This window comes from Pelodiscus sinensis, chromosome 2, assembly GCF_049634645.1.
Source record: "Pelodiscus sinensis isolate JC-2024 chromosome 2, ASM4963464v1, whole genome shotgun sequence".
NCBI lineage: Eukaryota > Metazoa > Chordata > Testudines > Trionychidae > Pelodiscus > Pelodiscus sinensis.
The window spans coordinates 178,147,893-178,219,623 of record NC_134712.1 but is presented as its reverse complement, the minus strand read 5'-3'; the positions used below and the strand labels follow the sequence as shown (position 1 = coordinate 178,219,623).

At 44.7% G+C, this 71,731-nt stretch overlaps 2 protein-coding genes and 1 pseudogene across 3 annotated transcripts; all 3 read right to left on the bottom strand.

Annotated features, from left to right (window-relative positions):
- Window positions 1-2,161: 2,161 nt before the first annotated feature.
- CLEC3B (C-type lectin domain family 3 member B) lies at window positions 2,162-17,024 on the bottom strand. Its single transcript, XM_006116417.4, has 3 exons — window positions 16,751-17,024; window positions 7,350-7,448; window positions 2,162-4,892 (listed from the first exon to the last, which is right to left on the bottom strand). Exons 1-3 carry the CDS (start codon window positions 16,854-16,856, stop codon window positions 4,492-4,494), a joined length of 606 nt encoding a protein of 201 aa, XP_006116479.1. The 5' UTR covers window positions 16,857-17,024; the 3' UTR covers window positions 2,162-4,491.
- An 18,867-nt stretch (window positions 17,025-35,891) lies between these two features.
- Window positions 35,892-70,595, bottom strand: EXOSC7 (exosome component 7). Of its 2 annotated transcripts, none has more exons than XM_075921870.1 (8): window positions 70,294-70,595; window positions 66,945-67,046; window positions 65,005-65,099; window positions 54,744-54,909; window positions 48,449-48,519; window positions 43,033-43,156; window positions 40,889-41,044; window positions 35,892-36,094 (listed from the first exon to the last, which is right to left on the bottom strand). In XM_075921870.1, exons 1-8 carry the CDS (start codon window positions 70,348-70,350, stop codon window positions 35,990-35,992), a joined length of 876 nt encoding a protein of 291 aa, XP_075777985.1. In that variant the 5' UTR covers window positions 70,351-70,595; the 3' UTR covers window positions 35,892-35,989. The 2 variants fall into 2 exon arrangements, with proteins under 2 accessions (XP_075777985.1, XP_025037141.1); XM_025181356.2 differs by lacking the exon at window positions 70,294-70,595 and adding an exon at window positions 69,872-69,895.
- Window positions 39,601-39,742, bottom strand: LOC142827436 (small nucleolar RNA SNORA76; annotated as a pseudogene).
- Window positions 70,596-71,731: the final 1,136 nt, after the last annotated feature.

The following is a 71,731-nucleotide window of genomic DNA, read 5'->3' as shown; positions in this document are numbered from 1 at the left end:
AACCTGAGTTGAAACTGACTCAGGGTCTGCGTTATGATCCAGGGAACAGCCATGACCTTCTACTCAAGTAGGGCCCCAACCCGTCCTGGAAAAGGTTGGAAGGACTGGCCCCATGAGACTGATGGGTGACCTCTAGGACCCTTTTAGCAAGTGTATAGGAATCAGCACTGTGGCCAGGACAGAAAAATGTCTGTCTGTGTGTCTAGACTGGCCACTTTTTCTGGAAAAGCAGCCACTTTTCCAGAAACACTTGCCAGCTGTCTACACTGGCCGCTTGAATTTCCTCAAAAGCACTGACGATCTCATGTAAGATTGTCAGTGCTTTTGCGGAAATACTGTGCTGCTCCCGTTCGGGCAAAAGTCTTTTTCTGAAAAACTTTTGCGCAAAAGGGCCAGTGTAGAGAGCAGAGATTTGTTTTCTGCAAAAAAGTCCCGATCGCGAAAATGGCAATCGGGGCTTTTTTGCGGAAAAGGGCGTCTAGATTGGCCACGGACGCTTTTCCGCAAAAAGTGCTTTTGCGGAAAAGTGTCCTGCCAATCTAGATGTACTTTTCCGAAAATGCTTTTAACGGAAAAGCATTTCCGGAAAATCATGCCAGTCCAGATGTAGCCTCTGAGTGGGGAATGATGGGAAGTGGAAGGAGGGGACAGGAGGGGTGGGAGGCCCTGGGGAAGAGGGGTAAGGAGTGGGGGTGCAGGAGGGAGCTAGTGCCCTAGGGAGGGTAGCAGGAGGAGTTTGGGGTTTGGGAGGGGTCACCTCTCCTTCCCCCCCATGGCTTAGTAGGCATGTGGAGCACACAGACTGTAGGGTGCGTCCAGGGGTGAAGAGGAAACCTGCAAAAGGCTGGAGCTCTGCCCACCCCTCTCAACCCCAACTTGGTATCTGTCAGCCCAGAACCGTCCCTCTCCTGCTGGTGCCATGCGATGCTGTCCTCATCTCCAACCCCAGTGCTAGCCTGGCCCAGACCGGCCCTACGAGGCACACCGCCCTCAGGGCTAGTGCTGGAGCAAGAGGCCCTGGCAGCAGCACGCTACATTGGCAGGAGGAGGATGCTGCTAAGCTGATGGACACCAAGCTTGGGTTGGGAGTCTCAGCCTGTGGATTGGGGGTGGGGAGCACGCCCCCCCAGATTTGGGTGGGTCTGCATACCAAGTGGGTCCACTGAGGCCTATCTGTGGCTACAACCCTGATAGGAGCTTTTCCCCCTCTGTCATGTTTTCACCGTAAGAATCAATGTGCTTGCTTATAAAGAGCTGTGTGATAACCTGACTGAGGGCAAGCTATTCATGGTCTTCACCGAGAAAGAAAACCACAGACTCTGGCCTTTAAGGTAGTCTGGTTTGCTGGGGAGCGCCCTGAGTAGATGGGGAACTATGAAGCCTGGAAAAACCCCAGTCAGGAGGGAGAAAGATGTGGGTCTCTACCCTGGAGAGGTCATGGTTGAGAAGCTGAGAGCCTAAGTGGATGCCCTCAAGGGACCCTGGAGGGAGAATACAGACGGAGCTGCTCTGCTCACAGACCAACCCTTTTGGCAATGTTGCAGCTGTTACCCACCGGACGCATGTTCAGTTCTGCATTCTAAGGTGGCATTATTGTTTGTCTCCTCTCCACTCAGCTGGAGGAAGCAGGCACTGCCCTAAGAGTGGGAAGCCTGATGAGGAATTATTGGTTCCTGTTGTTTGCGGTAACTACTCTCCCCTCCCCTCAGGAAGGAGGAGAAGCTGGCCTTGCTAGGGCAGCTCCCTATGGAGGGTGAAGACATAGTCTTCCAGAATCCCCCAGCCAGCGATATCAGTGCCTTTTGTTATGAGAGGCCGTAACACTACTCCAAGGGGTTGATGGGAGAGAGGAGATGGGTTTTTTGCCAGGCAGGCCCTGCTATTGCAGTGAAATATCCCTTATGGTGAAGGAAGGAAATCCCATTTTGCTATGAAAGCATTCACTGCATATATCACTGTCTTTCAGCACATGGAATATACGCTGTGTGCACATATAGCCTTATAACATATGGGAGAATCCTGCAAACATACCATGTACTAGTTTTCTCCATATTTAATGACTCTGATCCTCACACTGGTCTGGGGAGCAAGCAGCTCTGAGAGGAAACAGCAGCTGGCGAAGAAAACATTCAGTTTCAATCAATTGACTTCATTCTCTGAGTGAAGCTATAGAGATTTATTTTGTAGTCATGTGAACAGCAGAGCGTTTGGCAGTAATAATAGACTCAGAAGTATGCACTGTCTTCCTGTTTGGCCCTCCTGCTATTACATCTGAAAGAAACTCTGCTCAAGAAATCAGTGACTTGAAATATTTCGCCAATGGGCTTTAGAAGAACATGTTACATCTAAGGCCCTTTGCATGACAGTGCAAGGAATAAATAATCAAAATGGCTGTGTCCAGACTGGCAAGTTTTTCCGCAAAAGCAACTGCTTTTGCGGAAAAACTTGCCAGCTGTCTACACTGGCCGCTTGAATTTCTGCAAGAACACTGATGATCTCATTTAAGAAATCAGTGCTTCTTGTGGAAATACTATGCTGCTCCCATTCAGGAAAAAGTCCTTTTGCGCAAAAGGGCCAGTGTAGACAGCTCAGATTTGTTTTGCTCAAAAAAGCGCACCTAGATTGGCACAGACGCTTTTCCGCAAAAAGTGCTTTTGCGGAAAAGCGTCCATGCCAATCTAGACGCTCTTTTCCGCAAATGCTTTTAACTGAAAACTTTTCCGTTAAAAGCATTTGCGGAAAATCATGCCAGTCTAGACGTAGCCAATGGGTTAACATTAAGCATGGTGGACTTAAACAACCACTGATACATTTCCGTAAACTTTAAGAAAAACAACTTTGTCAAAGCCTCATTAAACTGCCCTGGATAGGCCTGTCATTACTTTTCCATCATTGCTTCTTAAACCAAATGTTTCTGTTGAAATTTTTCTTTAATGCTCTTCCCAGCAAAGAAATGCCGGGGCCAGATTTTCAGCTGATGTCAATCACTGAGCTCTATTGAAGCCAGGGGAACAAACATAGCTACACCAATTGACACCAGCTGAAACTCTGGCTCTGAGTGGAGAGGCCAGTAAGCCAACTCAACAGATACTAGAGCAACAATGGGCAACCTCGGCTAGTGAGTGGATCATATGAGTGGCCCTCCATCATCTCAGAGGGCCGCAAGGTTGTCGTAACCACAACAGTCTCCCAGCATAGGGTAGTTTTGCGAACTGCACTTGCGTCCCTAGAATTTGCTGTGTGCCAATTGAACCATAGCAGGGTTTTGATTGGTTACAGAGGGCGCACACAGCTCTCACAGTCAATGTTGTGTGCAATCAGCACGCACGTCACTTCATGTGCCCTGGCTTTACAAGCGTGTCACTTTAGTAATACCAATAGGGGAAAAAAATGTGAACAAAAACCAGCAGAATCCAGCAATCCTGTGTGTGGGCAACAGTAAAAAAAATGTCTCGTGGGCCACACACAGAACCCCGATGGGCCACAAGAGACCTGTGCTAAAGCAGTTCAGTTATGCAATATAGTCCATCACAAAAACAGATCAAAGGGGGTAAATATGATTTTCTTGGGATTTAAGGACTTTTTTATACTTCTAGTGTTCCGAAAGAGCCTGGCCACTAGTCATATGCACAAACTATATATTAATGAATGAGTTAGTAAATAATCAGTAATTCCTCCAAAATAAAGCTCTCAGGTGGAATTTTCAGAAGTACCCGGTCTAGCCACTCCCATTGAAATCCATTTAGTTTAATGGAACAAGAGCGATGCCAAATCTGAGTTCTGAAAAATACCACCCTCCTTCTTTATAGATCAGTCTTCTTTCTAGTTCATAAGACAGCATCGTATTATCAGACAGCTCAATTCTGCCAGCATCTCAATTGTAAGTGTAAAAGTCAGGGAAGAAGAATTAGTCCTACCACTAGGAACAACATGTTCATCAGCATGAAATCGATACTGGTCTCAGTTACACTGGATTCTGATTTCACTGAATGAAAGCTCGGTCTGTCTTTCCAGAGTAAGGGGAGCCGGATCTGATCATGAATTGACAGGAGGAAAAGATTTGATTAGTTCATGGATAGCTTGATAAAATCAGCAATAATGGAAGGGGAATTGCAGGAAACGTATCTACAGCAACAATTGAATGAGGCTTATGAACCCTTTGGTATGGTTTGCAAAGTCGGAGTGTTGCAGCGGTTCTTTATTATACCACATAAGCCATCTTAATATGTTTCTAATTTTAAAAAAATATATCTATAAATCATGCCTTAGTAAGAACAACGCAGCTGCAATGGAGTTGGATGTAGCTTTTAGCCAATTAAAATGCAGCATAGATCTAACTTGCTCTAATGTATTACTGAGCCATGATGACTTTATTTGCAAATAGTTTATCTATTTGCATATATATATGTACAAATAGATAAACTACATATATATATTCCTGATGCCAAACAGAATATCCCAGGCAACAGGTCAGCAGTAGGAGTTCTGCTATTAGACAATCATGAACTGACACACATATGGCAATTGATCCTTGCATTTCTTATCAAACCACTTGCCAATGGCAACCCCTGACAAGGCTGCACAGTTCTCCGCTTTGCCGCCATCCGGCTGGGTGGTGATCTCAGTCTCCCAGTTCCGGTAGCGGATGCTGCTGCCTGTCATATCCACCCATTTGCCCTCGGCTGCCAGGTCATTGATACCGAGCCAGACTTCTGCTTCTGACCCGATGCTCTTCCTCATGTACTCGTAGAGTCCGTCATTTTCATCCCCGTTCTGGGGGGTGCTGAGGGTGCCGCCCTGGGAGATGCAGTCTTCACTGGCTTCATGATACGTCTTGGTGTTGGAAAACGCCAGGAAGCACTTGAGGTGAATTTTAGTGCCTTTCAAACACACTAAGACATGGCCAAAAGAGAAGGCACAAACAGAAAAAGAACATGTTGTAAAAGTGCCTGAGAAGGGTCGTCAGTAGCAAATGTTACAGTCAGATTCAAAATTTCATTCCGACAGCGTATGTAGGAATTGGGTAGTAATGTATCACTGAAACACTGATAGCCTCCCACTGCGCTGGATGGGGGACTAACCTGGGACCTCTGGAGCATCAGCTATCATGAACTAAAATGAACCACATGGCTCTTAGCTAAGGCTATAGCAGACTCATTAGGTCTAGGTACTTACTAGAGGGATAAACTTCGAAAACAACAAATGGTCTGGTAGCACTTTATAGAGTAACAAAACATGTAGATGGTATCATGAGCTTTCGTGGGCACAGCCCACTTCTTCAGATGACCAGAGTTCAGATGAAGAAGTGGGCTGTGCCCACAAAAGCTCATGATACCATCGACATGTTTTCTTAGTCTATAAAGTGCTACCAGACCATTTGTTGTTTTTTTAAGTTTATCCTGTACAGACTAACTCAGCTACCCCCTGAAGCATACTAGAGGGAGACAGAGTGTGACACCAGGTCGGAGTGGGTTACAGTAGCCCTCTAAATAATTTGGAAGCCTTATAGCGAGCCACCCTGTCTTCCATTGAAAAGCCACCAGAACCCTGTTGGAGCAGCAGTTTCGGTATGTTGCCAAGCCTTGTAGGATGGTATTAGTTAGTAAACATGGGTACGTGGCATCCCAGCTGTGTCCATGTGCCTTCCAAATCTGCATAGAAAGCAAGAATTCTGTTTCCCTTTATTTTATGCTGCTCCTAAACTTTCCCAAATGAATTCCTCTTGGGCTGAACTTTTCCATGCTTGGTCTTAGCCCAGCATTGAAGAGTTCTGCAAAACGGGTGCATATTTGATGCAGCTGTTTGAGTTATGCAAGCACAGAAGAGATTCCCTTTTCACAGGCTTTGAGCAGAAATGGTCTATTTGCATAACTTAAGCTACACAGAAAAATGCCCTCCCTGCCTCATTGCTAAGAATGTTTAAACTTTCTTCTTTCTGACAAGGATACAGTTGATAGTAGCGATTGCACGTTTGTAAAGTTTTATATACCAAAAGCCTCTGGGCACCTTATTAAAAAAAAACCTTAATAGGAGGCATGCACAAATAATCAAACTGTTTTTTAAAGTCCCATTGAATCTGGACTTGTATCTGAAACTTAAATTTAACCTAAGTTTATTTTTTAAGAGCATTAGATACAAGACAAAATTCTTGTCTTTAAGCCACACTGTGGGTCTGAGGTTTATTACATGTTCTGCAAACCCACCTTCTACTGATGTTGGGTGAAATTCTTCACACCACACAAGTGTGGAATACTTAGATTGCAAACACTTTGGAGAAGGGACCATTTTTTGCTATGCATCTGTACACCACCTAATATACCAAGATGCTGAACCCTGATTTGGGTCTCTAGGCAATAATGTAATACAAACAACGGAGCCAACAGCCTCTTTGGGCCTCTGACAAGATGGAGGGGATGGCTCTGTGGTCCTGGAAGGGGTGGGGCCAATGGCAGCCAGTCCTCAGTGTTGCATGGAGCACCCCCTCCCAAGCCTTAGTGCTATCTGGAACGCACAGCACAGCGCCCCAGCAGCGATTTAAAGGGCCCAGAGCTCTGACTGCTGTCACTGCTATTGCAGCAGCAGTGGTGGCTGCAGCCTCAAGCTCCTTGGAATCACTGGGCCCTGGAGCAACCACCCCATTTCCCACCTTCCACCTCCCCTGTCCACAGGCCTGAATACAAACAATAATAACAAAATATGCAATAGTGATCTGATTGCTATGAGGGTCAGACAGAAGCGTGATGGCGGGTTCACAGCAAAGAAAAATCTGGGAAATATTAAAGTACAAGATCTCCTTTACACTAACCCTCTGACTGCTGAAAGAAAAATGATCATTTCATCTATTTTCCATGTTGTTGTACCCATGCTGGTCCCAGAATATTAGACACACAAAACGGGTGAGGTCTTATTGAACCAGCTGCTGTTGCTGAGACACGTTTTCCAGCTACACAGACCTGAAGAAAAGTTCTGTGTAGCTCAAAAGCTTGTCTCTTTCATCAACAGAAGTTGATCCAGTAATCATTATTACCTCACCCATCTTGTCCATCTGATTTACGGCCACTGTAAAATTCTCGAACTTTCTAAAGAAGACGTTCCAGCATATAGAGCCAAATACTCTATAATTAATACTATTAAAAGTCTGAGCAGCTGTAGCTGTCTGGAAATGTTGTGAAAATACAACATATAACATTAATCTAATTGTGAATGCTTCATTAATGATGGAGTTCTAGCCCAAATGCAACAGGATCTCTTTTAACACTCTTGTCAACATGTACAGAGAACTTGTAACCATGGTTTAATTAGCACCAATCTCAAAGCAATAACTGTGTAGTCATCAATGAGCTCTTTACCTGTCTGAAGTGCTTGCTTTTCCTTCAGTAAAGCCACCTCCTGGGAGATGTTGTCAATCAGAGCCTTAAGATCTTCAATCATTTTGAGGCTCACACCATCTGGTGAACAAATCAAGAGATGAGCACACACATCTCATGAACCTCCAATGAATGCCTCAGAGGTTATTAATGTAATCAGAGCTCCTTCTCTCACCTTCAAAAAAAGACTCCTTAAAACACAGTGGCTTCACAATGCATTTTATTTATGCTGACCACCTGTCACTGCATCTATATTATAATGGCCTATATACACTGGCACCTTGTGAGTCTAGAGTGACTACTACTTTGGGATAGGAAAGGGGCAATGTGTGGAATTGTGGATCCGAGCCAAAGCCCACTGAAGTCAATATGAGCCCTTCCATTGATTTCATTGAGCTTTGGATCAATTTCCTGCATCACTAAAACAACCTGAAGGGCATTATCGAAGAAGTCCTTACAGAATGTTTCTGGCTCCTTCTTGAAAGAATTATTTGGTTTGTACCTAATCCCTGAGATGCCAAAGGATTAACACATTCTCTGAAGCTTCTCGGCAAGTGTTCTCTGCTCATTGGCAGTGCGTTTGAATGGTGTAATGCTTCCCCAGTGTGTCTTTGTTAGCTGAGTATATCAACCTTCCGTACCCTTGGTGGAGCTGCTTAAAACTGCCTAGACTTGGTTTCTCCTGCTTAGAGAACACTGGCTCCTGCTTGTGTGGTTGAGTTCAATCTATTACTAAAATTCATGTCCTCTGTTATGAGTTTCACTTCTGGGCACTTAGGGTATGTCTACACTGTGTTCCTCTTTTGAGAGAGGAATGCAAATACAGCTGAGCAAAATTGCAAATGAAGCGTGGATTTGAATTTTCTGTGTTTCATTTGCATAATCATGTCCGGGCGCTTTTTCGAAATACCCTATTTCGAAAGAAAAAACAAAGTCTAGACAGGTTATTTCGGGAAAAAAACCTTTTGAAATAACCCTTACTCCTTAAAAACGAGGTTTAAGTGTTATTTCGAAAGAAGGTTTGTTTGTTTTTTAATATCCCATCCAGACTGCATTTTTCTTTCAAAATAGGGTATTTCGAAAAAGAGCCCATACGTGCTTATGCAAATGAAGTGCTTTATTTGCAGTTTTGCTCAGCTGCATTTGCCTCCCTCTCTCAAAAGAGGAATGTAGTGTAGACATACCCTTAGAGACTGCTTACGTAATGCTGACTGGTGGAACTACACCTGGGACCTCTGGAGCTTAGTGCATCAGTTTCTACCACTTGAGCTAAAAGCCATCTGCCTCTGAGCTAAGCACATTGTGTAGAGCACATTCATTCTTTCTCTTTGTGAGTGGTCTCAGGACCACCACATGGCACGGTGAACCACTCCCAATAGGTGTGTGGGTTACACTTACTCCACTATACAGTTCTAATATGGGAATAGTAACGTCTTTGCCCATACACAGAATATGCAGCTGCATAGTCATTCAGTTTGGGGCACCGCTGGGTCTTCATGTCCATCCACCCAACTCTTCCTATCTCTATTCTATGGCTTCACGTCCTCCAGAGAGGATCTAGTTAACTTAAAAGTGAAAAAGTCTGCCAGACCTATGAGCAGAACATTAACACTGTGCAAGAGCCATTTAGGTGGTAAGGAAGCCATTTAACAAGCATTTGTCAACCCCAGGTATATACTGTCAGTTTCTGAATGTATCTACAGGAGCTTAGTTTAAAATTTGCTTTTAAATATTGCATTAGTGTGTTGCTGTTCATTAAAAAAATCACATCTCTAAAAAAATCTCTCCCCCACCCCAGACCCCGGCTGCCAACAGGCAGAGGGGCACCAGTTTAATAGTACTGCATATGACCCCATATATCCTAAGGATGGCCCTGATACCAAAGTTTGAGTGAGAAACCACTACCGCCCATGGTTACACGTATGAATGAAGATGAAAAAAAGTTCAGGTAGTGAATTCCACCCAACAGAGATTCTTAGGGGAAGAATGGGCTCTGGGAACAATTATTGTGCATCGTAGGGTGAGGTCCCTGTAAGAGTCTTATCTATGCTCAAGCAGCCTTTTTCTTCCACTCTTGATGGAGTACTGGGTGCTCACCAGAGTCTGTCAGCCCTGTTCTCAGCTTCCATTCAGGTGGACAGTGTGAGGTGCTCAGTCTTGCTCCGCCCCCACCTCTGGAGTTGCGTGCGGTTTCCTGCCAGCACTCCTAGCTCCTGCTGTCTTGGAAGCCCAAGACACAAACGTGGGAGATTCGACATGGCTGCAGGGCTGGCCTAGTTTATCCTTTTTACAGTGAAAGCTTTGTTATCTGGCACACTGTTAACTGGAAAGCTTTAACTGGCATTGCCCCCTGTACAATACTGCTGTATCTTCAGGTGTGCGTGCCTGACTCGCGCCTGAGCAGCCGGCGGTTGTGGGGGTTTCTGACAGCTGGCACTGCTGGCTGACATCAGCTGGTGCCTCCTTTCCACTCAGTCTGCTTCCAGCTGCTGGGAGCCAGATCTGCTTGTAAAGAGCGGTGGCAGAGCAATAAGTGTTGTTATCTGGCACGTTCAATTAACCAGCAACCTCCATTCCCCATGAAATGCCAGCTAATAAAGCTTTCACTGTATTTTGCCAGATATTTCCACTTCAAATATGCAAGGTCAGCAGGAGCTCAAACAATAGATCATGGCAACTAATGGCAACTCAAGCAAAAAATATCTGGGCACTGATCCTCAGAAGGCGTTGTTCTATTGAAATGGGTGGAGCCATGGCAAATGACGCCAACTGAGGCTCTAGCCTGGAATCTCTGTTTTGGAGAACAGATCCATTACAATCTTTACACACAGACTAGCCTGCAGGTTTTTAAACTCATTTCTCCTGTAACTCCATATTCAGCCCCTTTTCTATTGAAAGTCCCCCTAAAGAAGCCTTTGAACCAGTGTCCACCCTTTCTCCCTGCTCTCCTGCCAATGTGTTTTATTTTATCTAATGATTCCAATTTACATACTTCCTGAGCCCCTCCAAATGGCTATCTCCTCCACCCCCACCCCAAATCTTACGCTCTTGCTTTTTTCCATAAAGACAACAGTGAGTTCATTTTCTTGAAGTGGGGTGTGTGATGAACTTTTCAAGAGATAAGCAAGAGAGAAAGAGGAGTTTTGCATTTAGTTCTGAAGAGAATGAGGCCTCGAATGGCTGTTGTCTCTTGGCACGCCTGGAGCTTTGGCTCAGCTGCTGGGAGAATTCCGTCTTCCATGATCATGCCCCCAGCCCCAGGCTGGAAGATGCTTCTGTTGCTCCAGTGGTGCACAATTCTCATGTCATGCTGGGAGAGAAGTCTCACTGGTAGCTAGGGCTAGTCCCATAGAGCGTTTTGAATGTCATGACAGAGATCAGAAAGTGGACTCTGTGTTCAGTAACAAGCCTGTGCCATTGTGGCTTCACTGCTGATTTTAGTAGCTAAGTAGACAAAAGGTAGCTGGAGTAGGCCTCCCCAAGTTGCAAATCTCACCTTCCCCTGCCATGTGCACATACACAGAGAAGGGGAATTTTCTGGGAGAGTTAGCTCTGCAGGAGATGGCCCGCCAGATGTGTGAGAGAGAAAGAAGCTACAGTGTCCCCTCAGGGGTGGCCTTCGTGATCCATGAGGTTCATGGATTTTAAGACCAGAAGGGGCTATGACAAACAGCTGGTCTGAGCTCTACTCCAGATGGGTACTGACCCTCACTGTTAAAATGGGAAGCCTGTTTTTGGAGACCAGACCATTGGCTCCATCCATGGAGCTTACACCCCTCTCTCTCACCAAAGAACTGATCAGTGGAGACGCCATGAGGGTTCCCTACTGATTTTCTGTGCCTCTGTGGGGTTTTCTGGGACCGGGGGCAGTATGGCCATTTGGAGTGATAGGAGAGTACTAAAGATTGTTATCTAATCTTGTCACTCTACTGAAGCCATTTCCCATGTAATTAAATGTGCCATTATCGTTAATGTCACTGATCTCTGACTTAGAGTAATTGCAACTGCTGTAACCCGCTACTAATTGGTACTCTCCTTTAGAAATAATAGAGCTGCCTCCGTTTGGTGTTGCAGCAAACATAACAATTAAGGGCTTGATATTCTCTGTATTTATATGGCTGTGCCCAAAGAACTATTTCTAGGCCTGTCCTGTCAGACATGTATTTTGTTTTTAATGGGAACCCGATGGGACAAAAGCAAATGTGACAATCTACACACGCAAACCATAGGCCAGGTCTATGCTGGAAATGGCAACTATGATGAATCAATTAGGTAAGCAGAGCTACTGCATGAGCTCAGTGGGAAAGCAGTGTTGAAAGTCCCCGTAAAACATGGGAGCGGAGAAGATTATAATGTGTCAGGAATAGGAAACAAAACATCATGAGAAGTGTATGAAGCTGCTTTAATCATTGCTCATTAACTTTAATGGGTTCCATTAACACTGAAGCATTAGTTATTATTTTGGTGCCTTTTTGATGAAAACACTGTATGGGGAAACTTCTCATTAATACAGGGTTTCTGCAAGGAAGCTTCCCTAGAAATGTATTGGCTATTAGCTTTAAACCAACACACTAACATGAAGAGAGGAAGGGTGGTTTTACGGCCAAATCCCAGGAGATCTGGCTTCTATTTTTGGCTCTGCCACAAACAGCATGTGTGGGTTTTGAGGAAGTTCCTTGTCTTAATTCCTATTTACGTCGTGTCCCCCATCTGCAAAGGCTCTCCCTCAAGTGGTGTTGTGAACCTTAAAGTTTATCTGCACAGGCCATAAGTCTTCAATAAGGCCCTGTATGGAGACTTACGTTTACATACAAATGCCTTCTTCTAGGTTAGCTCAAGATCATGTAGGTAAGGTACTGAAAAGGGACGTAAGATGTTTGAAGGTGGATTAAGCTAAACAGGAACAAGACACTCTCTTTCTGGAGTTTTTCAGGAACAGCTGATGGATTTTAAATTCATACCCTACCTTAATCCAAATTAACTTTCCAGTGCAGTCCTAAATTCATTAATGTTGCTAAAGAGTTTTGAGGATCTAGAAGGGAAGATGTCCTGGGAGTCTAATTTTTAATCACACAAAAAATTATTAAAGAACATTGAGGTTGCAAAGTCAGGCACGCGCATGCTAGGCAATGGCAGATTTAAGGTTGTTTGTGCAACCTTGGTATGGCTTCCTTGTGCAGATGCATTGTGATGCAGTCTTTAATTATGTGATCGTGTACTAGTTTTCCACAACGCCCCTGCCTCAATCAGTGATGGATCATTATTCAGTATTTCTCCTCATTAAATATGTGGCCTCAAGACTTACTTAGTGTACACCATTCAAGCCCTACTCTGACTGCAAGATGATTAATTTCTTTCTGGGCATATCTATAGTGCTATCCTCATAGTACCTGGGCACGTTATCAACATTAATGAGTTTCTTTCCTCTGTGAGGGGAGGTAGTGGTGGTGTCCTCATTTTACCGGGGGGAATGAAAGGCACAGAGAGATTAAGGCCAACATTCTCAAAAGTCTCCATTGAATTGAGTGCTCCATTTAAGACACTTATGGACTGACTTTTTTTTTAGAAAAGTTGGTAATTTGTACTTTATTTTTCAAAGCACAGCACTTGTTGACTTTAGCGGCAGTCAGAAGTTCCGGGCACCTCTGCAAATCTGGCAACAAGAAAACAAACAAAACCTGACAACCAACTCTGAAAAGTTTGGTTTAAGTGACTTGCCCAGGGATTTAGGCTGGGTTAGAGTCCAATTCTCCAAGGCACCATTCAACATTTTTAACTTTGGGGCTGGCCATCCTTCTGCTTACTGCAATCTTCTGCCTCCTTCACTACATACTTGAGTAACAAATCAGGCCCGGACCACAGCCAGTTTCGAAAAAACACCCCTCCTCCCCGTCCACACATGCCTTTTTCGGAAAAAGGCTTCTTCCTCGTAGAATGAGGTTTACTGCTGTTGGAAAAACCCTTCTGTTCTTTCGACTTTGTCGAAAGAACGCAGTAGCAGTGTGGATGTAAGTATTGTTTTTCTGGAAAAACCCTGCAGTGGAGACATACCTCCAGAGAGGGAAGCTCTGTCCACACTAGCGCTTAGGTCGGAGTAATGTACGTTGCTCAGGAGGTACATTATTCACACCACTGAGAGATGCAAGTTATACCGAAGTAACTGGTAGTGTAGAGAAGGGCTAAGGTTATGTCTCCACTACAATGGTGGGGGGAGGGGTTGCAGCACAGGTAGGCATAGTCACTCAGTCTTTAATCTAGCTACCAAGGGAGAGGGGGGGAAAGGTAGCAAGACGGTGGCACCGGCTGACAAAGTCTGCTGGAATCCTGGGAATGTTGGAGTCTGAGCCTCTGTGTCTTCACTAGGTAGATTAAAGCTGCCATTAGTATGCTTACATGAGCACAACTGCACCTCCTGCTGCAGCATAGATGCATGCACAGTGGCTTGCCAAAGCGGATAGCAGAGAAGGGAATTGAATGCTAGTCTCCTAAGCCCCTGACTAAAGTTCTAACTACTGGGCCATAGCTCCCTTCACTATGGGTTTTGCACTGTCAGGGAACGGTATTAGAACATGATCGTGAATATAGCACTATTTGCTCTTGTCTGCATAGACAAGACAAAGTCACGCTATAACCATGTTCTGGAACCGTACTGTAGCTCTTTAAAAACAGAGCTAGCAATCTTACAAAAGAGAGAAAAATGTGATGCTGGAGCCAAAAATTCTCCCTCTGTAAATGTCATAAATGGAAATGAAGGGAAAACTTTATGACTCCCCAGAGATTAAAGTCTTGCTGATTGTGCACTGCTCTAGCCCTTTGTGTTATTACAGTGCTGCCTCTGACCATTGGGAAATACTCTAGGATCTCCAATTTGTTCAGCAGTTTCCACCCACTCCACCAATAGGAACATATGAATTGCCTACAGGATGAGAACGAGATGCTTCAGAAAATAGCATGAGGACCCTGCAGGAGGCAGATGTGCAATAAACTGACCCCCACTAAGATCTCATCCTGATCCATGAGAGAGATTGGCTTGAGCTGTGATGCATAAGCTTTAATATTCCCTGTCCTTTTTTTCTGTCATTAATTTTGATAACGCTGATAGTCTTGATAAATACCCTGTTCTTCTTTGAGTCAAGTTCCTGGCCTTCCTAACTTCCTGTGGCAATGAGTTCTATAGGTTCTACAGCTCTCAACACCCCGACCCAGAGCTGCTGACGGAATTGCTGGGCCCTCAGGCAAAGTTGGGGGGTGGCACTGGTCCCCTAGAGAGGGTGGGGTGCAGTGAGTGCTAGTCTCCCCCAATCAGCCCTTCAACACTGCCCGGCCCCTGCCACCTGGCATTTTGGTGGCAATTTAAAGGGTCTCAAGTTCCAGCCACTGTTGCTGCTCATGGTAGCAGCAGTGGCAGCCTTAGGCCATTTTAAATCAGTGGGCCCCAAGGCAGCTGCCATATTTGTTCCTCCTGTTAGCAGCTCTGCCCCCCCTATACAAATTGTTCCAGCACCCCTGAATGTAGAGCTGATTGGTCACCAATTTACACACTTTAAAAAAAATTAGTTTTGTAATTTTTTTTCTCTCCTTTCTTTGCTGAAATCTGAAAAATGCTGACCAGTCTTATTAGTGGGGAAAGCTTTCCAGGGAGGTAATTGTTGTCAGATGTCACCGATGTGGTGTCCTGGCAGATATCTTGCTCTGTCAAATGTTGATAATCATTTGGCTGCATGCATGTGCTCCCAGTGTGCTGCCCTGACTCTGTACAGATAGCCAGCACAACAGCCCCTGAGAAAACCCTGTATGGAACAAAATCAGATAAGGGATAAAGGCACCTGGCCAGGTTTATTGCCAAATAAAGCACAGGAATAGTTGCCCTCAGACTCTACACATATGTGCCCCCTGCTAATGGACCAGCTCAGTCAGTGGTGGGAGTTTCCATTGCTCCCTAGGTCAGACAAGGACAGCCCCCTTAAGGTACATTTTTATACACAGATACAAACATGTTATACATCACTCCTGACATATCAGAGTGCCACTCTGTGGCATACCTGGTAGCCATCACCCTTATACATGTTGATTCGATTAAAACATCCATATCCCACATTAAAATAATAATACTAAAAAAAAATCTTTGGCTGAAAAAGGTCAGAGTGAAAATTGTTGTTGCTTTGGCCAAAAAGTTTTGAGAAGCAGATGAAAATTTAGGAGGATTAAAATTTTTTCATTCTGCTGGAAAAAAATGTGATGGAAAATGTGTAACCTACCCTACTGAAGAGCCCAGGTGTCTGCAAACAATAACAAAGAAAAAAATTCATTGTTATACTGAGCTAAGAAAAAATGTTTAAGAAACACAAATGCACCTGCTGATCCAAGTTAGTGGAGTGTGGTGATGCAACACACCCACCCACACACAGAGATGTTGTGAGTCTACAATGCTTTGGATCCTGACTTCAATATTTTTTAAAAAATAAACATGAGTAGGGACTTGACTGAAAATCCAAGCAAAAGGAAAAGATAGAGAAAATTCTCATTCTGAAACAAACTTCTAATGAAAAATAACCAAACTGGGAAGAGGCTACAGAAAATGACTGGTGAAGCAAATAGTTTGCTTAAACATCTTGTACTTTCAAATTTGCTCCAAGATGAAAATCCCATGTTTAAAGCTATTAAAATATCTGCAACAACTATATGATACATCTGTGAAACTGGAATGAATTCACAGTAGTTATGTTACTCACCCGAGTCATCCTTAAGTTATTTGTACTTTGCAGAAATAAAGTAAGCGAACTCTGTGCATTTATTTTTCTATACAGTATCTGCTAATGATTACTCTTACTACATGCATCTAGCATATAACTTAATATAGACTCGAAGCAAATGTTTTAAAATAGAATTTGGAGACCAGTGCTGGTATTTGTTAATAAAGTTATATAATCATAGAAATGATTTACTTACTCTATTTCTCAGAGTAAATATTCTGTCTACTCTGCCTCTGAATCTACATCAACTCTTTCCTTTCTGTCATTTATTTTCCCCTTAAAATGGAATGGGAGAGATTAAAGATCAATACAATGATATTATAATGCAGGAAAAAATGGTAGAAACGTAGAGATAACATATAGCATCTTGCTATCTGAACTTTAGAACAAACATTAACTATGGGGACGTCCTGTAGAATGTAATAGAAGACAATAACTTTTGGGGGGATTTTCTCATTTTTAAAACCAAGCAATAGAGTTTAAATATCCTTGGTATAGAATTCTACAGGATGGGTTAAAACTCCTGTAGAAAAAAGCTGCTGCTCTGTTAAAGGCTATATGTGTGTTGAATAATGTTGACAAAATGCTGTTATATACAGGCCCACCAAATAAATCTTCCCAGCTCCCTACCTTTCTTGGTGCTCACCGGCCTTTGTTTGAGTGTGGGGGCTTGCTGAATTGTAGCCTGCACAAGGCAAAAGAGGCACAGAAGCAAGCAGGCACCTCGAAACTCCATTCTGCTGCTTTTCCTGACCGCGTGGATCTGGAGTAGCGTTGATCTGCCGAGACAGCCTTCTTAACAGGGGCTTTAATCAAAAATGTCTGTTCAAGAAATCCTTCCAGATTCACTCACAGCATTCCAGAGAAGAGGGAGCAAGAATTCCACCATGGGCTGGGACTAATGCAGGATCCTGGGCTTAGAGGCAGTTCAAACAATCCCAGTGGCCAAAGGGAAAAAAGAATGTCTCCTTTGTATTTTAGGATTTTTTGAAGCATATCGGATTGTGAGGCAAGTTACCCTGCTTAGTGATTTAAAAATATCAATCTTTATCATGTCCTGAATTCAGTAAAGCTCTCTAAGAGGTTGATCCTGTGTTCCTTATACATTACAACTCCCATTGGCATCAGTGGGAATTCTGGATGCAAACTGAGTGCAGATTTGGTTCCTACGGCTATATCTGGGACCCCAGGAATCCCCCCCACAAGGCTCCTTTCATCAGGAAAACATTGGAAGGGTCTCATCATGGTATTTCTCCCAAATTGTTTGGCACAGGCTGCCAGCAAGCCCTGTGGTGCCCCGCTCACTACGCCCTTCCAACTTGATTGCAAATAACTGACAAGTAGCCTCTGAATATGGTTATTCCGATCAGTTGTTTACCACTTTAGAGTACGTTTGTCTAGGTTATATTTCCCTAATTCGGTTATGAGATGTTCATGTGAGACAGTATCAAGATTATCACATCTACTGCTTTCTCCCAGCTCACTCCCATCCACAAGGCTGTCAAAGAAGGATGTTGGGTTGGTTGGACATTTATTCTTGACAAACCCATTTGCATCACGGCGGACGACCAAGAGTTGGAGAATGTCAACATCTTCCCTTATCTCGGAAGCGATCTGTGCAGCAATGCTGACATAGACAATTAAATCCACCATCAAATCTCCAGTGCCAGTGCAGTTTATGGATGTTTACGGAGATGAGACTTCAATGACCGTGACATCAAGACACAGACCAAGATTGACATCTACAATGCCATAGTTCAGGGGTGGCCAACCAGTTAGACACTAAGAGCCAAAATAGCTGTGGATAGAAGTGCAAAGAACCACATACCCAGCCCCTTGAGCCAGGCTCTCCCAGCCCCCCTCTCCCCCCCTGCTCCAACCCAATGACCCACCCAGCAGTGCTGGGTTCCCAGGCAGGCCTTTGAAGTGCCCGCTCCTGCTGCCCAGCCCAGCCTCAGTAGCTTGTCTGCAGGGAGCAAGTGGTCCGCCAGTGCTGGGCTCGCTGCGTGGGGCTATGCGCTCCCCCCAGTCCGGTGTCCCCCAGTAACATGGCAACTGCCTCCCCCCCACCCTCCCGTCACTATGCCACTGCAGCAGAGCCAGGCACCCTCAACCTCCTCTCACTCTAACTCAATGCCTAGGTCTCACCAGAGCTGCCACCGTAGCCACAGGCTTCTCCTCCAGTCGCTGGGGCATGTGCGCAGAGCGGCCGTGAGCAGTCTCGGCACATGGCTGTGAAGGAGCCATAACCCTAAGAGCCATTTTTCTTTAAGCAAAGAGCCACATCTCGAGAGCTGCGGATTGGCCACCCCTGCCATAGTCATCCCAACGTTGCTGTATGGAGCTGAAGAGTGGACTCCCTATAGACGACATATTAAAGATCTTGAGAAATTCCACCAATGGAGAATATTGGGCATCACATGGCAGGACAGTCGGACCAACGTTCATGTCTTCTCAGAGGCTGATTCTTGCAGCATCAAGGCAATAAGCACCTACAGGCAGCTATGGTGGTCTGGTCACATGGTCAGGATGCCTGACACATGTTTGCCTAAACAGATCTTCTACACACAGCTGAGAACTGGGGCGAGGTCTTGTGGTGGGCAGAGGAAGAGCTACAGGGACGTTCTTAAGAACACTGTGGTAAACAGTGGCACTGATGCGGACACCTGGGAGAGGCAGGTGAAGGATCAGGTAACCTAGAGGACCACCATCAAGAACACTGCCCAACATTTTGAGATCAAGCGATGTCTCCATGCAGAAGATCAGAGAGCCTGATGTAAGGAGTGTGTCCAGACCCGTATTGGTTCTGCTGGTGTTGGCACTGCTGGAGATAGAGACCTCCCATGCAGACACTGCCAGAGAGCGTTTCTTGCCAGAACTGGCCTAATTTCCCATCCACGTACACATCAGTTATAGGTATCCAAGGGGAAATCTTACTCGATTCGAGAGAGTTCAGAGAGAGAGAGAGAGAGAGAGAGATTTGCAACATTATCTTTCTAGGTATTGAAGTTAAACTGACTTATCTATAGTTCCCTGGGTTGTCATTATCTTACTATACCTATGAAAAAAAACATTTCTTGCGAGATGACAGAGTGACATCATCACATCACTCTGTGTCCCACTGCCCCTCCTCCCCCAGATACCCAGCCTCCTCCCTCTCTCCTCTCTGCTGATAACCTCATAATAGGGTCAGCAACCTGTGCTCACGAGAAATCTAAATATGGCTCTTTGACCTCCTCAACAGCTGCACTCACCACCCTTGCACCTTGAATGTAAGCTGCTGCTGAGCTTGTGGGGGAAGGACGGGGAGGGGACAGGACCACGGGGCGAGCGGGTGGGTGGTGGTGAAGCCTATGTGGGGGGTTGGGACTGGGGTATGCCCCGGCCCCCTGAGCTGCTGCACGGTGTTGGGCTGAAGCTCTGGCAGCCACCACGTGGAGGGCAGCTGCTGTTTTAAAAACAACTGATTGAGGCACCTGCAGGAGGATCCATGTGAGGGTGGGCCATGGGGAGGGACAGAAAGTACCAGGTGGCAGAAGGGGGAGGGAGAGAAAAGGCCAGGCTTGCAGAGGCGGGGGGAGGGAGGGAGGGTGGTGAAGGGGCCCAGGCTGGCAGAGTGGGGAGGGAGAAGGGGCCCTCCCCAATAGCCGGGGGAAAGCTGGGGTTGCCTGCCCCCCGCAACAGGGGGGTTGGTGAGTGCAGCAAGCTGGAGGTGCAGCCCCCTAGTTCCCTATATTATATTTGTCCTTTCCCAGGCACTAGTGATCTCTTTTGTCCTCTGTAAGTTCTCTAAGATTACCACTAATGGTTCAGAGATCTCTACCAGTTCCTTACGTATTCTAGGATGTATTTCATGAAGCCATCTACTGTGTTTAAGTAATTCTTAACTTGTTGTTTCCCTATTTTAGCCTCAGATTTTGTCCCATTTACATTGATGTTCACTATGTTAGTTGACTGACTACTGCTACTTTTTTGGTGAAAACAGAAACAAAAAAAAAGGCATTTAACTCTTCAGCAAGGGCAAAAGTTTCTGTTGCTGTATTTCTCGCCTCACAGAGTAAATGGCCTACTCTCTTTGGTCTTCCTCCTGCTTTTAAATGTATTTGTAAAATGTCTCTGTTGTTATCCTTTATGTCCCTAGCTAGTTTAATCTCATTTTGTGCCTTGGCCTTTCTATCTTTGTTCTTCCATGCTTGTTTCTCTAGTCATCCTTTGTAATTTGACTTGGTTTCCACTTTTTGCAGGACTCTTTTTTGAGTTTTGGGTCATTGAGGTTCTCCAGTGAGTCTTTTGTTTCTCAGTTTAACTTGGCCCATGTTATTTAGTGGCAGAAAATCCAATGGTTGGCCAGTCTGTTTCCAACTGCAGTGTAGATTACACACAGGTGATCTGTGGCGTAACCGTCACTTTACAGTCAGTGGTAGCCTGAGCCAAGCCTCCTACGACGTCAGGATTTTCTTGACCAACTAAGCTGAAGTAAACGAGTGCCTCGCAGCACTCCATGTGGCTGCTTTGTGTCTGGCATGGCCCTGTGAGCACTTACCTTTAAAAAAGGAACAGAGCACACACGCACAAAGCAGAACCCACCTGCCAAGTGGCTTGTAGGCTGGAGCAACTGCAGCTGCAGAGAATGAGGCAATTATCTGCTAATAAATAGAAAACCTTAGCATGGGGGAGGTGTGTGGGAGCCAACCTGTGGCTCCGGAGCTGCATGTGGCTCCAGAAATTAATATGCGGCTCCTTCAATAGGTGCAGGCTCTGGGGCTGGAGCCACAAGTGCCAACTTTCCAAAGTGCTCACTGCTCTGCCCCCACTCTGCTCCTTCCTCGCAGGCCCACACCACTCCCCAGAGCCTCCTGAACACTTCAAATCAACTGCTTATTGCTGGCAGGCGGCATGGGGAGATGGGGAGACAGAGGCACTGGTCAGTAGGGCTGCCAGTGAGCAGAAGGTGCTGGGGGTGGAGCAGATGTATTATTGTGGCTTTTGGGCTGAAATCTCCCATAGAATTAGCATGGGTGATGTTGAGTCTTGTCTCTGCTGAGACAGACTTCTGCCCTGTGCTTACGGGATGATTTTTCTAAGGCAAGCTTGGGGTGTCTTTGTAGGGCAGTGTGAGGGATGCTTACCCCGATGCTGCTAATGCTGTTCCATTTCTGTGCACAGATGACATCAGTCTTCAAGGCTGTCAGTCTGGTACCTGTCCTACAACAATTCTTTTTCTGTGTGGACTCAAAGGCGAACTCCCCTCCCAATACCTCTGGTGTAGATCTAAAATGAAACCCCAGACTTGTTTTGGAAATCTCCATCGATGTTGTAACAGCTCATGAACTCAGGCATCAGCACAATAGAAAATCAACGAGGGCATATTTATTTGTATTGCACTAATGCGTACAGGCCTGTTGAGGAAATAGATCCCCACTGTGGGAGGTGCTGTACAAACAAGAGGAACAAAGACAGTCTCTGCCCCACAGAGCTCAAAGTCTAGGTTTGTAACATAATAAGTTTCAATTCACTTTTAATAATAAATAGACCAACGATGTCTTATGGAATTAACTGGGTTTTGTCTTTTTTGTTTTAGACATAATGTTATTGAGACCATTATGATCCACACTTTAATATGTGAGCCCCTTCCAGAGACTTAGTGCTATGTTGGCTGGTCAAATACACGGTGATCAACAAGAGCAGAGAAAGTGCTATCTGAGATGAATGAGAATATTAAGTGGAAAACTAAAATGTTTGTGTAGAAAGTGCTCCAGGGCAGGATGAAATGAATAAGGCAACTGAGTGTGTGTGAATGAGTGTGTGAGAGAGAGAACACCGGAGGCCATATCTACACTAGGAGATAAGGTCAAATCAATTAAGATTGCTTTCTGGTCACCTGACTTCGTAAAGTCAAAGGTCCTTGTCCCCACTGCTGGTCAGTACATAGACCAGGATGCTGAATCTGGAGGGATTTCAGTTAGCAAGCAAATTGCTGTGATAAGACTATGAAAGGAGGTTAAAGATCTGGTGATGATAGATGCCTTTGGTGTCATGCCCAGCCAGGTCAGGAAGTGGGCAGTGAAATCAGAGACTATTTTGAGCTTAGCTCTCAGAAAGGAACAGGTACGGCTGAGCCAATACGTGACAGAATGCCTCTGGCTGAACAGCAGTTGGACAAACTACATGAGCCAACAATATGGAATTAATTAGTACAGTTGCTGGCGCCCTGAACCAAAAGGGAAATGACAGAATGTGTGTGGAGACTAGGGAAGGAGAGAGATGGTCCCATCAGCTCAGGGTGGAGACACGGTGTTGGGCCAGGGTGAAGAAGTTAGTACTTCAGATCTGCACTGTAGATATATGGGATTTCTGTCTCAACAGCACAACATTACCATCAAAGGGGAGAGAAGCAGAAAGAGACATTCCAAAGTAGGCCGGGAAGAAATAGGAAGCTAGATGAAAATCAGTAGACTCAACCACTGTCCAAGCTGAGCTTAAGCTAATGCAGTGTTCCACTGATTGCAGTAAAGTAACTCCTGATTTATAAAATACAGGACTACGTAGCACTTTAAAGACTAACAAGATGGTTTATTAGATGATGAGCTTTCGTGGGCCAGACCCACGAAAGCTCATCATCTAATAAACCATCTTGTTAGTCTTTAAAGTGCTACATAGTCCTGTATTTTGTTTCAGCTACACCAGACTAACACGGCTACATTTCTATCCTGATTTATACTGCTACAAGTAAGAGCATGCCCAAAGACGAGAGGATTAGAAAACAGGGAGGCTAACTAGATTATACAAATGTAGAATTTAAAGCAAAGATGGGAGGGGACTAATTTGAAGAAGAGTTGAACTAGTAAGTCCTGCCCTAATGGGAGAAAACATCTTAAAAAGTATAAATTCACTAATATTAAGGTAAATAGATGGTCTCAGTGAATGATGGGAGAAGATCTGAAGCTCTGCTATTCAGTTCAAAACTGTGTCCAGTCTGAAGGATCTGCCAGGGTGCCAGAGTGCTCTGCAGGAGAGTCCTTCTCTGCAAACCCTGGAGCAAGCAGAAAAGCCACTCTGGGGCTGCTATTCCAGCTCATGGTTGGTGCAATGTCATAGGCTCCCTACCTCTGTTCTCAAACAGACAAAGGACAGAAGGATCTGTGCAGAGGGGAAACCTGCATTCCTAAACTGGACCCATCCATACACTGCAGAGAGGAATTGTACACAGAGCTGGAATCTACAAAGCACAAGAGTTCTGCAGCCTCTCAAATCTCTTTGCTTCCAAAGCTCACCATGTTCTAAAGCCAATCGAAAGCTGCAGTCAGATTTTTAAGTTCATCTGTAAAACCCTGGAAAGCTTGTAGCTTTGAGGCACCACTAAGTGCCTACGATAAAATTCCATCTCAACATTAGTACAGCCAAGTTATCTAATTACAAATTGGCCCCCACACACCATCAACAACTTGCCATCTTTGTACAAGTCGCTCAATATTTCGGGGTCTCTGCTTAAAGCCCTCACTGTTGGAATCAAAAGATTATAGGAGAAGCCCAGCTTTCAGTTAAAAGTAAAAGTAAGTTTCCAGGTCTTGTGATTGCAGAGTAAAACTTGAAAACGTGACCCACGTCCCCCCCATAAAAGCTCAGAAACCACAAGGAAAACAAACTAAAAATCCCTTCCAAAATACGTTGTTTTTTTAAAGCTCATGACTCTGACAATAAGGGGGAGGCTCAAATCCAACTTAGTTTTGAACTATTTTATTTTTATTTTATTTTACAGAGTCTGGTGTTCATGAGTGTGTATCTTATATCCACACAGAACAAGTCTGATAAAAGCACTATCTTTTTGAACAAAGAGGGACCCAATAGATGTCAACAAAAGGCTAAGATTTTTTTTTAATAAGCTGTGGCATTTGAAGCCTCTCTAATAAAAACTGTAGTGCCAAAGGCAAGAACTTCAAATCTTAGACACAGTCAATGTATCTGCACAAAAGCAAATATGACATGAAATCTTCTGGGTGTCCATATGGTCCATCTCTTCTCTTTTGAAGCAGGATGATGGGAGCTGCCAATCAGAAGACTGCACAGAGCTCGGAAGATAACCCTATCCTTATTAAAATGTTCCAGTGGCTGGAACTGTCATTGATTTTTTTTTTCATTTGAGAGTCATTAACAGCTGGGTTAAGTTGAGAGTTGCCATCTTTTTGTGAGGAGAGCAAAGATGTCCTTGTTACTCAATATCCCGAAGTGCTGCTGACTAACAAAAATAGATGGAGTCTGAATTTCCAAAGGTTCAGATCTGGGTACCTAGCTGAAAGTGGTCTCCCTCTCAAATCCCACTGAAATCGATAGGATCTACAGGTGATGGGTACTTCTGAAAATCAGTTACCTAAATATGGAGTTACGGACCTAATTTTAGACTGTGCAGCCTGACAGTGCACTAAGCCTGGAACACCATCACTGGTTCATTCACCTGCACATCTACCAATGTAAGATATGCCATCAAGTGCCAACAATGCCCCTCTGCCATATATATCGGCCAAACTGGACAGTCCCTACGTAAAAGAATAAATGGACACAAATCAGATATTAGGAATGGCAATACACAAAAACCTGTAGGAGAACACTTTAGTCTCCCTGGACACACAATAGCAAAGCTGAAGGTAGCCATCCTGCAGCAAAAAAACTTCAAGACCAGACAGACTTCAAAGAGAAACTGCTGAGCTATAGTTCATCTGCAAGTTTGACACCATCAGCTCTGGATTAAACAAAGACTGTGAATGGCTAGCTAACTACAAAAGCAGCTTCTCCTCTCTTGGTATTCACACCTCCAGATCAGCTACAAGAAGTGGGCCTCATCCTCCCTGATTGGATCCACCTTGTCATCTCTAGCCTGATTCTGGCCTGCATATTTATACCTGCCTCTGGATATTTCCACCAGATGCATCTGACGAAGTGGGTCTTTGCCCACGCAAGCTTATGCTCCAATACATCTGTTAGTCTATAAGGTGCTACAGGACTCCTTGTCGCTTTTGTAGATCCAGGCTATTCCTCTGAATCTTAATTCTGTTTTCAGAAGCGGATAGCTCACCGAGCATAGCTACTAGCCAGCAATAAGAAATGAGTGCATGCACTAGCTGATCTGCTCTCCAGGGTACCTGTGGTCTCCAAGCGTAAGGATCTCATTAGACACAGTTATGATTGTTTAGCAATAGATCCAGGTGGATTTAAAGGTTCATTGATGTTAATAAAAGGACATTTGGGAAAACACATTTTCCTGTCACTATAACCTATATTGCTGCAAAAGAGTGGAAAAACCATATACCATGGCATAGCTATATATCCATGATTTTATATGCAGTCTGCCTAGCTTTTCTGAGTATTTACAGACTGTACCTTACTCTCTGTGGATTCTTTTGGAGCAGTTATTCTGAAGTTAGTATCACAGAAACCCAGGTGGTATTTAAGCAAATGCCTAACTTCATGCATATGGAGTGCCACTAATTTCAATGGGACTCTCTGGATGTTTACTGTTAGGCATGTGAATAAGCACTTGGATAAATCAGGGTCAGTGTTCTTGGCCTTCTAGATGCTGAGCTCTCAAACCAGTTTTCTCCCCTAAAGCTTTTAACAATGCGGTGCTTTCAGTGACACTGGGTCGTGGGTGAGGACAACATCTGGCTAAAAAAGCTGGTGAAATGGTCTATTAAGGCCCGGATCCTCAAAGGTATGTAAGCATCTAACACTCACTGACTTCAGTGGGAATTTGGCACCTGAATACCTTTGAGGGGCCTAAACTACAGTGATCTAGGAATCTGGAAACCTTCCACAGGCAAAAATGCATTAGCATTAGTGGGGAAAAGAGTTTCACCCAGCCACTCAGGTGAAGTGTAAATAAAATATCATTTGTAATAAATAAAGCCTTTAGAGGCCCTCTCCAAGATTAGGGCCTTATTGTACTAGGGCAGTGGTGGGCAACCTGCAGCCTACAGACCACGTGCAGCCTATGGGGGTTCCACTAGCGGCCCATGAACCCCAACTGTCCCTCTCCACCCTGCGCCTCTTGTGCACTGAAGCCCCGCACTTCCTACTGCTTCCCCTCCCTCCCAGCACTTTCAGAGTAACCTGAATTTGCTGATTTGCGCTCTGTTCTCATCCCTCTCATAGCTTGAATGCCATGAATCAGTTCAAGCTTTCAGGGGCGGGGGAAGCAGGGATGGAGTGCGAATCAGTGGATTCATGGTGCTCCAGAAGTGCTGGGGAAGGAGGAGAAGGAACCGGAAAATGCAGGGCCATGGGCGGCAGGTGAAGGCCCATCTGGGGAAGGCAAGTCCCAGCTCCACCCTTTCTTCCTGAGGCCCCACCCCTTCAACAATCCAGTCCTGGCTTGCCACGGGCCTGGGACCTATCCCAGCTGCATCTCTGCATTGAAAGTGTATTAGGAGCTGGGTGGGCAGCCCGCTCGACTCAGTTCCAGCTCGTGCCGGGTCCCGTGAAGGGAGCTGGTTTTTAAACAGGCTCCCCTCATGGACTGGCTCCCGCCTGTCACCCCACACTGCTGCCTCTGATACAGAGGCAGCAGCGTGGGGTGGCAGGGAAGCTCCTCCAGCGTGGGGTCGGAGTGCATTGGCTGCCAGCACCACCGCCGGGGATTATAGAATAGTCGACTAACCAATAAGAATTCATGAAGTTACTCAACTATTCAATTAACTGATATTTAACATCTCTACTAGGTGAGTCAGCTATATAAGTACTTTATGGATGTGTATGTACAGATATAGAAGCACAGAAATATCAAAGCAATCTTTATTCTAACAAGCCAAAAACAAAAAACCCCAGAAAACTGTCACAGCATTGTTGACCTACATTAGATGGCCAAATGGCCTGGCAACGTGTACTGCGAAGGTGTGATTTCTAAAGCACACCTGCGTGCTGCATACTAACTGGCACACGTGCATGCCAGCAAGCCATACTAAAGGTTCCCTGCTGAAAATAGCACTAGGTTAATGAGCACAAGGGATTTTTTTTAATGTGCAGCAGCAGGATCCACACCGGCCAGATGGTGTATAGCACTTTGGTATGCGTTAGAAATTACAGCTCTCTCATGTGCAGTATCATTACCAGTGCCAATCCTGAGGGATTGTCCTGGAGGCTCCAGGAATTAACAATTAATTGTAATTGTGGAAGAAAACAAGTAAGCCGATCCTTTTCAGTTAACTTTCGTGCCTCCTCTCTATCTATAATGATGTATAGCCCATATGGAGCTGGGCATAGAGAGGAGTAGAGGGGTGATGTTGTGCCAAATTCTCCCCGAAGCTTGGGAGAGACGGTACAATTGCTTGTAAGTTACATTTCTCACTGTAGGGAGGATTTTTTGCTTTTCTGAGTTTCAATCTCATCCCTCAGGGCTTTAATTTCTTTCTCTGTCAATCTGTCAAATGCTTACAGGTCCTTGGACCATGATGCATGTACATGTAGTACACAGGGGTGCCTTTCGGCAGTGTGGGGGTATGCTTAGACTGATCCCCATCCATTTTAGTCATTCAGGGGAGTATCCTGTCCACTCCCCGTCCGTTCAGTGGCTTATAGGAAACTAAATCTACACACTCCAAAGAAGGGGTCTGCTGGGTCTAGAGCCGTGGTCACCAACCGGTCGCTCGCGAGCTACTGGTCGATCTCAAGGCCTCGACCAGTTGCTCGCGAGGCGTCCTGTAAGCCCCGCCCCCATTTCCCTCCCACCCCCCAGAAGCCACACTACTTACCTCCAGAGAAGACGGAGGTAGTGTCGGCTTCCGGCGCGCTGGGGTTTGGCCCCGGGGCTTCCCGGCGCGGGGAGGGGGTTGGCGTCGGGACAAGCGCCCGCGGGCCTTCCCGGCGTGGGTAGGGGGGTAGGCTCCCTGGGCAGGCGCGCGCGAGAGACTTTCTTTCACGGGGCTTCCCTGCGTGGAGGGCGGAGTTGGCCCCGGGGCAGGCACGCATGGGGCTTCCCTGCACGGGGGGGTTTGGCCCCGGGGCAGGCGCGTGCGCGTGGCTTTCCCTCCACAGGTGGGGGGGTCGGCCCCCTGGGCAGGTGCACACGTGCGGGGCTTCCCTGCGCGGGTGGGGGGGGGGGTCGGCCCTCTGGGCAGGCGCACGCGCGAGGCTTTCCTGCATGGATGGGGGGGGTCAGCCCCCTGGGAAGGCACGCGCTGGTTTCCGGGGGGTGGGGGAGAATGCTGGGAGGAGGGAGATGCAGGGGACTCTCTGCCTCCACTAGCATCCCACTCCCCTGTCCTCAACTACAGAATGCTGTCCCCATTCCTGTCCCCACTCCCGTCCCCACTCCCTGAATTCTGTCCCCATTCGCGTCCCCACTCCCCGAACTCTGTCCCCACTCCCGTCCCCACTCCCCGAACTCTGTCCCCACTGGCACTCTGTCCCCTGCTGCAAAATCCTGTCCTCTGCCCTCCCAGCACCCTGTTCCCTCTCCCCTGCCCCCAGCCACAGTACTCTGTCCCCACAAAATGTATAATTATAAATGCTTCATTTTAGATTTAAATAGCATGAATAAAAAACAGACCATTTATTTCATAACTATAAACACGTGATTTTACTTGTATGTATCGCATAATTTAAAAATAAACTGTTTATCACAGTGTGTAAGTAAGGGCTGGGGATAGCAAGTGATGGACAGGAGGAGAATAGAGATGGCCAGGCTTCAAGGAAGGGAAGGGGCGGGGCTTCAAGGAAGGGAAGGGGCGGTAGGTCTTCGTCTGTTCTGAGATTTGAAAAGTGATCTTGGGTGTAAAAAGGTTGGAGACCACTGCTCTAGAGTGTCAGACCTTATCAGCAGCTCATGAAATAAGGGGAGTCGTCACTCCCTCACATATCCGCTGGGTCTTGAGGTTCGGCTGACCCCCCCTTGCGTTCAGAACTCCCTCGTGGGAGAGCCCTGGTGTGGCTGGAATCAGCTTACTTCTCAGAGACCTGGGCAGCAGCATTCATACTCCACTCATTACATTCACACTCAGCATGCTTTTCACACAGAAATTTTCCCACTTTTAGATGCATCTCTCTTTATGGACCTCGTCTATATTTGGGGTGGCAAACAACACTGTTCCCCCCAGGGCGGCAAACAACACGTTTCCCCCCAGAATCACAGCAGTTCCCAGCACTGCATAAACCTAGGTGCCTTATGTCCAGACGCAATACAATTTTCTTCCCGTACCTGAAGTGGCACCATCAATAACACAGCAGTTCCCAGCACTGCATAAACTTAGGCCTACTCGGGGGTAACAAAACAACCTCCCCGGAACCGCTTTGCGTCTGACCTTGTTGCAGATTCAAGAAGTTCGGATGGTATGAGCCCAGCGAGGCAGACGACCCCACAGGCAGTCCTCCTCTACACTACAGTAGAGATTTCAAAAGGTCTCTTACCTCTCATTTGGCGCCCTGGGGGGTGAAGAGGGACGGTCTGCAGCCGCTGTTGCTGTCTTCAATCAAGCGTTGCCATCCGAGTCACGGCACCAAATTGTGGAAGAAAACACTGTCCTCACTCTGCGTTTGTAAGCAACAAGTAGCCAGAGGCAGTTTTATTATGAGCTGCAGCAAGGGAAAAACTGGTTTGGACGCGGGGGGGAAGAAGCCCCCCCCCAGGAAGATCTTCGAATACAAGCAATTATGAAGCAGTTTATATACTGTCCATTAGATATAATAAACAATAACAATTAGTCTCCTTCTCATTACAAACACCAATGACTAACAGTTATTTTAGTTCCACCCAGATGCTCCTTATCTCAAGGTCTCTGCCAGAGTCAGCATTCTATCCTTATCTCCGTATGGAGGTGAGAAGCAAAGGCAGCATCTAATTACAGATCTCGCATTGTCAGGCCACAGACTTAGCTTGACTCTTGCTCTCTTGTTAACAAGACCAAGATGGCTGCACACCAATTCCCTTATTTCCTTTTCCTGCCTCCACATAATTAAGTCATGTGATGGAACCTTCAGGACTACATCCACCCAAAACTGGCAGCCCTAAAGTGGTATGTTGTGTAGACAAGCCCCAATATGTGCTTCAAGATGGACATTAGGTTAGAATACACAGTGCCAAAAAACAAGAGACCATTTTTATTTTACCCATTTAGTTTTGGCTCAATGTATCAGGTGCTGTTAGAATTCTCTGTTCTGATCTGTACCTTGTGGACTGTCTACACTCTGAGCAATGGCCCAACAGCCAGTAAAACTTTCTGGGATAAACCCTAAGCTCTCCTGATCCACAGCTGTTTCCTTTTAGTTCTGCTGGATTTATGTCAATGAAAACGTGGCAATATCTGCATAGCAACACTTGGAACTTTCCCATCAACCCAAATGGCAGCAGGAGCCGCCTTGGTTTAGTCAGTATAAAGAAAATGAGTGCTAGCTGGATTAAGGAGAATTTGTTTTTTTTCTTTTAAATACACACCTCAAAAAAACAGAAGTTGGTAGGAAAGTCAAATCTCTGCAAGATGTGTGAGAACAACAACTCCATAAGGATCTGCTGAAAGAAATTGCATCTATTAGGTGGCATAGGCTAAACAGATCCTTCTCACTCCCCTCCCTTAAATAAGAGGTTTGGTGGTCCATTTGGGATATGACTTTGCATCAGCAAATCTCCAAGGGCAACCAGGACAGCTGTTTGTAATGCATTTAGCTATCATCACTTCCATCTCTTATTTCTGTAAGTAAGGATGTGTTGCTGATGCACTGCATCAGATGAATGTAAATTAACAAGTCTTCCAAGTGGGGAGAGATTTGATCAGTACCTAATCCATAAAAGCAAATCCTTTATCCTATCACCACCTCAAGAGATACTAAAAATGTCCAACTTTGGCACCTACATTCAGTGGGCAGGAAATGAGCTGTGGTGGTGGAGTAGTTGTTTTTAAAGATACCTGAATAAATGGTTAATAAATAAAATAATAAAATTAATACACTGAAGTAAATATGGCTTTAGGTATCTAACGTTAGGCACCTACCTGTGAGAAAAATAGTTTCTATTGCTAACATTCTTTGCATGACTCTATGAAAACTTTATTCTTTTCTCTCCAAGGGAACTGACAACTGTGGGACCTTGTACACAAGTGATTTGCTGCATTAATCCACTAGAATCTCAAATATCAGAAGGGTAGCCATGTTAGTCTGGAACTGCAAAAGCGACAACGAGTCCTGTAGCACCTTATAGACTAACCGATGTATTGGAGCATAAGCTTTCGTGGGCAAAGACCCACTTCGTCAGATGCATGTAGTGGAAATTTCCAGAGGCAGGTATAAATATACAGGCAAGAATCAGGCTAGAGATTCTTGCCTGCTTATTTATACCTGTCTCTGGAAATTTCCACTACATGCATCTCTGACGAAGTGGGTCTTTGCCCACGAAAGCTTATGCTCCAATACATCTGTTAGTCTAAAAGGTGCTACAGGACTCGTTGTCGCTTTAGCATCTCAAAATGCTTTACAGACACTATAGCACTGCAGACTATCACCACCAGATTACAACATTCACTCTGAAAATACCAGTGGGCAACTTTTGATACCTCATCATTGATCTTTAGCATAATGAGCAGGTTAGACCAATTGCTGCTGTCATTCTGGGAGTTACATGGGTTGAAAGGTTTTCAGCTAGATTTAGATGCTTACTGTCACACATATGGCACGTGGCTTTTGTTTTTCAAACCTACTACGAAATACAAACAGGAGCTAATAGTTTTCCCCTACCTTCTACTTTTCTACCTGCCATATTCATTCTACCCTGCAGCTTGCAGGCTAACAAATACACTAGAGCCGCTACCCCCATCACCTCAAATAAATCTTTGCACAAAATAAACATGCAACTGAATTGTTCTACATAGACAGACTTCATTAACCACCCTCTGCTGTTATTTTGTAGGGCAGAGCACAGCAATGAGATGCAACATTGTTCTTCAGTTGTCAGAAGTCACTTTTCTCATCATAATCTTCTGCTATCAGGTATTGAAAACCTAAATGTTATGCTGAACCTGTGCTCTTCAGCACTTGGGGCGGGGGAAGCTGAATGTTTACCTTCTCACAGCTCTTATTACAGCTGAATTTCAGTGAACCAAAGAGACAGGATGTGAGAGAGGGCTCCATTTATATTAAGATGTACTCTCATCCAACAACTGTGGCAGGGGGGACGGAACGGGACGGGGACAGATGTGTTGTAAAGAATTCATGGGGATTTGAACATGCATTCTTCTTAATCACTTAGATAACATGGATAGGATTTGTAATTTAACCCAAAACACTAATGGTCTGCATAAGAACCTATAGCTGACTCCTTCTGAAAGAAACCCTTATTTCAGTTCTGAGATGTCAACCTAAAAATGTTAAGAAGCTTACATAACAGAAACTGGAAATGAACAACTTGGATTACATGCCCCAGAGCATATTAATTGCTTGCTGGAGGACAGCAGGGGCTTTGCCTCAATGTTTATGCCGAAAAGATCATTCCAGACATCTGTATGCTTTTGGCTGAAATAATCCGTTTCTTGAAACTATTTTTTAAAATGTTTCCCTCCAGCTTTCTTCTCCTTCTCTGTTGAATGCAGCAGGTCTCATTTCTTTATCTATGTCTGCCAACAGAAGCTGCACATACAAACTATAGTACAACTTAAAAGTTTACTGTGACTGAAGGGTTTAGCTATCATCTCCACTCCAAAATGCATCTTAAGTTTCGAGAACTTCAGCTAAGGTGTGAAATCAAAAATTATATGTCTCCATGCATCTGTTGAAGTGTTTTTTACCCACAAAAGCTTTGCCCAAATAAATCTGTTAGTCTTTTAGGTGCTATAGGACTTGTTTTTGCAGATACACTGTACTAACACAGCTGCCTCGCTGACACTTATGAACTGACATCTTAAGACCTACTCTGGAGCAGATTCTGCCTCATTAGATCATCACCCAGAGGCAAGGAATGTTAGATGTCAAGTGAATATTAAAATACAAACTTTTCACACTACTGTATATAGTTATTCAAGATAAGCAGACTAGACTGCAACAAATTAAAGTTATTTCACAAAACTGCTGTTGTGTTGTCCATTTTCACCAAGACAAAACTGAACAGTATGTGCTAAGTATGAACCCTGGAAAAAATAATCCCAGTTATACATATACAGTGAGGGGTTCTAAATTAGCTGTTACCACCCAAAAACAATCTTGAACTCACATTCAATAGTTCTCTGCAATCTGAAGAGAGATTAAAACAACAGACTTTTCAGCTTAGAAAACAGAGGACCAAGGGGGGATATGCTAGAGGTCTATAAAATCATAACAGTTATGGAGAAAGTAAATAAGGAAAAGGTATTTAATTGTTCCCAAAAGAACCAGGGGTCACCAAATGAAATTAATAGATAGCAGGTTAAAAACAAACAAAAGGAAGTATTTCTTCACACAGCGCAGAGTCAATCTGTGGAACTCCTTGCCAGAGGATGTTGTAAAGACCAGGACTTCAATAGGTTTCAAAAAATAACGAGATACATTAATGGAGATTAGGTCCATCAATAGTTATTATCCAAAATGGGTAGGAATGGTATCCCTAGCCTCTGTCTGTCAGAGGCTGGAAATGGGTGACAGGAGAGAGATCTCTTGATGATTACCTGTTCTATTCACACCCACTGGGACATCTGGCATTGGCCACTGTTGGAAGACAGGATGCGGGGCTAGTTGGACCTTCGGTCTGACTCAGTATGGTTGTTCTTATGTTCTTTTGTTTAAGGTGTAGCAACAATCAACAAGACTAACTGTCAGGAATATTTCAGAGGAGTAGCCAAGTTAGTCTGTAACTGGAAAAACTTAAACAATGAATAGTCTAGCAGCATTTTAGAGCCTAACAAAACATGTACAATAAACTTCAGATAATCCGGCACCTTTAGGACCCAGGGGGTGCCGGATTATCCGATATGCCGGACTATCGGAAGGGGGGGCTATGAGGGGTCTCGGGTGGGTTGGCATGGGGGGGATGCCAGCCCAGACCCCTCATAGCCCCCCCTTCCGATAGTCCGGCTCTGCCCCAGGCATCCCTGATTCAGCCGCTGCTGGTCAGTTTCAGCAGCGGCTGAATCAGGGACGCCTGCAGCAGAGCAGCTGGAGTGCTGCCTGGTTGGTCCCGTAGCGCCGACCCTTAGCGCGGCGAGACCAACCCAGCAGCACCCCAGCTGCTCTGTCCCAGGTGTATCCAAGTCAGCTACTGCTGAAACTGATCAGGGGCTGACTCCAGGAAGCCCGGGGCAGAGCAGCTCTGCCTCCGGCTTCCTGGAGTCAGCTGCTGATGAGTATCAGCAGCGTCTGGCTTGGGGACACCTGGGGTAGAGCAGCTGGAGTGCTGCCGGGTTGGTCCAGTAGCGCCGTTCCTCGGCGCTGTGGGACCAACCCGGCAGCCCCCCTGATGCTCTACCCCAGGCATCCTGATTCAGCCGCTGCTGAAACTGACCAGCGGCTGACTCCAGGAAGCCCGGGGCAGAGCAGCTCTGCCTCCGGCTTCCTGGAGTCAGCCGCTGGTCAGTTTCAGAAGCGGCTAAATCGGGGACAGCTGGGGTGCTGTCGGGTTGGTCCCGCAGCTCCAAGGGGTAGCGCATGGGGACCTACCCGGCAGCACCCCAGCTGCTCTGCCCCCGGCTTCCCCGATTCAGCCGCTGGTCAGTTTTAGCAGTGACGGAATCGGGGAAGCTAGGGGCAGAGCAGCTCCAATGGTCCGGCTGCGGAGCACTTCCGGGTTCCTGGTGGTGCCGGACCATCAGGAGTGCCGGACCGTCAGATACCGGACCATTGGAGTTTTACTGTAGATGGTATCATAAGCTTTCGTGGGCACAATCTGTTTCTTCAGATGAATGGAGTTATTAAAGGACCTTTAAAGTAACATCGGACACAAGAAAAAAAGTGAATGCTGCCTAATGCAATGTTACCTCAGACTGCAAGTCTGACTAGCTATTCAAGGGAAACAGCAGTTAACGTAGTTAAAATCTGACTTCTCATCTCAATTTCATATTTAGAGGTTTGGGAGGGAGAAAGGAGAAACACTTGTCACCACCAGCAGCTTGAAGTTAAATCTGACACTTCCATTCACATTGGAAGAGGGGGAAAACATGACTAAAGTTTCACGTAACTTTGGAATTAAAAGCAAATTAGGAATTTACTTTCCAACTTTTGTCCATAAGCACAAAGCTCGATGTCTAATTCAAACTAACTCTTGAAATTAAACATATGTTGATTAGATAATCCCCTACCACTTACATTTGTGTTACCTGAATAGTGAATAAAGCAAACAGCCAAATGCTGACTTTCAGTGTGCAACTGCTCCTGTGTTTTGCAGAGATGGAAATTTATTTTTTGACCACACAAACTAATTTAAAAGTATCCACACAAGCTTGCTGCATTGAATGTTAGATTGATGACAAAAGTCTCAGAGGGGTAACTGTGTTAGTCCGTATCCGCAAAAACTATGAGGAGACCTGTGGCACCTTAAAGAATAACATATTTATTTGGGTATAAGCTTTCATGGACAAAACGTACTTCATCAGATGCAGCAATGAAGTGGGGTTTTGCCCACAAAAGCTTATTCCCAAATAAATCTGCTTGTCTTTACGATGCCATAGGATACTCTGATTTTTTTGTTAGATTTATGCAATTCCTAGGTACAGAGCAGAAATAAGTACAAAGCATTTCATATTAATTTATTTTCATTTAAGATTTAGTTCAGTTTCCTTATGCTTTGCTAACTTCATATAAAAAACCTCAAACATGATTCAGACACACAACAGTATTAAAACCAAAAATATCTTTTTATTTCATATACAAACTGACAAAGTCATGCTAGGAAAAATAACTTTTGTACATTTTCATCTGCACTGACAAAACAATTCATCCTAGGAATCCAACCTTCTGTCGTGTTGTCCCTAGACTCTCTTCTTTATCTAAGATCTTCTGTAGGGAAGTGTGCAACGTTTTGCCCACCCTTTTTCCTGTCTGTAATGCAAAAAAAGCAAGACAAAGCTGAGGTAGCCAACAAACAGAAAGAGAATTTATGGGGAATACTTCCCCTTCTGTCATCTATTTTTTCCATTAATGATTAGTGTACACCAGCTGTTGGAAACAACATATTTAAACTAAGACAAATTGCATATTATGCATCTTGATCACAAAATTCTGCAAAACAAAAACCAAACAAACCCTACAAAGCAATTGTTTAAATCAGGGACAAGGGCTCTAATTTATCATACGCCAGATTCCCTAGTATGAGCCTGCCCCTTTGTGCCAGGCAGGTGCCTCACAGGCTAGATTTCATCTCATCGACCAGTAGGCTATTTCTTTTGCAGCAGGGAACTCTCTAATGGCATAAACCTAGTGGAAGCAACTCCTGCACCAGCCTACTTCCCCCAAGTATCTAGTATATGGGACATGCTGAGAGAGGAAATACATGCATGGGTTGGTCCGTAGAAGGGAAGGGGAAGGGAGGAATTCAGTAGCTCAGTGCAGTAGCGGCAGCGGCCAGGAGCGACAAGCTCTTTACATTGTTGCCGAAGCCCTGGGCAATATGCACAGAGAAGGCTAGTGGTTCCCCAGCCCTTCCACTCAAGGCCCCACAACTTCTGGGGCCACAGAGTTGCTCTCCCCCCTATTACCCCAGGGTCCAACAAATCTGTCAGCTACCTGTGCATGGCGGGGAGGAGGGGGGGGGGGGAGAAGGATGCAGTAAAACTCTATTGCAAAGATATCTTTGGTGTGTTTTAGCAGTGGTATAGATCAGAACTTCCACTGGGCAGCTTTAACAGACCAAGGCCTGGCTGGCACCATAAGATTCTCTGATGCCCTGAGCAGAGAACAATATAGTTCACTGTCCTTAAGAGGTCCATGGGTAGCTCCAGCTGCAGGTATTGAACAGAAACTATGGCCAATTTGTCCAGAGGATACTGTGCCTCAATTTTAACACTGAAGACCCATAAAACTACCTAACTGGGGGCAAGTCCAAGCACCTTACAATGAAGCAGATTCTCTGATCAAGGAGCCAGGCTACTGGAGTAGGAGACAACTCTCTCAGCCCATCCACAGCCGTACTCTTCTGTAGCATCAGGGAGAGGATTTGGGGTGAACTTGGGAGAGATGGGGTGTTAGAAGACTAGTGGATCTACTGATCCATGGAACTCCGTGGAGGAAAGGTGCAGAAGTTGTTACAATCAATGGGCTCGGATAACAGATACAGAGGTGCTCTGCAGCCCCATGGAGAAGGGGGCAGGAGAGGGATTATGTATTCTGTCTATCCCTATTCTGCTCTGCTGGATGCCCAGCTACCCCCAAAAAATAGCTCCAACAGAAGGCTTGTTTACCCTCGCTTGGTGCACAGATCCTGTATTTTACCCACTGTCGTCTCAGTTTTTCCTGCCTGACTCCATTGTAGATAATTTTAATCCAGTAAGGGGTGCAGCCAGAGCAGCTTCCCAGAGCTGAATCGTTATGCTGCTTTTCTAAAAGCAATGCACTAGCTGGAATGGCTGTTCACCCCAAGGCTGACAGTGCTGAACAGATTCTGAGCTGGAGCCAATCCACTGGAGGATATAAAAGTGTCAAGCAAGGGTTATGAAACTGTTCCATTTCGCATACCCTGTGCTTTTGGCTTTGTTTAGTCCATCTGTTTCCAAAACAGGCTGTTGTATTGGGAACAGGGCCAGCCAGACCCCCGGCCAACAAAAGAATTCTTTGCTCTCTCCCACTCCCCCCCAAACCCTTTTCTTGTTTACTGCAGTAAAATACATATCCACTTAAGAAAGAGTTTCTTTAAAACAAGTGAGGGGCAACATGACATACTGGGGTACAGGGGTAAGTTTTAAATCTTAGGTTGTCACAGGAGTTAATAATTGTTTGTACAACATTTAGCTTTTGTAAATCCAGCCCTACATGAGTTAACATTTAACTCATTTTTTTCCAGCTGGAACTGGCTGCTTCACCTACTTATGAGTTTTTGAAAAATCCCATCAAACTCCTCTCTCCATCACTAGATACCTTGGAAATATCTGCCCCTTGGTGTCTTTAAATGTTCAAAGCGCTATACCAACTCTGATTCCAGGAATACACCTGTGGGGCAGGCTACAAATTACTCTCTTCATTTTACAAATTGATACACTAGGACACAAAGGTGAAACAACTTGTCCCAGAAGAAACGGTAGCTCAATGGAAGAGCCAAGATTAACACTCTGGCGTTAAATTACATCAAAAGAAAGTGAGGAGGCATGATACTTAGCACGACATTTCCACTTCAACCTGTTATTTTCAAACCCGGCTCAAATTTCTGCATTCCTCACGAGAGCTGGTCAGGAATATTTGATAAAACATTCGTTTGCTAGAAAATGCTTATTTGTAAAAATAAATGTTTACAAGAACGTACTAGTTTTGACAACAGTTTCAATTCCAGAATGGAACTGGGGGAGAGCCCTCCAAAATAGTTAAAGGGTTGGTGGTTAAAGTGTTCTCCCTGATGTGCAAAACCCAGATTCAAGTCTCTGCTGCACCTGATTCAGAGCACAGACTTAAACCTGAGTCTCTTACATCCCAGCTGTGTGCCCTAACTGCCAAGCTATTAATTCTGGAGCTGGCATCTCTCTGCCTTCTCACTAGTGTTTCAGATAAACATATATTTCACCCCCAATGCAAAAGGGGACAGGTTTTTAAAAATCTCAAAATTTTCACAGGATGGGGAAAAAAACATTTCCTACTCAGTTCCATTTCTCACTAGGGCCATGTATTATGCCAAATGTGAAAGTTTTCAGAAACAAAGTCAATATCGCAGGGGTGGGAAACCTAGGAAAATCAGTCAGGGGCCACACACAAGTGAGAAGCCAAAAACAAACAAGCAAACCAACCTTTACTGATGTGCACCCCTCCCCCCCAACTGAGAAGCAGACACTTCCCATGTTCCTCTCCCACACCAGAACCTAGTGGGGCCCAGCCTAGTAGATTTTCTGTGCTGCAGCCCTATGATGGGGCAGCGAGGGGGCTGGAATTCAGCGCACATTCCCCAATGCTAGGGGGAACCCTGAGCCTCAGGGGCCAGATCCAGGCAAGCCGGGAGCTGTATCTGGCTCCAAGGCCTGAGGTACCCCACCCCTGCAATACTGAATTAGAGTGTAAATGAAATGTAAAGCTCGTGTACAAAATTCATTTGTATATACTTTTAAGGCCAAGTCTGCATGAGAAATTTCACACCAAATGGGAAGCTTATGACAGATGCCTAAAGAAGGATTTAAAATGAAATTCCCAAGTTAATGTGAACTACAGCTAGCTACCATAGTACTTCTTTATAAGTATTCTTACAAAAAAGAACAATCACATCAATAAAAGCACAGATACAAAAATGTGAAAACAAAATGTGAAAAGTAAAGTACAGGCAGTCCCAGAGTTACGCGGATCCGACTTATGTCGGATCCGCAGTTACAAACGGGGCCCTCCCTCTCCCTGGTCTCCAGCAGACCAGGGAGAGGAAGCAAAGCGGCGGAACACACGGGCAGCGGACAGCCCAGACGCGTCTGGGCTGTCCGCTGCCCGTGTGTTCCGCCGCTTTGCTCTGCTCTGCTCCCTGTCCCCCTGGTCTGCAGACAAGGGGGACGGGGAGCAAAGCAGAGCAGAGCAGAGCAAAGCGGCGGAGCACGCGGCCAGCGGACAGCCCAGACGTGTCTGGGCTGTCCGCTGCCCGTGTGTTCCGCCGCTTTGCTCCCCGTCCCCCTGGTCTGCAGACCAGGGGGACAGGGAGCAAAGCAGAGCAAAGCCACGGAGTCCGAGGGCAGGAGGATAGCCACGGTGTGTCTGGGCTGTCCCGCTGCCCCCGTGCTCCGCGGCTTTGCTCCGGACGCCTGTGGTACAGCAGCTGGGGCACAGCAGCTGTGGCGCTGCTGGTTGGTCCCGTAGTGCCGCTCTGGGCGCCACTGGACCAACCCAGCAGCACCCCAGCTGCTCTGCCCCAGGTGTCCCCAAGTCAGCAGCTGCTGAAAATGACCAGTGGCTGACTACAGGAAGCCCCTGCCCCGGGCTTCCTGGAATCAGCCGCTGATCAGTTTCAGCAGTAGCTGACTTGGGGATGCCTGGGGTTCTTAAGTTAAATCTGTATGTAAGTCAGAACTGGCGTCCAAATTCAGCCGCTGTTGAAACTGATCAGTTTCAGCAGCGGCTGAATCTGGACGCCAGTTCCGACTTACATATAGATTCAACTTAAGAACAAACCTACAGTCCCTATCTTGTACGTAACCCGGGGACTGCCTGTAGTATGATGGTTATGATTATTAGCTAAATACGTTAATTACATGAAAAACAAATTATGCAAATTAAAGAGTATACTGTGAATTCCAGTTCACAACAAGTTTCAGTTCTGTTATGAGGGAACTGATTTACATTAAAGAATTGTTGTTTTCCTTTGAGTTTTAAAGGAAAATCATCAGGCTTGAAACTTGTTCTTTATGAAGTAAATATAGGGTTTGTAAATAACATTAGTTACCTTAACTTTTAAGTAGTTTTATTAGTATGACACTACTGTACAGAAGAAAACTCAAATTATTGCAGTGTCAGAAGGAACATCCAAAACTTTTTTCCTAAATGAAATTCATTTCCATAGGAATTTCAGATTTCTTGAAAATGCCTGGGACCTTCCACAGGTCACTTTCTGCATCTTAGTAAGTTTTCAATAGCCCTTTAATTATGCACATATTACAATTTTTCATATGCTCAAGAGCCACTTCACCATTATGTGAGCTAAAGTTGCTAGTCAGCATTTCTTACCTCCATCATCTCAAAGATACTTTCTGGATCAAGACTACCATTCCCCATTTTCTTCATGCACGTAAGGAAACCTCTGTTGGTCACAGCAAGCAGCAGGCTGGCCAAAGAGCAAGCTTCTTCCTGAAGGGTAGCATCAACCACATGCCTACAACCAATCTGTAGAAACAAAGACATTTTATTTTGAATTTTTAAAAATTGTTTTGTATCCAAATAATTATGGAAAGGTTATTACTAAGTGATGGAATTCGATCACTGGAGGTAACTCTACGAAATCAAAGTCATTGCAGATATAGCAGTCATTAAATAAAGTCCCTTGATATAGGACTTGCTTGTAATTGCTGACAGCATATTACTATGTGTGCATGCATATAACCATTAGGAATGTTAGCGTACAGTCATGTAAATGATTAACTGATAAGCCTGGGCTTATTGGTTAATCCTAACAACTACATGCATTCTTTCCCGCTTTCCCCACCCCCTCAGCTGTGTCTATATTAGTAGCATCAAGGATGGGGGGGAGGGGAGGTGGGAGCCAGTGCCTGTGGGGAGCCGGCTTCCCATTGGTACCAGATCCCACGGAGCCCTTTGTCCCCGCTTGTTGCCTCCTACAGCTGCCTTCCCCCTCCATTGTGCTGCTGCTCTGTATCAGATGTAGCAGCCGAGGAAGGTGAGGGGCAGGCGGGATGTCGGCACAGGCCCTGCGGACAAAGGATTCTGCTGCAGAGCAGTCTCTATCTGTTTTGGGCCCATGCTCACTGTGGATACAGTCTGCTCCATGGGATGCCAGCTCAGCCTCTGTCTATGGGAAGCTGCCACAGAGTAACCTCTACCCGCGGATGACCCGGGATTGGATAGAGGCTTCTCCATGGGATGTCGGCGCAGCACCTCTCCACGAGGAGTTTGGGCTCCCTTCTGGGAGCGCACTGGCTGCTGGCCCCACTCCAGGGGACTATCAAATAATTGTGTAACGGGTAAGATTTGGTGTGGCTACACAATTATTCAATAAAACAATATCTAACATCTCTAATAAGCATACGATGTACATAAGATAAACATGCATCTTTGGCCATTTCACCTACATTATGACTCTTAATTCATTCCCATGGAACTTAGTTTAACATTCCAAACATCTGGCAATAGCAGATATATTTTAGCAGATTATATTTATATATTTTTAAAACAGGATCAACTTGCCACCTCAAGGTTTCTTTTTTTCCCCTCAGCTGTGAAATTTTATCCATAAAAAGTTACACATGCTCGAGGCTCAGGAGAGGTGAGATTCAGTGTCTGCCTCTGTGACAGCTTTTTATGCAACACTCAGAAAACACAATGATCTGCCTGATGGCATGCAAGCTATCTCATGCCCAAGCCAGGGAGGACCGTTGATATTAACACCATTGCTGTGTTTGCTCGAAAGGTTAGAGAGATGGGCAGATAACATTTGCTATCAGAAGTGATGCAAGTAGGATATGCAACACACACCATGAACATAATTTACTTTACAGCACATTTTTTAAAATAGTGATATGAGGGAGAAGTAGACCAGATAGCCATGAACAAAGAGTTCCGCTTCCTGCTCTGAGTTCCTGCTGGGTGTAGGTCGCTTAACTTCTCTGTGCCTTAGTTGTTCTATTTGAAGTATAATGGCAATAATGCTTACCTGTCTCCCAGGATGTTGGTAGGCTTGAGGTTAGCTCCATCAACAAAGTTTGTTTCTTCAGTGGCTCACCACATAGATTTGGAACATTTTAAATAGCTCTTGGGTATTATTTTAGCATATTAGAGAAGCCAATACTAATATCCACTTCACTTTCAGTGAGCTGGTGGATAGATAGTTAATTGTTCCAGTCTCAGAATACCGCAGGATTAGCTATTGTAGATTCCTACTTCAGCAAGACATACAACTTGTGGAGGAGATGGAGCACTCTCTCCACAAAGATTTCCATCCCAACTTCCCAGATCAAACAATAAATTCAAGGATGGAAGTAAAGAACGTATTTTCAGTACAGGGGTATCTGTCATGGCTCTGGTCATCACTGAAAAGATGTGTTGTTGCAACCAGCAATGGCAGGTCAAATCTTGTAGTCAATCTATAGAAGAGTCACAAGCTAGATGAAACAATATACAAACTTCTACAGGCTTACTTTGCTTAATGTGATGATGCAGGGTACATTATCCACATTAAGTCGAATACAGTCGTAAGGGTCATCGGAGAGCTCAATCTCTTTCGATCCCTCTTCATCCTCCAAAACACGTACTTTAGGTATCCTATTGAAACAGAAGTATATGCAAAATGTAACGGATATTACTTCACCACTCTCCAATCTGTTATGTAAACCTGCATGATTCGTAGAGAAAATAAAGCTCTTAAGATGTCTAAAAGATATGTTTTCCATCATTATTTTTAAAGAAAGGGAATGAAGATGAACAACTACCAAACTCCCCTAAAAACAAACACATTTATTTTTGGTACTGAAAGATTTTAGTTTTTATTCTGAAGAAAGCTTCTGGTCTCTAGAGTCGCATCAGTTAATGTTAAAATGCTTTTTTCTTTTGTTTAAACATGCCAGCAACTAAGTGATCAACATGCAAGTGATCAAATAGCAAGTACGAGTGCTTACAAAAATCCATTTCTTCAGAATTTAGATTAATTCAAATACTAGGCCTCTTGCTACAGTTACATAGCTAGGCTATGTCTAGACTGGCCACATAAGACGGAATAGGCATGCAAAGCAGGCAAGCCAGAATAGGGAAATCCGTGGGGGATTTAAATATCCCCCGCGGGATTTAAATAAACATGGCCGCCGCTTTTTTCCCGGCTTGGGGAAAAGCCGGAAAAGAGCGTCTAGACTGGCGCGATCCTCCGGAATAAAGCCCTTTTCCGGAGGATCTCTTATTTCACCTTGCAAGTAGGAATAAGAGATCCTCCGGAAAAGGGCTTTATTTCGGAGGATCGCGCCAGTCTAGACGCTCTTTTCTGGCTTTTCCCCAAGCCGGAAAAAAAGCGACGGCCATGTTTATTTAAATCTCCCACGGATTTCCCTATTCTGACTTGCCTGCTTTGCATGCCTATTTCATCTTATGTGGCCAGTCTAGACGTAGCCCTATAGTATGAAGCAGCTGTAAAGTGAGGCAATGCAGTCATCTGGGCTCTGCAGATGGCAACTTCTCTGGTCCTGTTGCTTATAGTTTAGCCAAGCAAAAAACAGATTTACGCTAACAAGGCTCTGATCTTGTTTGAAAACTATGATCCATAATCCTGTGGGTGACAGTGAAATTCATACCAATTTTGTGTTGCTGCTAGTGCTCGGAAAAGCTATGACCAAAGCAGACATAAGAACTAATGTTATTCAAGGAAGAAGGAGATTAGCCTTCCCCTCCATAATTAGAGTGGCAGAATGTTTTTCTCTCCAGCTGAGAGATTCTCCCTCTTCCACAGTTAGAGCCTCATGGCTGCTAGTAAAAGATAGGTATGAAAAACAGATCCATCAAGTATGGTCCCAACTGAAGCTGAGGTAGAAATCTCAGCATCCTCCATAAAAAATAGGATGTCAGGGGCCAGACCTCTCACAAAGGTGCTGATTTAACTCCCAACAATCAAATTTCACCTCTATCTATGGCTAGCAGGTTTAGGCTTTCAACTAGTGTCAAGAAATATATGGTCAATTTTTTCTGTGCTAGACATCTGCAAAATACAAATTACCCTCTCACACTCCTGATCAATCCCTATTAGACACAGTAACGAAAATCAAGCAGCACAAGTTTGGAGAAGTATTTAGGATGGGATAACCTTGTATAGGTGAATGTTTTAGATTTCCCCGCTTTGGCGAAGTATAATCAAGAGAAAAACATGAATTCTTTAAGCATCTTTCTTTAGAACAGATTTTACATTTTCATAAAGGATTAACTATACTTTCCCCAAACCCTTTGTGAAACAGATGAAGCAATGCCTGAGATCTTCATTTTTACGATTACTTACAATGTAAATGCAATGGATAAGTCTCTATAGCTTAAAATTTGTCACACTTATAGGACATATTTGGCTTATTATATGGATTGCATAAGTCCCATAGAAATTTTACAAAAACATATAACATTCTTATGGTACTGAGTAGAACATCAGTTGGAATAGTTTCTAAATAATCATTTGCTTTCTTTTTGCTTCCCAGAACATGAAGGCAATGCAATTTTGATAGAGTCCACTGGTGTAAGAAAGCTGCTTCCCCCAGGGACGAATATAGCATGAAAGTGCTTACTTTGCAGGCCAGTAAAAAGAAAATAGGTATTCTCCCATTTCTATGCACTTTCCTTGGAGACAAAACACACCTCAATGCATCTCTGAAAAATTAGCTTTGATGACTGAATGACATCTAACAGCAATGTTTGTTTATATTAATACTTTTACAGCACAGTGTTGTATGTGTTACAAATTAGACTCAAGAGACTTCTTGTGTGTGTTCTGTAACATCTTTTGAAGTAAAATATCTGAACTGATTTAATGAAAATTTTTCCTTACAGAAACAACGTGTTTTTTATTTTATTTTTTGATCCCTGGAAAGTATTTTAGTTTTCTGCAGTTCATACTGAGTCCTTTTGGCAAGTAATTCAGAATAGCCCAGATTTCTGTAGACAGATGAGGCATATTCTATGCATAATACTAACCAAACAATAATCTTTTAAAATAAACAGAATACAACTGGTTTGTATAGTCTTATAGATGCATCTAAAGTGCACTGTAGCCATATAGTACAATCAATGAGATAAGATGTTTTTAGCTCTTGTAGGAAACTTCAAAGTAGTCTGTAAAGGAGTAAAAATCTGGAACTAAGAAAAAGTGGAAGAAAAGACTGACTAGATTGCACACTGTAGGTTAATGCCTTTCACCTCTGAAGGCCAGAGCTCAATGATTTTGCTCACAGATAAAAGTGCGTTGGGTGGTTTCTTCATGTTCCTCACAACAATAGGTCTTCTCAGTTCATACTGAATTAGAGAAGACCAGTCGTGCTGAAGTGAAATAAGGAAGATTCTCATAGGTCAAAACTGAAAAAAAAAAGTAGGGGCCATGACTATGGAGAAGCTCAGACAGTATTTGCCCACACTATTCCAAATTCAAGCCATTAGTCTCTCACTTTCACAAGTGTGAGGAAGCTAACAAATACTGGATGAAAGATATCTATTTTAAAAGGCGCTGTTCTGTAAAGAATTGTTATAGCAAGCACTGCATGCCTAATGTCCCCCAGTGTTAGGTTGCAGTAAGTTTTTCCTAATCAAATGTAGCTGTTTTAGTTTTCATACTTTCTTTATATACTGTATCCTTCAAAATAGGACTTCTGTTTAAAATACATTTTTAAAAGCCCAGATACCTTGTAAATAAAGCACAAACAAGTGAGCTAAAAAAGAACCATGGAACAGCAGCTGTTACAACTAAACTTAGACTAACAGCATCCAGGCATCTTTCCCATAAAATCATTTTGCAACATTTTTTCACTCTTAGCAAGTTCACAAGTCTTTGGCAGCTTCCCAATATGTGAGAATATAACTTTTAATGGATTCCACATTACAGGAACTCTTTACTCCTTTAAAAAACCCAAAACACTGAGATGATTAAAGCCTGAAACTGTTCAGTATAATACCCAGAAGAATGACATGTAGCAGAGTTAATGTCTCAACTTCCTTCCTTCCCCATGCCCCCAATGACCAGCAGCCACCTATACAACACATTTCAAATAAAGGTAACTACTTATGCTAAACAATCTGTTCCATCTTGTATTTAGCTGTGATGCTCTGAATATGTTCCCCACACCTAAGAAGAGCTCTGTGGAGGCTCAAAAGCTTGTCTGTGTCACCAACAGAAGTTGGCCCGATAAAAGATACTACCTCCCCCTACCTTGTCTCTCTCAATCTCAAGACTTTCTTCATGTCTGAACAAGCAGATGTTAACAACCCAATAAATGGCTTCACAATCATAGGTTTGTTTGGTTGGTTTTGGTACATAAGAACATAATCCCCAGAATTTCACTCTACTGTAACTCAGGAGTAACTCAACTAAAAGCCAATAGAGATCCAATACACTGTTGAAGAACGGTTTGAGATCAGCTTCAGACTTCTTGCACATGCAACATAAAACTGTCAGCTTTTGGAAAACAATTCTGGAGTTTCACTGTGCAACATATGCCAACTTCTGTTCAAGATCACTCATCACACTCTTGATGGAAAGAATTGGTGCAAAGGCTTATTGAAAAACTAGAAATGTAACATTTACCTGTTGGGGAGTTTCTTCATCTGGTTGTATGGGGAACCTATTGAATCAGCTGAAGTGAGCTAACTTACTTTTCTGTAAGTGGAAATCTACGTTAGGCCAAGTCTACACTTGAGCTGAAGGTCGGCTTAAGGTACACAATTTTAGCTCTGTAAAAAGCATAGCAGCAGTCATCAGAGCTTAAGCTGAGGTTTGTTGCTGTCCTCACAGTGGGAGGTAGATGGGAGAAAGGCTCCCATCGACTTCCCTTACTCCTTATGAGGAGCAGGAGTTCCAGCATCAACAGGGTCGAACTCTAGAAGATGGACCACTGCAGCGTCGATCTTCCAGGAAGTAAAGACATGGCCTTAGCTATATCTCTAGAAGGCAAATAAGAAAATGGCCTGCAAAATGCCTCTGCTCCAGAACCCCTGCCTTCCATCATGGTCACTCCATGTGCAGAGTAGGATAACAAGCAAAATTGATGATTTCATTAATGACGCTGCACTTACAAAAAAATTTCCTGAGTTCTGGACCTCTTGGACACTTTCCTTCTCTCAGTCAATAGGTTTGCGAAGAAACTATGAATCATGATTAATGTTGTTTAATGCAAGAGAAAAAAAAATGTAATTATTTTTATTCAGGAATTTACAGCAGCTGACAAACTGGCAGCCCTATCGATAAAGTGATTTTCAGAGGTGCCAAGCACCTGCAGCATCCATGGAGTTTCAGCCCCTCTGAAAACTAGAGCATGAAGGTCTTTAATTATACATCCTGGCCAAAAAAAACCCAACACTTTTTCTGAAGTTGGGCATGTTTAAAGGGGGTGGAAAGGTAACGGTCACCATGTTCACTCAGTCTTTCAACTGTGTCACACATCTCCTTGTCAACTGCTGAACAGAAACTGAACAGAAGAATGACCATAATGAGTGAAACCAAAGGTCCATCTAGCCCAGTATCCTGTTTTCCAACAGTGACCAATGACAAATGCACCTGAGGGAGTGAACAGAACAGTGAATCATCAAGTGATACCTCTCCTGTCATCCATTTCCAACCTCTGATAGAGGCTAGGGATGCTGTTCCTACCCATCCTGGCTAATAGCCACTGATGGACCTAATCTCCATGAATTTATCTAGTTCTTTTTTGAATCCTGTTAAAGTTGTGGTCTTCACAACATCCTCCGGCAGGATGAAATCACAAAAAAACACCACACACTGGACTGAAATCACAAATACACTGTTTCATGTTTAAGCTTTAATAATGAGTGCTCATCTCCCAGAAAGTATTTCTCCTCCTAATAAAATTAAGATCTGTCCCATACCTTGTATTAAAAAGAGCTGCCTTCACTGCAATAGAGATTGCATCAAAGAGGTTGCCACCACATTCCAATAACTGAGGTAAAACACAAAAAACATGAATTAGTCTAAAAAAAATCAAAATATTATCTCCATACTTATGTCACCAAAACTCTAAAAAGCTTTCTATATTTAATTATTCAACATTACCTATGAAGTCACAGACAATCATTATATATGAGTTTCTTTCCAAAATTGCACTTTAAAGTAAATGCTTGAAAATACAATTTTAAAACCAAATATATACAGCGCAGCACACACTATAATGATTACAAAATGCAAGTGATAAGAATTATTTTTAGACAAGCATTCATTTCCATTAAAGCTACTTGAAAAACTCAAACTTTCAATGAAAAGTGAAGCGGTATAACTGTTGAAAATATTTTTTGGTCAAATGTGAAATTCAGAATGTTTCAGCCATCTGTAGTTTTGGTAATATTTAAAAATAAACTCAGAACACACACAGACTTATGGCATTCATTTTTAATTCTTCTTTAAAAACCTACCCAAGGAAAGCACTTGCCCCTTATCTTAACAGGAAAGATATGGATTCACCAATCTACTTGGCTCCTGTGAAGAGAGTGAATTAGCGTTTCACAGTGTCTGATTTTGAAGTATATGCAATGTAATCAGGATAGAAAATTAAAAAGCCCAGAAGGAAATGACCTAAGGGTTGGTTATATATCTCAGACTGATTACTTATACCAAGACAAAGTGATGTCTGAAAGGTGCAATTGACAAAAGGTGAAAGCAAAAGCTAAAAGACAAAATTACTGTTATGCCGCAATTGCTGGCTATAGAGAGATTAGCCTGTCATTTTCAGCAGTTATTGGATTTTACTGGATACATGCAATAAAGGCACTTTATTAAAAACAAAACAGGGTATATGAGTGTACTATAGTTAATGTTATGTTCAGACCTTCAGTATAAACCTTTATCATTTGCATTGCAGCAGGTGGTACAGGCCAGGGACCCATTGTGCTAGGCAGAGTGAAACTTTTTCAAAACAATATCTTAGACTAATATTCCATACATGGTGAATTTTTGTTCATTCAATCTGTGCAGCTGTTTGAGTTGTGGAAGATAAAAAACCCATATCCTTCCCTCCAAAAACCACAATAAACTGAATAGTGGTTAAATAAAATTCTAAGGCTAGCCTGTGTTTTATTCTCCAAGAAAAAGACTCCAATCAGTAGGAACAGAAAACCCTCTTCCATGGATGCTCAACAAGAAATGGTTAAGATTTTAATAAAGCATAAAGGAGCCTTCCCATGTGAATGATGTGCTGTAAAGAGGTGGAAAAACTGTACGTTCACATTCTCTCCATCCTGTATGAGACACTGCGGGGTCAATTCGTGTAAAGAGGACTATAAATGTTTCCAACAGGCTTCTAAAAGCCTGTCTTTAGCATCAGCCACAAAAGAAAACGGTAGGTATGAAGAGATTGCAGATTCATGGTTTAGGGTCTTTCTGAACTCACTGTGGCTGCTCTTGGGATAATGGAATTTTTTATATTTCAAAAACAGATAATTTCTTTTGCGATCACTATTATACAACCAGAGCATTAACCAAGAGTTGCTGGGTGGCTTCTGCATGTGAATCTGTAGTCTAACTCCTTTCAGTTCAGTCTACTGGACATAAACAGTGTGATTGTGTAATCAATTAAGGCAAGTCTCAACAATAATGCAAATAAAATATTGGTTACTAACAAAGAAAAAGTATCTCTTTTTAGAGGAGTGACTTGACGTCAACGCTAGGGATGTTAAAGATCCGTTAATTGAGTAATCGATTACCCTCACAAATTCTTATAGTTTACTCAACTATTCTATGGTCCCCGGAGATGGGGCTGGCAGCCAGTGCACTCCAGTCCCACTCCCAAGGCCCCTGCCATTCTGCACTGCTGCCTCCAAATCACAGGCAGCAGTGTGGCATGCCAAGCAAAGCTGATACACGAGGGGAGCCAGTTTAAAAACCAGCTCTCCTCGTGGACCAGCTGCCTATGGCAGCTGCCCCTATCCAGGTGATAGAGGGGAGCTGAGCTCCCAGACACGACGCAAGCCAGAACTGAGCCAGGTTGCCTGCCCAACTGGCTCCTAATACACTTAAAATGCAGAGCCACAGTGGGGGGTACATCTCAGATGCGGTGCAAGTTGAGACTGAGGTGGGCTGCTGGCCAGCCAGTTAAAAAAAATTACTGGCAGCGGGGGGAGAGGGGTGTAGTCTATAGCATTAACCTATAAGCTTTTACTTATCAGTTAATCGACTACACTATTACATCCCTAATCAACACTATCTCTTAAACAAATCTCTTCTCCCTTTCCTCCTGAAGCTGCATAGACTGAGCAAATCTTATTTGAAACTCAGATACATCTCTGAAATTGTGGATTGTTTATGGATAGCAATACGAAATTAAGTAAGAATCCACTAAAATCTTTTAGAACTAGCTATTTTCGAAACAAAATATTTTCTTTCTGGTCCATTGCATACCCAAGAATGTAGTATTTTTTCAACTTCCGACACAAACGTAATGAGGTTTATTCTCTCCACAACTTAGTGTGCAACACCCACTACATGAAAAAGAGCTACTCTTACATATCTATGGGAAAATACAGTAAAAAGTCCTTTAATTAATTTGTTCTTCATTACACTCACAAAAATAGAAATCCCCACTTGATATTAGTGTAGAATTACAGATAAATTCCACCGTAATGCACCATTAATACAATGTTAAAAGGTAGCACAGTAAGTGCTACAGAAATACCTCTAAATGTTGTACTCTTACTGTTTTGCAATATTGTTACTCTATCTAATGATGCTTGCTATAGCTATACCAGTAGTTACTCCTGGGGGTATTCTGCATCAAAAATATCAACATTCTACACACATTTTAAAATTCTGCAAATGTTGTCAATAAATAAGGGTATGTCTACACTACCACCCTAGTTCGAACTAGGATGGTTAATGTAGTCAACCGGAGTTGCAAATGAAGCCCGGGATTTGAATTTCCCGGGCTTCATTTGCATGTTGCCGGGCGCCGCCATTTTTAAATGTCCGCTAGTTCGGACTCCGTGCCCACGGCTACACGCGGCACGAACTAGGTAGTTCGGATTAGGCTTCCTATTCCGAACTACCATTACTCCTCGTGGAACGAGGTGTACAGATAGTTCGGAATACGAAGTCTAATCCGAACTGCCTAGTTCGTGCCACGTGTAGCCGCGGGCACGGAGTCCGAACTAGCGGACATTTAAAAATGGCGGCGCCCGGCAACATGCAAATGAAGCCCGGGAAATTCAAATCCCGGGCTTCATTTGCAACTCCAGTTGACTACATTAACCACCCTAGTTCGAACAAGGGTGGTAGTGTAGACATACCCAAAGAGTGGAGGCTCCAACACGGCAGTGAGGAGCACAGACCATTGGCTACAGAGAGATAGCTGATCACCCTGCAACCTTCCCTCCCTCTCCCAATCCCCAGACTCAGCAGTAAGGCTACACCCAACCTAGAAACATTGCAAAAGCTGAGCCTGCTCCCAGAAACATGAGGGGAACAGCCCCTTCATGCCAGGTACACCAGGTATGGGCAGGCAGGCTGAGAGTATTCTCTGTGGGGCGAGAGGGAGGGGATCTGGTTGTTCAAGAATTCATTGGGAGTTCTGGGTGCAGGGGCAATGGGACTATACAGTGGGTTCCCAGGTGCAGCTGGTTGGAGCTCAGTGGAGTGAGACTTGTTGGAGTGGGGTTTCGGATGTGCGGGGCTCAGCTGGGGATGGTGTAAGTCCGGGAGAGGGTGTTCAGATGCAGGAGGGCTGGGGTTAGAGTGTGGGAGGCTCTAGGTGCAGGGGTGAGGCTCAGTAAAGCTGGGTAGATTCTAGGTGCAGGCCAGTTGAGAAGCCTGGATGTACAGCGGTTGGACAGATGGAGAAGCAGCTACCCATACACTTCTCTCTCGTCCTGTAGATGACGACCAATGGGGGGGGGGGGGGCAGAGCTTTCTCTTACCCAGGGGTGGATCTGACCCAGCTCTGGTTGCTCCTTGCAGAGGAAAGAGAAGAAATCCCATCTTTTTCACCCCCAGCTCATCTGGGACTAGCAGCTGAGCCTGGCACAAAGCAGGAGCCACCAGCTGGGGCCTCCCCTGCCTGATCCTGCCATTTTCCCCCTCCCCCAACTCCCTGCAGCAACTTACCACTCCACTGGCTGCTAAGGTCACATAAAACAACATGCCAAGGGGAACGTCACCACTCTTGTGGCTTCCCTTGGCTTTCCTGTCAGAAAGTCATTTTTCCATGGGAAAGTAAAGAAATCTGTGGGGGACATGAATATTGCACCTGCACAGTGGTGCAAAATTCCCCAGAAGTAAGTAGTTTTTCAATGGCACACCCTGCTCTCCCAAAAAAGAAACAAGATATCTGAGTTCTACCTTTGCACTCTATTCAGTACAAATCCTAGTCCTGAACACATTTCAGTTAGACTATGAATTATTAAATCGATTTTTAGTTGAGGGAAAAGCATAATCCTGACCATGTAAGAGGATGTAAATCAAGAATGTATAGAACATAAAGAGCTTTAAGATACTGATATATTTAACAATCTAAAAGTTATACAGAAATAAGTGTGGATATCACACTTATTCTTAAATGTGACTAAGTAAGAAGACTTAAAATGCCCATAATTATTTGTTTACACATGGGGATTACAGAATTACTGCGAAGGTAAATTTGGCAGTATCATGAACAATTCAAACAAGAAGTTTGAAATATTGTGCAGTAAGAGAGATATAATGAGATTTAAAAAGTGATTTACTGACTTTATGCAAACATTCATATCCTCTAATAATCTGCAGCTTAGTTCCCATTTACCAAATAATTGAAATTCCCAGTGCTACTCTTTAAAAACAGCACTTCATTTTCAATTAAATTATTTTAGCTTCTGATAAGATGACTGCTGAGACTGTATCAAACTTCATCAGTATACCTCTGATTGTTCTGTACTGCAGTAATCAGAGTAGGCACGTACCTGTATAAATTAGATTAATATCTTTTTTTTTTTTTTTAAAGACATCATTGATTAAGGTTTCTCTGCATTCTGAGTGTTCTTGTTTGTTACCACAGATCTACATTTGGCTCTGGCAATTGTACTTATCACCTAGCTACACATCTTCAAAGCACTTTACAAACACGAACTAATCCACCTGTTGGAGGAAGTTATCCATTATTATCCACTTTATAAATAGGGAAATATTGATTTGTTCAAGACATACTCAGTGTCAGAGTTGAGAATAAAGCTATCTCCCAGGCCTTTATTCAAGTCTTGCTGTCTCTCTCTCTGAGGACTTTAAGCACATTACTGTGATTCAGCAACTCATTAGGTTAACTTCAGAACACGGACAAAATTTAATTTCCATTTTAGTAAGAGATCAAGTATTCAACTCACTTTACTCCCACTTCACTAATAAAACCATAGACAATCAGAACTGGAAGGAACCTTGAGAGTAAGGGTGTAAATTATCACTATTTAAACAGCCTAGGCTTACTGGTTAACCTTTCAAATGGTTAGACGCAGGTTCCTGCCCTGCTCCTGGAGAGCTGGCTGCCACCCCATGCTGCTGCCTCTATCAGAGGTTACGGTGGGGTTGGAGTATATGGGGGGGGGGGTGCAGGAGTGTTATGGCAGGGGGGTAGGGATGTGGGAGCACAGGAGTCTGGGTTCAGGTATATGATGGGCCCAGGGCTGGGGTGTGAGGGTATCAGAGGCAGCAGCACGTGGCAGAAGCTGGCTCCCTGGGAGCAGAGCAGCAGGCTGGAGCAAGTACATGCTGGGAGTTGCTACAAGTGTTTGTAACCACTGAGATTTTTCAGCAGTTACACAACTAACCACTTCTTAACATCCCCACTCAAGAGAACATCAAGTCCAGTTCTCTGCACTCATGGCAGGACCAAGCAACATCTAGTCTGCCCTTAATAGGTGTTTATATAACCTGCTCTTAAAAATCCTCCAATGACAGAAATTCTACAACATCCCTAGGCAATTTATTCCAGTGATAAACCACCATGACAGTTAGGAAGTTGTTTTCCTAATATCCAACCTAAACCTCTCTTGCTTCAAATTTAAGCCCACTGCTTTTTGTCCTATCATCAGAGGTCAAGGAGATCAATTTTTCTCCCTCTTTCCTGTAACACCCTTTTAGGTACTTGAAAACTGTTATCATGCCCTCACCCCAGTCACCCTGGAACTTAAGTTATGTTTCATTTGCTTCACTTACCAAAACATCAACATATAGAATCCAGCAATGTTCCCTGGGATTAATACAAAGAGATTTCACATCTATGGTGTTTTCAGTGCTAAATATTCTGTACAGAGTATTTACTATCTCTGTACCAAGCTCTTCACCTCCCCGGCCTTCAAATTCAGGAGTGGCATTTGCTGAACTGGATGAAGGAAAAAGAAAATAAATAGTTTGCATTTCTAAAGCAGCTGTTATCCAAGGAACTCAAAGCATTTCACAAACTGTAAGTACATATCATCACCACCACAAAGAAAATACTATTCCCACTCTACAAGAGTGGAAATGAAGCACAGAAAAGTGAGGATACCTTGAGATAACATAAAAATTAGCATCAGGACTAGCAATATGGAAGTCCACTATACTAACTACACTTACAGTTCCTTCAGACTAACATTTAATTACCTCTGCCCTCTGAGATAAAAAATTAGAAAATTACAGTAAGTTCCAAACAGTTAACAATACAGCCTGTTAAAGATAAATGAGACAAAAGACAAGACTGGAGGAGAGGGAGATGTAGAAAGAGAGGCAAAAAAGACTTTACAAAATGCCATGACTGCACAACTTTAATTAGTAAATTTTTTACTGGATACTCCAGTTATGGAGTTGCTTGCAGACAGTGTCATAATAGCTAAGCAAGTGGGGTTTATGGTGAATACCAATTAAAAGGTATCTTTTTTTTTTAAAGAAACAATCAGAGTAACATGAATCTTTACTTTTCTAACTATAAAATAAATGTCAATTTACGAGCATCCATACTAAGAGGTCCTTAACTGTGGTGAGCCTTACACACAGCTAAAAAATGTTATAGCTAACAAAGGGAACAAGCCTATAAAAAAATCTCCAAACCAACATTGTGAATTTTGTTCCGGTTCTATTCTAGTATATACTGAAGGCAAATGCAGTCCCAGGGCATGTTGTAATAACTGGACCTATAAGCTTACCCTGTTAACTCAACTATGGGAAAATTTACAAAATGTTTTGATCACATAAGGATAAATGTTGATGGGAAAACATGCAAAAGGGAGGCAGATTGAATTAGCCTAAATAATAAGGCCTACCAGTTTAGTTCAAGAACTGGTAAATAAGAGAAGCATGGTACCAGAAGTCATAAAATCATAGGACTGGAATGGACCTCAAGAATTCATTTAGTCCAGTCCCCTGCACTCATGGCAGGACCAGGTATTATCTAGACAATCTCTGACAGGTATTGGGAGATTAAGAGAACGTTAGGTAAGGATGGAAATTCCACAACTCCCAAAGCAATTTATTCCACTGCTTAACTAGAATACCCAAGCTAAACCATCCTTGCCTCAATTTAAGCCCATTGCTTTTTGTCTTAGCCTCAGCAATTGTTCTCTCTCCTTATCAGAGAGAGAGAGTGTGTGTGTGAGAGAGACAAAGAGCTACAACCCCTCTCCTTAACAACAGCAAGGGAACTACTCCTTGCATTCACCAGCAGCGGCAGGTGAAGCAAAGTAGCCCTGCTGCTTCGCTCTCCCAGCAGTGCCGCTCTATGGGAGGAGCGGGACTGCCCACACTACCCAGTGGGAGCAGAGCAACAAGGTGGCCGGGGGAGCAAAACAGCAGGGCCACAGCAGTCTTGTTCTGCTACCCTTACCATACTACTGAGGGGAGGGGAGGGGAGGGGAGGGGAGGGGCCTGCTGCCAGTGCTGTTTCCCACTAGTTTCCCAGGGCTGTCTTGGGTGAAGAGGTAGGGAAGAGAGAGGGTGGAGCAGGGGCAGAGTAAGCACAGGGAGAGGCAGGACTTGGGTGGAGGGGTGTTGCCCCAGCCCTTCCCTGGGCTGGGGGCGGGGCACATGATCGGTAGCCCCCTAAGATCTCGCTGGGCGTTTGCCTCTGCTCCTCCTCCTAACAATCTTTTAGGTACTATGTCTCTTCTAAGCTTTTTCTCCAGACTAAACAACCCAATTTTTTAAATCTTCCCTCATAGGTCACATTTTCTAGACCTTCAATAATTTTGTTGCTCTTCTCTGGACTTTTTCCTAATTTGTCCACATCTTTCCTGAAATGCGGTGCCCAGAATTGGATACAATATTCCAGTTGAGACCTACTCAGTGCAGAGTAAGGTTGCAAGCACAAGTCAACATTGGAGACAGAAGCTGCATTCTCTTTGCTGTTTGTGTGTGCACATGCACGGTCTGCTTTTGCCTTCTCGGAAACAGTCTCGGACTTCAACAAGAACAGCTCTAGTCAATCTCAACTAACTTCAAATGTGGTGGGACGCCTTTTAAAAATCCCTCTCCTCACCCCAAGCTAACTACTGCCTCATTAAATGATCTCACTACACATGACAGAAGACTTTTATTAAGGAATTGGGGGGGGGGGGGGGGGAATAAGGGATGTTGTTTAAAATGAAAGACTTAATACTTTTCATTTCAAATGCTTTAACTGTTTTTCTTTTGTCCCTAACAAAAGGCAGGATGTTGTCATTTGCCAGATGTATAAATGACACACCGTAATAACTGTACAATTAATGATAAGCCAAAATTATAAACCCATGCAAATTCTAAAAGAGACTTATCACCAGAATTATTAAACTACACACCAATGAAGGGCTCAATTCAGCAAATGTATCTCCCATTTAAATGAGTGGAACGATTTACCTGTAAACTTGACTGCAAAACTGAACTCAAATTTTATTCAAGTTATGCAGGTATGTCAATACACCAGATGTAAAAGCTATTTTTTGAAAACTTCAGTTTTTACTTGTTTTAACCAGGAGTCAAATGCTGATTTTTTTTTTTAAACTTGGATAACTGGAGTACTGCCCAGACAAGAAATGCTAGACTTGGAGTATGCCTACACTATAGCTGCTACAATGATACAGCTATAGCATTGTAGCTGTGCCACTGTCACACCGCAGTATACACATTTGTCTACATCGACTGAAAAATCCCTTTGGTCAAGGGAGCCAGGTTGACAGAAAAATTCTGTCTAATCTGCTTTGGGAGTTCAGTTGACATAACCACACTGAACAGAGTAAGAAATTTTTCACAGACTTGAGCAATATATTTAGGTCGATCTAATTTGTAGGTGTAAACCAGGACTTAAGAGTATTTGATCTGGATAATTGTGTCTCTGATTTTATGACACCTTAATCATCTTATAATTGCAAGAGACTAAGCCCTGATCTACACCTAAACACATCCCTTTCAAACAGTAAATACTCTCACCATAAGGTCACTGGATATTGCAGTAGTGTAGCAACAGAAATGTTTACATTCAGACATTTGAAATACTTTTCCCACTGTACAAAGCCCAGCAGTTGAATTCAGAAAAATGTATTTGTGGAACACAAAAAGATCTAATAAAGGCCAAAGGGAATATGTTATTCTTATTCCTGAATAAGACTTAAAATAAGATTTCTAATATTAAGAAATAGCTCTCAGTCACATTCTATGATAATCAGGGCTCGACAAATCGCTGTTTCTACTCACCCGTGGCAAGTAGATTTCAGCCGGTTGCCCCGTTTACCGGCGGCATGCGCAATGCAGGTCTTGCACATGTGCAGTGCGGGGCTGGCGAGTAGATTACGCCGCCGTTTGTCAAGCCCTGATGATAATCAAGATTTTCTAGATAATTCAGTATAAAGTAGGGATGTCAACGAGTAGTCGACTATACAATTAACCAATAAGCCAATGCTTATTGGTTAATCCTGTTGACTACATGTGCTCCCCGCTCTTGTTGCCTTTGTATCAGAGGCAGCAAGCGTGGAGAAGGGGGCGGGAGCCAGTATTCGTGAGGAGCTGGCATTAAGCAGGCTCCCCATGAGCACTGGATCCGCCTGCCCCCACTAACCCCGTGCTGCTGCCTTTGATAGAGAGGCAGCAGTGTGGAGGGTGAGGGGGGCAGGCTGGACCCGATACACGCAGGAAGCGGCTTTCAAGCCAGCTCCCCACATGTGCTGTTTCTATGGACCCACCTGCCCCCCTCTTGCTGACTCCTACAGAAGCAGTGGGAGGGAGGGGAGAGGCAGGAGCTGGTGCTGGGGAGAGCCAGTTTAAAAGCCTCCCCCGCCCCGTGCTGCTGCCTCTCAGAGGGGTGGGGATAGGGGAGGCTGCCACAAAGTACCCTCTGTCCACAGCAAGCCTGGGTCTTCCGTGGGTAGAGACTGCTTCACAGAACCAGCCCCTGTCCACAGGGAGTACAAGCTCCCCACGGAGCAGCCTCTGTTCACGTGGAGCTCGGATCCTCCACAGACAGGGGCTTCTGCCACCCTGCGCTGCTGCCTCTGATACAGAGGCAGCAGCACAGGGTGGCAGGGGACTCCCCAGGAGTTGGGCAGAGAGCATAATGGCTGCCAGCCCCACCCCCAGTGTTAACAACTATTCAATTACCCAATAGTTAACATCTCTAGCGTAAAGACGTATCCTTCACAGACCACCTCTCCATGTCAGCACTCCTAAGTTATCAGTAAACCTGTTTCCTCTTGAATAAAACTTAAAAAACAACAATGGTCCTGTGGAAGCAGCCATCTGACAAACTGGGGGTGTGCCCACGAAAGCTCATGCTACTATTTATATATTTTTGTTAGTCTCCAAGGTGCTACAGGACCATTGTTGTTTTTTTCTTTTTTTTTTTAGTTACAGACTAACATGGTTACTCCTCTTGAATAGTTTAGTATCTCTTTTCCCACTGACTTCTCCCACCTCTGTTTATTTAGACCTCAGGTAGTTATTCAAAACATTAAGAGTTTCCAATATATGATTAAATAGGAACACAGGAAGTCAGTGAGTACAATTTGCATAGACAGTAGAGATATTAATGAGCACATTTATTTGCACTACGCAATTTAGTCATAATTTAAAAGCAAACTGGGTTTGAAATTTTGGTAGCATATAAAAGCCAATTATATGCACATCAGACTAAAAGCTTGAGATTCAGTTGTTTGGAAGTCAAGAAATTCAGAGCTGGGGTTCCCACAGCAACCTCAAATCTGCTTCCCTGAACGTCCATTTTACAGTGGAGCCTCATTAAATGACCTGACTGCAGATGATGTACTTTGTTTTGTAAAGCTGTCCTTACTTACTACAGAAACTATTTTAAGTGAACAGTCTAGACAGGCACCTGCTTTAAGTATCTCATCCCCATCTCCTTGAGAGAATTGGTTAGAATATCTTGCCCTCTTTTGAGGAGACATTCTGACTATTTTCATCAATGAGCCTAATACCGCCCCATAACTCAACATGCAGATAGCACACAGAAGCTCTCTCAGCACACTTAGAACTTTGATGAGCAAAATTGGCTAAAACAGCCAGACATCATGTGGCATTTCTCTCTGCCAGACTGATGCAGTGAGTGCCTCCAAATGAAGGTACTTCTATTCATAAAGTTCCTCCTGCTATGACCTGTTGCTGTTATAACAGCAATTCTCAACTTTTTTTTTTAAATATACCACACCAACCTCTCTCTCTCCCTTTCCAAAATGGGAATTCCTGATGTAATCTAAATGGAACTGGGGCCATTAAAAATATATGGATTCCAATAAATGGAACTCTGCTTTAAGTAAATCAGTCCTCTCCTCTAACTGTGCATAGGCCTGGAACCTTTGACAAAGCTCACCGTGCCCCAGTTTGACAAGTTCCCCAGGTTGAGAACTGTTCTTGTATATACATCAAACTTCACTGACTTTATGAAGAGAAAAAAAAGTTCTGCTCATCTTCACACTATCACAGCAAAAGATTCAAGCATTGAGCTGTCCCATCTGGTCAACCTGAGAACACAAGTGCTACAAGAACTTTAGCCTCCACTCCCTGTGTTTCATTTATCGTAAGTTAATCTATATAGCATGAGACATATGAGATCTGAAGATAACGTTTAGGAGCAACTTTTTAGGATCATTTGTTGACTGCAGCAACAAATGATCACAACATGGCATGAGGTCATCCACAGACTAGGATGTTAAACCCAAGAAATAGCAGAAGCAGATGTGGTCCCTGCATTTCCATGAATGTACCAGAGAAATAGGTCCTCCAGGCCAACAGAAGCTAAAGGAAATGTTCCCTTCAGCCTGGAGGAGCAAATGGACAGACCTGGGGTCAAAGGTATAGCCCTCACCTCCCTTGTGGCCAATTTCTTTCTACATCCAATATCCAGCAATAACTCAAAGTCTCATTGCATGCAGATTCAATTGCTATATGGCCTTTTCTGGCATAAATAGTAACCAAAAAGGAAGACTATTATGGTGACAAAACTAATAAGTTAGTATTTTACAAAGTTAAACAAGAAAAAACATCACTTTTTTTAAAAATGCAGCTATCCTGCTGAGATATGTAACTGAGATCTAGAATTCCCACCCTACTGTTTTAGGGGAAAACAAAACAAGTTTCAACATCAGTTATCAGTCCACCCAAATCATCCATTCCAAGGAATGGCACTGCACATAGTTTAAAGAGGTCTAATATAGGTATGTCGACATGTAGTCGACTATATGATTAACCAATAAGCCTAGATTGATTGGTTAATCTTGTTGACTACATGCATTTCCCCCTCCTTGCTGACCTCTGTATCAGAGGCACAAGGTCGGGGGGAGCAATAGCCGGTGCTGAGGGGAGCCAGCTTAAAAGCCGATTCCCCACCAGCACTGGCTCTGTGTCACCTGCCGCATCTCTGAGCTGCTTCCTCTATCAGAGGCAGCAGTGTGGGAAGGAAGGGAGGCAGGGGAAGATTGCCATGAAGCAGCCTCTGTCCATGGCAGGCCCGAGCACCCCATGGACAGAGGCTGCTTCACGACAGCCTCTTCTGTCCCCTCCCGCCCAGCAGCCTCAGTCCATAGGGGGCTCGGACCCCCCACGGACCGAGGTGGCAGGCAGCTGGTCTGCACAGGGAGTTGGTTTTTAAACTGGCTCCCCTCATGGACCAGCTGCTGCCTGGCATCCCACGCTGCTGCCTCTGACACACAGGTGGCAAGAGCACGGGGTGGCAGGGGGCTCCCCAGGAATGGGGTTGAAGCACACTGGCTGCCAGCTCCATCCCCTGGGAACTACAGAATAGTCGAGGAACAGATAAGAATTCATGTGGTTACTCAACTATTCAATTACTCAATATCTAACATCCCTAATCTAATGTTCCTTTCCCACTTTAGGAGAAGATAGAGTCAGAGTAAGAGGTTAGGAAAATGGTGGTGATAGAAGAAGATGGTCTTTTCTGAGCAGGAGATAATCACCATTTATGTCTGGATGGCTAAATCATCTCTAGTAAACTAACATATTTTAAAAGAAGCCAAGAATGAAATTCAGATAGTAAACATAATAATGAAGGCATAATCAGCACTCTGGAAAAAAATCTTAATTTGAAAAAATAAAAAACAAAGCTCTTTGAAATAGGAGACTTCTACAATAACAGAGATCCAGTTGTAGAATTATGCACAGTTACCACCATCTAGTGGCACTCTGAAAAAGTGTCATACATTACAGCTACACATGATAGAGTACTGGTATCACTACATTTGTGTATACCGCATATTACAGAAAAAAAAGGTTTATGTCCAAAACTCCAACTTCTATTTTTAAAATCTTTCTAGTATGTTCTCCAGGATATCCTCTGATGGCTTGGATATTTTGGAACTCAACAATCAGGTCTCCAGAGAGCCCAGCTCTTACCCTCATGTTGTTACCTTGAGAGAAAACCACCTCACATACAGGAAGAAAATAGGACTGTCAGTTCAGGAAGAGGCTCTCCAATACTCCTGTCCCTCACGTGCGTCTCTCTCTCTTTGGCAATTATATTTTAGAGGCATCTGGCTGTCTGTGAGTCTGTTTGTTCAAGAACTCCTAAATCAGGGGTGGGCAAGACAGACTTGTGGGCCAGATTCAGTCTGCCAAGTGGGTTATCTGACCCACTGTTGCCCTGCCACTACCCCACCCCCAGGCCAATTGAAACCTGGGGGCAGGAGAGTGCGTGAAGTCTCCCCATGCCAGGGGCACACAGCACCTAGAGCAAACCGGCAACTGTTAAGAACAGCTGGTGGTTCTCTCTAGGTGCCAGAGAGCAGGAGGGCAAAGACTTGACGTGCTTCCCCCCCCCAGCTCCCAGGCCAATCAGGGCCTGAGGGCAGAGGTGCACAGAAGTGTCCTGGCCCCATGCCCTACCATCCAAGGCTCCACCCCCTTCTGGGGCAGCCCTGGGCCACTTCAACAATTTCTAAAGTGGCCCCTCCTTCTAAAATTATTGCCCACCCCTATCCTAAATGGTAATAAATAGGACCATAAACTTTGGTATGCAGCTTCCTTTATCCTAACTTAAAGCAAGGTCAGACTTTGGTTGTGGCAGGAAACTGGGATGTGCTTGGAGTTTGATGGGGAGGCTGATCAGAGATAAGCAATACTGCAAAAGCCACCACTAGAGGCAGTGTGCAAGGAGTGCTGTTAGGGATGGCCTGCACAGCCCTCCACCCACCCCACCCCCCAGACCCAGTCAATACGGGTAAAAGTCTTCATATGATCCAGCTGCCAGAAAGAGCTAGAGGTTTGGCTGGTGAGGTGCGAAACTTGAAGCTGAAAAGCTCCAAACTGCACTTGTTTGACTTCAAAGCTTGTCCTGACCAATACTAAATGGAAAACTCCAAAGCTGAGAGCTGCTACCTCCTCCCTCCCTTTTTACTTTTCTGTCACTCGGGAATGTTGAGTGAAACCAGCTGTCTATGAGAGTTTTCTCTGTGTTAACAAGCATTGGATGCTTTTAAGAAATTCAGTGTAGGCTTGTTTTCATCAAGAACTAGTATTACAAATCCTTAAATGTTTTTAGTTTTAGATTTTGCTAGAAGACTTTTACCCGGTGTTGACTGGGTTCAAGGCTGGAGCTCCCACTTGCTGCTGCCGGAGCCACCTGCACAACGACGCCCCATTACCACTGGAGATTCCCTGGGGCTTCCTAACCAAGGCCGCTTCGCATGGCCCCACTGCCACCAGGGGTTCCCCAGCTGGGTCTCCCTGGCCACCTGGCCCTGTTGACACTGGGGGTTCCCCGGCCCCTATAACACTGGGGAGTTCCCTTGCTGGGAGCACCTGGCCAACTGCCACTGAGGGCTTGCCAGGGTTCCCTGGCTGAAGCCACTGCTGCTGCCAGTCCTGCTCACGCCAGTGATTCCCCGGGCTGCCTGGATGTGGCCTGGCCCTGCTGCTGCATGGGGCTCCCAAGCCAGGGCAGAGGCTCTCTGTTTGCTGCCTGGCCTGGCTGACTCTAGGCGCTCCCTGGCCAGGGCCAGGGGCTCCTTGTTCACCGCCTGATCGTGCTGATACCAGGGATTATCTGGCCAGAACAGGGCTCCTCACCCCCTCCTGGATTCACTGATACTGGGGGTTCCCCAGCCACCATCTGGCCTAGCCACTGCTGGTCCAGCCAGAGCTCCCCAACACTGCATTCTCCCACTCTCCACCTCTGGGGCTCTTTGGTTCAGCTATATCAGTGGCCCAGCTGGACCATGGATGTTGCCGGACTAGAGAGTCTGGGATTTGGGAGGTTCAACCTGTACTAAAATCTGAATTATAGAAGACAGACAAGGAGCCCTATACTTGGGGAAGAACAGTGGTGCTTCCAGTTTGGAGTGAGGAAGTTTATCAAACGATTACAAATCTGTCAAAGCAACCCACTAACAGGTATTTTATTTATATTCCAAACAGAGTACTGGGCAGTTAACTCAAGCAGTATCAGTATTTCTATTATCAAACCTCTGAAGTGCTTGTTCCATAACTGAAGCAGAGCTTTAAAGTCCACCTAACATGCCCACTGCTCTCATGTAAATGGCAGCATGTGTGAGCCTTAATTACAATGAGCTGACTGTGATAACTTAAAAGTAAGCCCCCCCTGCTGGGCCAATGAGGTCATAGCTATCCTGGTCCCCCCTGTGCTCATTCTGTGGTATAACTGTCCCTCATGCAAGACCCCTCCCTTTGCATTTTATGAGACACAATCAAATTCCAGGCACATCCCATTAATCTGGCATAAACAAATCCTTTCCTTGCTTTAGGTCAGAATATGAGGAAGCTGCATACCAAATGTACTGGTCCTAGCTCTTACCATTTAGGGGGAGTTCCTGAACAGACAGACTCACATATGGATGCACAGACAGACAGGCAGATGCAAATTTCTAAAATATATAGTAAGTAGACCGCTCCAGCAGGTCAATGGAACTAAGGAATATGCTTTAGAGTAATAGTTTTTCATTCACTCATAGTACAGTACTGGGTTTACAGTACTCTTTCTTATTATACTCACCAATCAACAAAGAATTCCAGGTAGCCTTCATTTGGATTCTCCAGCTTTGGTGTCCCCATTTCAGCTTTGACTCCTACCAGGATGTCTGTGTGTCCCTGTTAAGATACCAGCATTATTCAACCAGAAAAATGTTCTAAGCCATAGCTTGTACAATTTTTCTATATGGGGTCAAACTGTTGTTATTTTTTCTCTTTATGTTATCTACACAAACTATTCAGCCAAATGGTGTTTTGAGCATGACCCAATATTTTGTAAAACATCAAAGCTTTTGAAAAGACAATGTTAAGTTTGAGCACATTTCCGCAGATAAACCCTATGAATGCACATAATTTCCCTATGCTAGCAGGACATTCTAAATATTAATGACTTTATAAATTCAGTCCTGGAATAAATACATATGCAGAACTATTCTAACACCTGAGCAATAGCCGGTCTGTATATACAACATCCATTAAATCAGCAGTGTTACTGTGTTGTGATAGGAACAATGACGAATTATTTTTTCTATTTATTAGTCACACTCCTGATTTTACTTTCACAGGTTTAAATGGTGGATTATTTTAGCTTTCTCTGGTCTCCATGTACTTTGCCAATAGAACTCTCTCACACCAAGGATTTGTTCACACAGTTACACCCTGCCAGTGTGTAGCTACAGCATTTTGTGAAGATGGTATCTACACCAATAGGAGAGTTTCTCCTGTATGTGTAGGGGCTCCACTTCTCTAAGAGGCTGTAGCTATGTTGATGGGAGAAGCACTCCCAATAACAAAGTGCTCTCTATATTGGGAGATAAGTCTGTATAATGTGTTGCTCAGTGGGTTTTCTATACCACTGAGTGGCATAGTAATACTGACATAAGGTGATAGAATACAGTAGGGCTAATTAATCATTCTTCATGATGGTGTGTCATTTTCTGGGTAACTTCACCTGTATTCCCCGCTCTACCTTGACCTCTAGACCTTGAGGACACCCACTTACAAGTTTTTGGCTCCTAGCTAATATCTCTCATGGGCAAAGATCTATGTTGAATTCCCTCCTGACCAGAGGTTTTAAGGCTGCATGGATCCCATATTACACTGTAATATCTCCAGCAAGCCAGATGGACAAACCAGGCCAGCACTTGGCTTTTTTTCCAAAGGCTATGGCCAGTTTATTGTTGGCAGTTATACGTTACCACACAGCAAGCACATTTATTCCTAAAGTAAAAAAACATAACACATAAGAAACAATAAGAGTTACTCTAAGCATGCTAAAAGCCCACCAGAGATCATCACCTATTAGTCTTATGGAATCCTAATAGGGCAAATCCCATCAACCCTTTTGCAAGAAATGCTGCCTCTACCTAACCACCCTCAGGACAGAAGGTCCTGTCCATTTGCTGGATCAGAAAGAAGGCCTCGAGTCAGGCTCTTTATCCACAAGTTGCTTCTTTTTTCTGCTGGTCTCTGAAGCGTCCAGTTTGAACTAGTAAACACAAGTGTCCCCTAAGAGGTTGTACTCCTCTCAGGGTTTACAGTCTGACAGATTTGTCTTAATCACTCTTCCTCCTGGTTTCTAGTTCTTGGAGAAGCAGTGATAGCCAACCCCCATGGAAGAGAACTCAACCTTACATAAACCATTCATTTAAAATAGGGAATCCCAAAGACACTGCACAGTGTTGCATTATCTGTCAAAAATACATAGGAAGTGGTGAAAGAGAAGCAATTTGTGCCACCTATCATTAAAGTCAAATTTCTGTTAACACTGTGGTGTATATTTCAGATAGCAGTTATACACTTACAGTATTCACTTTATATCTTTGCACTGAAAAGGAAAAATCAATAAAAAAGTAATACAAATAGTCAAGTGATACTATCTGGACTTGACATACAACTTCAAAGTCATGATAATTTAGGAGCTTCCACTAGTAATTTATGAAAACGCCTCATATCTGTACTTACAAGCTTCACCCTTGCTGATCCACTTGTATTTGATACCACATCTGTTTCCACTTCAATACATCGATAGTCTTCACAGCCGCGGCCATCAACCCGAAGATCCTCCTAGCATAGCCACCATCACAATATTGTTAAGCAATATCACTGTTTCCTATTAATAAGTCAAAGGGAAATTTAAAATATCTTCCACATTTTTATCTGGGATTAACGAAGCTCAATGGAGAGAAATATGGTCTTGTAGTTAAAATGCTAGAATAAGACTCGAAAGATCTTGGTGTAGGCTCCCTTTTAATATAGGAGCTTCTGACTTTTACTGAGGTGGATCTTTTGTGCTGCAATCTAGCCCTAGAGACTACAACTCCCATGAGTCCTTGGGAAAAAGAAGGAAAAATTGTTGCTCTCATCCAGCCAGCGCAGGGAAAGAGTTGGTGGGCTCCTATTTGGAGAGAAGAGCCAGATTGCTGATGCGGAGCCTTTTCCAGTTTAGGAACAGTTGCTAGAAGCAAGAATTTGGAAAGCAATCAAGGGCCACACTCTTTCATGATATTAATGGAGGAGGTGCAGGGTCTGAGATGGAGGTTGGGTACAGAAGGGAGGGAGCTTGGGTGAAGGATGCTGTTGTGACCTGGAGCAGTAGACTGGGTGCTGGGGGATGGATTGTGACCTAGGGCAGTGAATTGGGGTATAGCAGTGGGTGCAGGGATTTGGGTTGGGAGCTAGGGCAGTAGGGGATTGTGATCTGGGGCAGGGGATTGGGGTGCTGGATCTGGCAGGGGATATGGGTACAGGAGGGGGGCAGAGGATTTGGGTATGTGGAGTAGGGCCCAGGAGTGAGGGTCAGAGGGTTGGAGAAAGAGGGGCTGGGGTGCCAGAGGCAGGATCTGGCCAGGAGACTTACAAGCCAGCAGCCATTCCTGCATCAGCCTCTCTGCCTGCCCAGTCCCCAAACAGGCTGCAGCCTGGAGCACCTTGTGCTTTGTGGCTGCCTGTAATTGAAACAGGCAGCTCCCACCAGCCAGTTTCTGGCCAGAAACCGGCCAATGGGATTGTACCGGGATGAGAGCAGCTCCAAAAGCTTTCCCCCCTCCCCTCTGGACTCAGTTTTTAAAGAAAAAACGCCCCACAGCTGCATTTCTGAGCAATGTGCGCATAGGATAAGGCAAGTGGGGGGCCTGCCTGGGGCTCCCTGCAGCATCTGCGGGCCAGATCCAATGGCTTAGCAGGTTGGATCTAGCCCAAGGGCTGGTTTTTGCCCAGGCCTGCTTTAAAAGCAAGAAGATAGATAGGGGATCCCCAACTATCCAACATAATCACTAGGACACTCTGGATCTCCTTTAATGTTAAAAACATCAGGCATCCAGGCACACAGATGAGTGTGGCCTGCTCCTGAATAACCCAGGGAGAAAAGAGTGGGTTACACAGGTTTAATTCCCAGTTCGGACACTGACTTCCTGCATAAACTATAAAATGGAGATAGAACATAATACTACTCATTTTCTACACTTAGTTTGTATTGTGCATTAAAGCCCTGATCCTGCAATAAGCTCCATGTGGGCAGACCTCATCAGCTTCAATGCAGCTCCTTATGCATAAACAAGAACCTTATGTCCACAGCTTATTGCAGAATCAGGACCTTACATAGCAACCTCTTCAAGGAAAGAGCTTTGTGTTTTGGTAGCACCTAGCATATTGGGGCTCTGATCTCGGTTGGGTCCTCAGATTTAACATTTTTATTAAAGCTAATGTTAGAATTATATAATACACAGGTTAAGAAAAGAATGTCTATACATTGAGATGTAATGCTTATCAGATAGTCGACTAGTGATGTGACTAGTCGCTTCCCCTGACTTGCTGCCTCTATCCGAGAGAGGCGGCAAGTGGGGGAGCAGGTCCCAGTGCTAGGAGCCAGCTTAAAAGCTGGTTCCCCTTAGCACCATCTCCTCGGGGGGCAGGGGAGGTAGAGGCACAGCGGGAAATGGCGTGAGCAGAGACTGAAGCTGTCTCTGCTCGTGCTGCAATTCTGTTTTTCAAATATACAAGAGCCCCACTGGGGCTCTTGTACATTTAAAAGGCTGAGGCAGGGCTTCCTTTGAAATGTAGCAAAAGAATGTGTTTCTGCAGTGGCCAGTTGGGTGGACCTCCAGGCTGCCCCAAGCAGCTGGCTCCAGGTCAGCTGCTCAGGTGGCCCCAGGGACAAACACACTTGCCATTTCTGGAGAGGCTCTGCACTAATGGTGCAAAAATGTGTTTATTTTGGTAAACATGTAACCGCTGAAAATTTCAGCAGTTACATACTTGCAGATGGAGGAGGCGGGAGCTGGCTCTTAAGTTGGCTTTCCACGAGCACCTGATCCTGCCTCCCTCCCCAGGCTGCTGCCTCTTTATTAGAGGTGGGGATATTAAATATCAATTAACTTAATAGTCGAGTAACCTCATTAATTCTTATAGGCTAGTCAACTATTCTATAGCCCCCAAGGATGGGACTGGCAGCCAGTGCCCCCTGCCACTCCGTGTTTCTATTGCTATTTTAGAGGCAGCCGCAGGAGCTGATCCACGAGGGGAGCCAATTTAAAAACCAGCTTGCCTTGCGGACTGGCTGCCTATTGTCCTGCACTGCTGTCTGATAAAGAGGCAGTAGTGCAGAGTGGTAGCAATCCCTGTGTGGGAGGGTCTGAGTTCCCGGACCCAGTATGAGCCAGAACTGAGCTGGGTTGCCTACCTGCCCAACTCCTAATACAATTTAAATGCAGAGCCACAGCAGGGATAGGTCCCAGACCCGTTGCAAGCCGAGACTGAGCCAGGCTGCTGGCCACCCTGCTAAGAAATTTAGTGGCGAGGGGAGGTGGGAGGGAAATGCTTGTCGTCTGGAGCATTAACCTACAAGCTTTTGCTGATCAGTTAATCGACTACACTATTACAGCCCTACTCACAGGCAGCATCTCAGATGCGCTGGCTCTCCCCCCCCCCCCCGCCTGATCAAGAGGGCTGCAGTAAGGGTGAGGGTTAAACAGGAGCCCGGGCTACATCTCTACCCTGCACCCGGCCGCTTGCACAGCCCCGCAGCCAGCTACGCGGCCTCCGCTCGGCCGCCCCGGGACCAGCTGGTGCCCTTGGCCCAGGGGCGTCTCCCCCTCCCCCACACTCAGTCAGTGCACGAGCGACAGACACGTCACAGGAATTGTATCTACGTAGCCAACAGTCGGGTTTGAGTTTCGGGCGGCGCGGCTCAGACAGCGACGAGCCGTGAACTGAGCGGGGGGGGGGGGGGCGAACAGAGACCGGGGCGCCCCTTCCCACGGCCGCAGGGCGGCACCCAACTGTCCGCCCCCCGCGCAGCCCCGCCCCCCGTTACCTGGATACCGTGCACGATGTAAACCTTCTCCGCCTCGCTCAGCACCACGGACGCCATGATGCGCGCCGGGTTCCAAACACACCGGCCGCCGCCGCCTGGTGATGCCGTCACCAAAACGCGACGACGCTAACTTCCCCGTCGCTTCCCTGCCGTCCCTCCACCCGCACGGAGTTACGTCAACCGCTCGCGCGCGCCGTGCGATGCCTGCGGGCGGGCGCGTGCACCGCCCTGTGTGGGTGACTCAGAGTCACTGCGGGGCTGGGGCTGCGCGGGAGCTGCTCCCACGTGGGGATAGCAGGCGCGCAGAGGGCAGAGCCGGATGCTCTGGGTGGACGCGCCACGTGTGCGCATGCGCAGCTCTTAATCTGGGCGGCCTGCTGGAGGGGTGCGCGTGTTAGTGCAAGGGCGTTGTTGGTCCGCATTGTGCCTGGATGCAGAGCCCTGCACATTGGGGATGGCAAAACCCGTTATTACTGTAACCGTGTAGCCGGTCAAACCGGTTACACGGTCACTCGCTGGCTGCCAGCCCACTTCCAGGGAGCCAACGACCTGCCTAGCCCTGCAAACTCATACAGGGCAGCAGAGCAGTGTGGCTGTCAGCGCCTCAGGAGCCCTGCATACTGGGAGCCAGCTTTTAAGGTAGCTCCCCATTAGGGTTGCCAAGGTCCAGTATTGAACCAGACAGTTTGGTATTTTCGCCTCCTGTCCCATAAAAAAAATCAAAAAATACCTGACACCTAAAATGTCCGGTACTTTCTGATTTTTTCCCAGCCAGGAGGCGAAAAATCTCGGGCTGTCCAGCTCAATAAGGAGGCAGCCTGGCAACCATAGTGCTTACCAGGGAGTTGTCTGGCCCAGTGCAGGGAGGCAAGATGGCGGGTGGCTGCTGGTAGCCTGTTAGGGCCAAAAAGCCTTACCACATGTTTCTTAAGAGGGCCATGCTGTTATTTTTATTTTTGCTTAACTGTCAAAGGGGGGACGGTACTTTTTCTGAAACCATCTGGCAACCCTATTCCCCATCATCATGTAGATGTCTACAAGATTAACTGATAAACCTGGCTATCGGTTAATCCTGTGGTCTACACGCATTTCATCTCCCCCCCCCACACACACACTCTTGCTGCCTCTATATCAGTGGCTCCTGCGGATCTGCCTTCTCCCACTTACTGCCTGCTATATAGGCAGCGGGGGTGGGTGGGGAACAGACAGGAGTTGGCTTAAAAGTCAGTTCCTCCCAGCACCAGCTCCTCTGTGCTGCCCCCCTCTATGAAACAGCTTCTGTCCATGGCAAGCTTGGGCCCACTGCAGATAGGTTGTTGTGCATTCTATAGAGCAGCCTTACCTAGGCCTACCGTGAACAGAGGCTGCTCCATGGCAGCAACTTCTGTCCACAAGGAGCTCAGCCCCTCCCTCCCACCCCAACAGATCGTGTGACTAA

Coding starts and splice junctions, on each gene's coding strand:
- EXOSC7 (XM_075921870.1), bottom strand. CDS start 70,350: ATGGCGTCCGTGGTGCTGAGCGAGGCGGAGAAGGTTTACATCGTGCAC. Junction 41,045..43,032: donor GCATCATCACATTAAGCAAA/GTAAGCCTGTAG, acceptor TTGTTTCTACAG/ATTGGTTGTAGGCATGTGGT. Junction 36,095..40,888: donor GTATCTTTGAGATGATGGAG/GTAAGAAATGCT, acceptor TTTGCATTACAG/ACAGGAAAAAGGGTGGGCAA.
- CLEC3B (XM_006116417.4), bottom strand. CDS start 16,856: ATGGAGTTTCGAGGTGCCTGCTTGCTTCTGTGCCTCTTTTGCCTTGTG. Junction 7,449..16,750: donor GCCGGTGAGCACCAAGAAAG/GTAGGGAGCTGG, acceptor TTTGTTCACCAG/ATGGTGTGAGCCTCAAAATG. Junction 4,893..7,349: donor AAAGCAAGCACTTCAGACAG/GTAAAGAGCTCA, acceptor GCCATGTCTTAG/TGTGTTTGAAAGGCACTAAA.